The following is a 71,390-nucleotide window of genomic DNA, read 5'->3' on the forward strand; positions in this document are numbered from 1 at the left end:
ACTTATACACAGGTAACAGAGAGTTTAAATCCTTGCCCACCTCTAACTTTGGCCGCTTTACTTTTTCTAAATTAAACTGATACAATTTATACTTGATGCTTTGTATTTCACACAAGATGGGTATTTATTAAATGTATTTTATTGGATTAATTTAAAGCACCTGCAATTTAAGGACCTAAATATTCCAGAGGAGTGCGTTTGAACTAAAATTTGTGATCATGGCTTGTGGCAGCTTTCTCTTGCTATGATAGTGTAACCCTGAAGGAGTGCCAATGGAGTTAATAATTGACAAAGTATGGCTCTTTCCCCAAAGACACTTGAGCTGAAGCTTTTTCAAGCCTGAATAAGGTCACATTATTCCTCTTTTAGAAGATTAAGAAAATCACTTCATGCTTTTGAGGACTGATGGGTAGATAGTTGTTTTCATACAGTTGGCATTCAGGGAAATAAACATCTTTTTTGTTATAAAACTATGCTCATAAATCAGATTCTTACATATGATAAACCTTCGGAAAGTACATGCTGAACTCATTGACGTACTTTAGAATTTTATTTTGGAGAAAAAGAAAAAGGCTTCCAAAAGTATTCATTTTATCTTTTTAAGAAAATAAACAGCTTTCAAAACAAAACACTTTTTCAATAAACACCAAGAAAACGTTGATTTCAACATTTCCCCGCCACCTTAGCTAAAATAATTAGGTGGCATAAACAGTTTCTATCTGTTTAACTGACTCCTCTGAGCCTGAGAAACAGGAGATCTGTAATACGGCAGCATAAGGAGAGATTGTATTGTATCACAGCCCTGATGGCAGGAAAAGAGGATGGTGGTCCACAGAACTAAGCCAAGAATAAAATGACCCCAACTAACAGCAGAAGCACCACTAAATTGGGTGCTATTTTGGGGTTCACTACCAATTCCTCCAAGGAAAAGCTACTCAGTATTCTGGGGAAAGAGAAGAAAAGGATCCAGAGAAACAAAAATCACTGCTAGAACTGGAAAGATGAAGGGTGTGTTTATGCACGAGTGTCCCTTATTACAGGATGATCAGAAAAACATGTTTTGTCGAGTTATTCCTTATCACTCTAAGAATTTTCTAGGGGGTCACTTGATACTATAATTCCCGTTTTATCCCTGGAATGTTTATGAGAATGGCTGTGTCTGCACAGCATAAAGAGAAGTGAATCTTTAGGAGGATGCCAAACGATGAGGGGATTTTTGGTTGCTGTCTGTGTTGATCATGTCAGTTGCAAAATAATTACGTTTTCATTTCACCATGTGTTTGCTCTATCCACATGCAAATTTAAGGAGTATTGGTTGGAGAATATTTCTAAGTTCTTCCCAGTCTGTCTTCTTTATTCCCCCCAAAAGAAAAAAAAAAATGATGAGAATCTGCCAAGCAGTGTGCTAGATGAAGGATTGGCAAACTCCTTATGGCCTACAGGCCAAATCTAACCTGTCCCCTGTTTCTGTCCAGCCTCCAAGCTAAGAATGGTTTTTATACTTTAAAATATTGGGGGAAAAATAATATTTTGTAACATAACAAAAGTTAAATTTCAGTGTCTATAAATAAATTTCTATTGAAATGCAGCCGTGTGCATTTATTTACATGTATGACTGCTTTTGTGCTACAATTGCAGGCTTAAGTAGTTGTAATAGAGACCCTATGGTCCATAGAGTTGAGAATATTTACCATCTGGCCAACCCCTGTGCTAGACTCTGAGGATAAATCTGTGACCAAGACTGACTCAATCCCGGACTGTGTTACTTATGGTCTAGTCAATAGGCAACATGCAACTGGAGGCAGCACAATGGCAATTATATATTAAGATAAATGCTATGAAGGCAGGGAGCAAGGAGGTATAGAAAAAGTAGAGTGGAAACGAGGGGAGGAAAGAGAATTGTGGTTTGTGGGGAGATTAAAGAAGTGACACTTATATACTGAGCCCAAGAGAGCAAAGTAGCCAAACCTGTGATGGAGGAGTCAGTTGAAAGAGCTTCCTAAAGAAAGGAAGACACATGTGAAAAGGTCCTGTGGCCGGAGAGCTGTTTGTGGTGTAGGCAGGAGATGAGAGAAACTGAAGTTCAGTGAGGGCATGTGAAGTTGGAGGGTTAGGCAGGGCCAAATTCCAAGCACAATGGGAAGCCATCGACAGGTTGTAAGCAGGAAAGTGATGTGATATAATTGGCTTTGATTTTTTTTAAATATCATTCTTATTGTTGTGTGGAGAGGGACCAGAGAGGCTAAGATCTTAGTACGAATATCACGGAGGCCAAGGCTGGGGCTGACTGGTGGCTATGGCAATGGACAGAAGAGATCAGACTTGAGATTGAGACTTTACTAACAGAACCAACAACCTCAGCACATGAAAGGCGATGAGAAGATGAGAATCAAGGTCTGGGGAAGTAGCGGGTAAAGGAGAAAAGGAAATATTAGCCATAGGAACATACTTTCAGCTGTAAGTTTAACCAGATCTGGACATCTCATGTGCAGCATAATGATTATATCTAATATTGTGTTGCCAAAAAAGTTCATTCAGGTGTTTCTGTAAGATCATGTGGAAAAACCCAGATGAGCTTTTTGGCCAACCCAATACTACTGTATTATATATTTGAAATTTACTGGGAGAATGGATTTTAGTTGTTCTCACCACAAGAAGGAAATGGTAATTATGTGCTGAAGGTGTTAGCTGACACTATAATGGTCATCATTTTGTAATATACAAGTGTAACACGCAACACATCGTATATGTCAAGCTTACACAAGGTATATACCAATTATACCTCAACAAAGCTGGGGGTGGGGGTGGGAATAAGACTTCTTATCAAAGAGGCCCAGCTTTTTCTGTAAATATAGTGAATATTGAGGCCTTAAAGTCACATGATCTCTGCCACAGCTCTTCAAATCTGTTCTTGTGGCACAAAGCAGCCATAGACAACATGTCAATGACCATTTTCAAATGTGTGTGAATGTGTAAAGCTTAATTAACAACATGGGCTATGAACAGCATTTGGCCTTGGTTTACCCACCCACTATAGAGTTGGATATTCATGCCTAGCCCTCAGGAGAGAGGTCTGGGCTGGAGATGTGAACATGTAAATCATCAGGATTTTCCAGGTCACAGGCTTGGATGATAGTAAAGAGAGCTTATAGAAAGATCAAAGGAGACAAGGCAGGCCAAAGCATTCCAACAACATCCCAAGAAATGTTGAGTGGGCAGGATCATCTTTATCAAAATTGTGTTACTGTGATTTCTTCATAAGCAGGAAATATTATCATAAGGAAGAAGTACCTTTTTTTGTACATCACATTGATCTAAAATGGAAAGGCTTCTTCAGTTTCTCCTACTGACATGATGGAGTGATGTAAGAGGCAGTGGGTACAGTAGTAAAAGCTGCCTGACTCTACTACATAACTGTGGGACCTTGGGCAAGTTACCTAACCTCTCTGTTTCCCAGTTTCTTTGCCTGTGAAATGGAGATGAGAGTCATAAGACCAACCTCGTTAGGGTTGAGGTGAAGGCCTGCCATTTAGCAAGTGCTATATCAGTTCAGTCACTCAGTCGTGTCCAACTCTTTGCGACCCCATGGACTGCAGCATGCCAGGCCTCCCTGTCCATCACCAACTCCTAGAGCTTACTCAAACTCATGTCCATTGAGTCAGTGATGCCATCCAACCATCTCATCCTCTGTCGTCCCCTTCTCCTTCTGTCTTCAATCTTTCCTAGCATCAGGGTCTTTTCCAACAGGTCAGTTCTTTGCATCAGGTGGCCAAAGTATTGGCTGTATGCACGTGCGATATTTTTCCTTATCTCAATGACTACCTTATTCTAGAAAGGGTTTTGCAACAACTTGCTTTTTTGGTCCTTACTTAGTCTAGACCCTTCCCTTCTCTATCTGTCTGGCTCACAGTAAAATGAAACTCAATTCAGTTTAATTGACTTTGTGTTGCTCCTCTCGTCAGAAAGCTCCCCCATCTTCTCACCACCCTGAAAACCCTCTATTCGCTTGAAGAACCTCTGGCGCTGCCATTATAAAACTTCCTCACACTCCCATCTATGCCCTGGTTGGGAATTCCTGTGCTGCTTAACTTGCTGGACTCCTCTACTTGAATTATGTATGCCATATCCAGCTCTCTTAGGATCACTGAGGGCACTGAAGTCTTTATCTTTGATCTAATTTCCAGAAGTGACTGATCCAACCTACATGAAAAGGAGATTCCCCTGGGCAGCATCATATTATATGTAATTACCCAAGAAATCGGCTAATTCTACCTTCACCTCTCCTCTCAAGAAAGCAAACTCTCTAATGACCAATTTTCATGGAAAGGAGTTAGTTTAATATTCATCTTCCTTGGGTCCTAGTGAGATTGACTTCTATTCCTGTTTTGTTCTGGTTTTCATTTTATTGCCTATTATTCTGGACTTGCTGATTTTTAGATATTTTGTGTATTTCAGTCCATTATCCTTCTATGACTTTTGCTATTCACACTGTCCCACCTTTGATGAGAAGTAACCACTTTAACAGAGAAGGCAATGGCAACCCACTCCAGTATTCTTGCCTGGAGAATCCCAGGGACAGAGGAGCTGCCATCTATGGGGTCGCACAGAGTTGGACACGACTGAAGTGACTTAGCAGCAGCAGCAGCAGCAACCACTTTAAGCCGGCTCCCTGATCCTGCAGACATAGTCCTCTCTCCTTGCCTTGGAAAGAGCTGACACAGGGTTTCCTGACTTGTGTTGTCCGTCCTTGCTCGGGACCTTGGGCCTGCCAGATCTCCAAGGACCCTCCTTCCTTTCAGTGGGAGATGGCATTCTTACTGAACTCCATGTTCTTAAAACTGGTCATTTAAAGGAAGAAAATGAAACTTTAGTCTCGATTTTCTAGTACAAACTGTATTTGAGAGTAACTACATAGCTTCAGAAGATAAAGGATGCTCTTTTTTTACTGGAGAATTCCAGTGAATATTTGTAGACAGGAAGGGATGACAAAATTAGAAAATTAGCATTTGCAAGGGTAGAAAAGAGCCTTATAATGAAGGAATCAGACTATCACCGCCTTAAGCCAGGGTCATCCTCAATATCCCTCATAGGAGGGCAACCTGACACGTTAATATGTTAGATGATAGTTATGTTAGATGATAGTTATATGTTAGATAATATGTTAGATGATAGTTAATATGTTAGATGATATGATAGTATTGGAGTCATAAAGAAATGGCCTTTTAAAAATCTCTAGAGATATAATTCACACACTATTCATCCTTGTAAAGTATAAAATTCAATGACTCTTAGTATATTCATAGAGTTATACATCCATCTCCATAATCAATTTTAGAACATTTTCCTGAGTCCCAAAGAAACCCCACAGCCTTAGCCATCACCCCCTAGTCCCTCCATCCTCCCATCCCCCAGCCCTATGTAACCTTTAATGTACTTGTCTATAGATTTGCCTGTTCTAGGCATGGAATCATGCAATATGTGGTCCTTTGTGACTGGCTTCTGTCACTTAGCATACTATTTTCGAGGTTCATCCATGTCATCACATGGATCAGAACTTCATTCCTTTTTATGGCTGAATCAATATCACAGGTATGGAAAGATCATGTTTTGTTTATCCCACTCATCAGTTGATGGACATCTGGACTGTTTTCACCTTTTAGCTATTGTGAATAGTGCTTTTATAAACATAAGAGTCCCTTGAACTGCAAGGAGATCCAACCAGTCCATTCTAAAGGAGATCAGTCCTGGGTGTTCTTTGGAAGGAATGATGCTAAAGCTGAAACTCCAATACTTTGGCCACCTCATGCGAAGAGTTGACTCACTGGAAAAGACTCTGATGCTGGGAGGGATTGGGGGCAGAAGGAGAAGGGGACGACAGAGGATGAGATGGCTGGATGGCATCACTGACTCGATGGACATGAGTTTGAGTGAACTCCACAAGTTGGTGATGGGCAGGGAGGCCTGGTGTGCTGCAATTCATGGGGTCGCAAAGAGTCAGACAGGACTGAGCTACTGAACTGAACTGAACTGAAACATTCATGTAAATTGTTTCTCTGAGTACCTGTTTTCGATTCTTTCAGCTATATACTTAGGAGTGGAATTGCTGGGTCATATGGCAATTTTGTGTTTAACTGAGGAACTGCCAAACTGTTTCCTAAAGCAGCTGTACCATTTTACCTGCCTTCAAGCAGTATACAAGGGTTCCAATTTCTCCACATTCTCACCAACATTATGTTCTAGAGATTCTGTCTCTAATATGGCAACTACTAGTCATGTGTGGATATTGAGTACTTGAACTATAGTGAGTCTAAATTGAGTTGTGCTATAGGTGAAGTGTACATCATGTTTCAAAGACTTGGTATAAATATGGAAAATATCTCAATAATTTAAATATTGATTATAAGTAGTAATAATATTTGGGGAATATATTTGATTAAATAGTGTATTAAGACAACTTCAGTGGTTTCTTTTTACCCTTTTTACATATGGCTACTAAACATGTAAATTACATACATGGTTTGCATTACATTTCTTTTGGACAGCACTGTTCCAGAGAACAAAGGGCTGAGCTAGAAGGCCTGCATTCTAATCCCCTTGCTGCCTTTTACTAGCCATGTGACTTGAGCCATTTCTTCCAATTCTCAGCCTTAGGATAGTTGAAAATAAATTCATTCAGCAAATACTTAGAGCTCTCACTATATAGACAGAAATTGGCTAAAAGATTGGCAGGAAATATAAGGTAAGAAACAGTTCACAAAGTCAAATCAGTGTTTTCCCATTTCAGCCCTATCCATGAGTCAGTGAACCTATCCATGAGTCAGTGAACCTATCCATGAGTCAGTGAAAATAGAAGTCAGCAATGGAAATACCTTATCATTTTAATTTTCTCCATTAATATTTTATCCTAAAATAATATTTTACAATATGTTTGTTGTCTGAGATCATATGTAAACATAGTAGATGTTCTTTTCATCCTCTGAATCTTGAGTCTTTGAACGTGTGTCCCGTTTTCCTGGAGGCTTCCTCAACCCCATATTCTGTCCAAGAAGTCAGTGTACTGGAGTAGACATCTGGTAGACCTAGTATTCATGCCTTTATGTTGTCCCTTACCACTTGGACATTGGTCTTGGCAATGCGACTTGCTTTGGCCAGTGGGACCTGAGCAAACAGGATAAAATCAGAGGCTTGATTAGCTCTTACTCATTGAGAACTCTTTTGTGACCCATCTTGGAACCCTGCAGCTATGCTGTGAGGAAGCCCAGGCAGCTCCAAGGAGAGATTCATGTGGAGGAAGAAAGGGATGGTGGTTCATTCAGACAAGTGGTTCTCAACCTGGGGTGAGTTTACTCTTCCAGGGATATTTAACAGTGTCTGGAGACACTTTTGGTTGTCACAGCTGGTGAGAAGTTGCTACTGGTAGAGGCCAGGGTTGCTGCTAAACATCCTACAAGGAACAGGAAAGGGCCCACAACAAAGAATTACCCAATCTAGATGTCAGTAGTGCCAAAGCTGAGAGAGCTGCTCTAGACCAAGATTTCCCCACAACCTGGGTGTTATGGATCAAGGATGAAGTGGCTTGGGAGAGAAAGTATTCACATTTAAATAAAAATCAGCTTTTTGGACAGTCTGCTACTCCTAGTGATTTTAGGTAGCTCAGATCCATCCCAGTGGTACATTTCCCCTTGTTTACACTCAGCATTTAAGCAGAGTAACTCATCAAAGTGTTGTGCCCACAACCATTTTTATTAGTTGCCCCAACTCAGATATTGCTTCTCCCTGGTAGTATTGAAGTTGTGGCTTGTGACACTTCAATCATAGCTTTCAAATGCCCAACCATGAACAGACTTTGAGGACCGGGGCTTTAACTTCTCCTGTTTCATAGAGTCCATATGTTTTGTTATCAAAGAACTGCAGCCCCACCATGCTAACAAGAGGCCACTTTCTGAGAAGAATGTGTATATATTTTTGTCTGTGAAAGAAACTTTAAGGACATAAAAATTATAGTGATACTGTTGGTAGTAAATTTTATTAGGCGAGCTTAAAATAATTACATTGGCAAAGTCATTCAATGAAAACTTTAAGCATATGGTTGAGTATGAGTATGAATCTCATTGCTACAGTGATTATCCATAAAATACATAGATAAAAAGTCATTCCAAGTAGGGTTTTTCCTCCTAAAACAATAGAGCACATGCACATCTCCAGGCGGAATGAAAAAGGGGCAGAGGTGCTGCCAAAATTAGGGCTTTGGCCAATTTTTTGGTGAGCAGGCAGATGCAGGAGTTTAAAAGAAACACTTGATGTGCTAGGTAGTCTAATTCATAGAGTATATGGACCCAGATGAAAATTTCCAATGGTATGAATAATCCCAACAATCACCCATAGCCCAAGAATATGAAGTTGAATTAGGGCAGGCTACCCGCTGTTATGACCAACCTAGTTAGCATATTGAAAAGCAGAGACATTACTTTGCCAACAAAAGTCTGTCTAGTCAAGGCTATGGTTTTTCCAGTGGTCATGTATGGATGTGAGAGTTGGACAGTGAAGAAAGCTGAGCGCCGAAGAATTGATGCTTTTGAACTGTGGTGTTGGAGAAGACTCTTGAGACTCCCTTGGACTGCAAGGAGATCCAACCAGTCCATTCTGAAGGAGATCAGCCCTGGGATTTCTTTGGAAGGAATGATGCTAAAGCTGAAACTCCAGTACTTTGGCCACCTCATGTGAAGAGTTGACTCATTGGAAAAGACTCTGATGCTGGGAGGGATTGGGGGCAGGAGGAGAAGGGGACGACAGAGGATGAGATGGCTGGATGGCATCACTGACTCGATGGACATGAGTCTGAGTGAACTCTGGGAGTTGGTGATAGACAGGGAGGCCTGGCATGCTGGGATTCATGGGGTTACAAAGAGTCAGACTGAGCGACTGAACTGAACTGAACTGAACCCCCTGCCGGCAAGTGGCTTTCTCTTATTGATGGAGAGTCAATTCTTGGCAACATAAGGTAAAACCTAGCCATTTATCCACCCTGTTTAATTTGTTTACATTGAGAATGTTAAACTGTGACTAGCATCATGAATGCAAAGGCCCTCTACCCCTGTGTAACACACTCCTTTCCCCTGCATTTGCTTTGTGCCCAGAGGTTGGCTTTGGGACTGTATTTGATTCTTTGCCTGTTGTTGTTTTGTTTTTAGAAATTTTGCTTTTTATGTATCTTTTTAAAATTGCAGTGTAGTTGATTTACAATGTTGTAGTAGCTTCTGATGTATAGAAAAGTGATTCAGTTATATATATATATATTCTTGTTCACATTCTTTTCCATTATGGTTTATTACAGAATATTGAATATAGTTCCCTGTGCCACAAACATTCTTAAATGGTGAACTACTGCCATGTCCTTTAAAAATATATTTTATTATTTTTTAAAATTAATTTTTTGTTAGAGTATAGTTGCTTTACAATGTTGTGTTAGTTTTGTATTTGCTTCTTGAGAAAACCTTTCTGCTCTGTCTGCAGGGAGAGAAGGGAAGGCAGGGCCTCCGGGAATGTGGAGGGCTGTGGCTGGGAGTCACCTGGGCCTTCTTGCTCCTGGGGTCGGGTCCTTGAGAAAGCAACAGGTAGGAGGCTGTGAAGCTGATTCGAGGGCCACCGGGTGGACCTAAAGATGGGGAATCTGGAGGGGCCTTGGCTCCATCCAACATCGAAAGCAACTTTGCCCCTTAGCTGCTGTCAGGGCTCAGATGATCGCTGATATTGTGGCTTTTTCAAGGACCCCGGGCAATTCTGCTCTTTAACGAAGGACTGGATGGTAAATAATTTAGTCTTTGTGGGCCAAGAGGCAAAATGAAGAGGCTATTATGGAGGTACTTAAATAGCAAGAGAGGGAAAAACTTCACAATGTTTTTATTGATGAAATCCAAACTCTAATTTACAGGTTTTTTTTTTTTTTTCAGCAGACACCCATTAATCAGAGAAAGGAAAACACTTCTCTTAATCGGGGTTCAATGGCATGGTAGCTGTTATCAGGTACATCCAGAAATGGTCAAGTGTAAAGCGATGCTTCGCTCTCTGGTACAAACAGGCAGGATGTGGATCTCGCCTGCAGGCCAGTGTGCAGAAACTTGTAAACTGCCCTAGCGATCTGCAACGGGTTTGAGGGTATTTCAATTTGGGAGGCGCTCCTGCTGGGAGGCATCTCCCTCCCCCCTTGCCGCACCCTCCGTCTGTGCACAGTTCAGCAGGTTCACTGACTCCCCCGCGAAGCTGGACGGAAAGATCAAGATTAGAGCCTGGAGCTCTCCCACGGAGACAGGCCACCCAGGGTTTCTCATCCTACAGCCCTCGGTGTGCAGCAGCCCCCGCCTCGCCAACACCCTCGGGGCTCTTCTTCCTGCTATCCCCCTCCCGCCCCGCCCTCCCTCGCTCCTCCAGCTACCCGTCCAGCCTCCATCCTCTCCGCGCCTCGCGCTCCTCCTCCCCCGCCTCGCTTCTCCAGTTCCTCCCCCTCCAGCTCCTCCTCCGGGTCCTGCCGCCTCACTTTCCCACTCCGCCTCCTCCTGCAGCTCCTCCTCCCTCAGGCCCGCCCCTCCAGCTCCGCCTCCGGAACTCACGGCGGCGCTTAACCCACGCTTCCCACCGCGCGGCTCCTCCTCCTTCAGCTCGGCCTCCAGGACCGCGGCTGCGCCTTGCCTCTCCTCCGCCCCGCCTCCAGCTCCTCCCCCGAAGCTCGCGGCTGCGCTTTCCCACTCCTCCCACCCCGCAGCTCCGCCCCTTGAGCGCCACCGCCTCCAGCTCCTCCTCCCCAGGCCCCGCCCCTCAGCCCCGCCCCCTCCAGCTCCTCTTTAACTCCGCTCCTCCCCGGTGTCCGCCAGTCGCGCTTTCCCGCTCTCGCCGCCGCTTGCCGAGTGACCGCCGCCTCAGCCGCCCAGCGCCGCTCGGAACTCCGCGCCCGACCATGCCCAACATCGTGCTCTTCAGCGGCAGCTCACACCAGGACCTGTCCCAGCGCGTGGCCGACCGGCTGGGCCTGGAGCTGGGCAAGGTGATCACCAAGAAGTTCAGCAACCAGGAGACCAGGTGGGGGCCGGGCCGGGGAGGGCTCTGGGCGCGCGGTTGAGCGGCCCGGCCGGGGCCGGCGTCTGCCTGAGACCCCCTCTGCGGCCGCCCGCTCCCCCTTCCGGGGCGGGCCGGCCACGACGCGGCCTCCGCGCCACCGCCGCGGCGTCCGTGAGAAGTCAAGGAGAGCGGCCCCAGCCGGGAAGAGCGACCCCCCGGGCGGCCCGCGGGGCTAGGTGGGTGCAGCCAGCTGGAGCCGAATCGAGTGCGGGGCACGCGGGCAGGGACATGGCCCGGGGCGTGCTCGCCCCGGGGTCCGCGTTCCTGCCGGCAGCGCTGCTCCCAAACCCGGGGCGCGCTAGGGAACGTCCCGCCCACGTCCCCAGTCCGGGCGGCGCGCTGGGTTCGCCCGGGGCTGTGGAAAATGCAGCTTCGCCGCGCTCCCGGAGGTTTCTTCCGAGGGCTGTGAGGGTCCGCATGTTGAAAGCTCCCCAGGTGACAGTCCTAAGTTGCTCGGGTGCCAGCTCCTGAGTTATCCAGCAGGTGTGGACCTGCGTAGGGTTTAAAGAGCCTGAGAACTTCAGGGCTCACGTGCTGGGATCCCTTGTGCTAACTTTTCTGCCTCAGAGATGATGGACTTTTTTTTTCCTTCTCCAGCTTCTTCATCGTCCTGGGACACTGCAGTGTCCAGCAGCAAGGCCATGGCTTGAGTGTAACTGCTGCTCCCCATGTCTCAGGTCCGCAAGAAGCGGTGACCTCCGTTCAGTGAGGTCAGGCTGGTGGCCCCCTCGGAAGCCGGGCCAGGGGCTCCTTTCTTTCCACTTGCCTGCATCCACGCAGCTCTTAACTCATTTCAAGTTGGTCCCATTCCTTCTCCCTCCCCCCTTAAATATCTACCACTATACTCAGTTACTGATCTTTTTTTTTAAGTTACCAATCATTTTAATATCTTTGGCAAAGACCCAGTTCAGCCAACATTTCCAACAAGCAGGGCTGGAACAAGTGTTGGTGAGCTGCAAAAAAACAAACAAACAAAAACAAACAAACAAACAAACCAAAACCCCAAACAACTCCATCCATACTTCCTACCATTTCAGAAATGACCTTGAAATCCTAAATCTAAATGTAAAACCTAGAACTGGAAATTTCTAAGAGAAAACACGGGAGAAAAATCTTGATGACCTTGGCATAGGCAAAGATTGCTTAGTTACAGAGGAGTGGTTGTTATGACAGAGAGAGAAGGTGTTGTTTGCTATTGAGTCAGCTTTTTAGGCTCCGTGAATTCCTTCTTCCATTACATGACCCTGGTGATAATATAGGTGAAGACACATTTGTGAATGAGTAGCAGGTAGTAGTAATGCAGGAGTCTTTCAGCTAAAGAATTCCACTTTGCAGAGTTCCATACGAAGTCTCCTAGGATGGTCAGGGTTCTGGCAAAGGATAGTATATTTAGGTTTGAATATGACAATATTTAGCAGTCCTGTTCAAGTTTCAGTAGCTTTCAGAAGAAAGGAATAACAGTTTGTGTTCCAGAGGTGGTGTCATATAGGTCAAGAAGAAATTATTGTTTCTGAGTATTTTATAATTACCAGGTAATTAGAAATCATGAGGTATCAGAAACCACTCACCATGAAGTCTGGGAATTGCTGTATAGTTATATTTTATGTTTTTAATATCTAGACTATCAGAGGTTAACTTCCTGACTTCCCTCTTTCCCATGAACTGTCTAGGCCCAGAGGTTGAGTTTTTACAAACAGGTCTCCCTGTAATCTGGTAATCTGGTTTTTACTGTGTGGTCCTAAAGATGAAAAGCTTAGAAGGGCGAAAGGAAGAGAAAAATGCTTCAGTTCAGGTCCAGGGGCCCCTTCCTAAATCTCTCCCTGAGCCAGGACCATAAATCTGATTTGGCATCTGCTGGTCCTCAACTCCTCCTATTACCCATTTAAAAAACATTGTCTAATTGGACACAGAGCCTCATGATTTTACCTTCTCATCTCTAAATCATTTAAGCTCCACAGGGAGATGTCAGTTCCAGCTTTCCAGTTGACCATTGAAAGGCTGTGATGACGTCCTAGAACAGCACGGATGATGGCGACTGTAACCCTTTCTGCTGGTCAGTTAACCTGCCCAGAGTGGCTACCTGGATTGTAAGACCCAAAGTCCTGGTTATCTGTTGTGTACGATCGTTATTTCTTTGACTCTCACACTGACTTGAGCAGGGCTCAGTAAGGAAGGCTTCTTTCTGCCCCACGTGTTGGCATCTGGGGCTGGAGAATCCACTTCTGAGCTGGCTGGCTTGCATGGCTGGTAAGTTGGCAGTAGCTTTGGCCTGGCAGCTTGGCTGGGAACCTCTGTACCTCTCCCCACAGGGCTGCTGGAGCTTCCTTATTAGAGCGTGGAAACTAGCATCCAAGCACAAGGACTTCAAAACACAGGAAGTCAGAGCTCCCAGTCTGTGAAGGCCTGGACCCCGAAGTCAGGGCATCAACACTTCTGTCACATTGTGTTGTCAATTGCAGAGTCCTCCCAGGTCCACGGGGAGGGGCCATAGATTGCCCTTCTTGGTGGAAAACATGTTAGTCTGTGGCTGTCTTTTAATTGCCACACCCATTCGTTGTTGGCTCAGATAAACTCATCAGCCTTATTTCAGGATCAGTGAAGAGCAGTGGATGCTGCCTTCTGCCCACAATTTTTGAAAGACCTAGAATAAAGATCAGTCGTGACCATCTATATGAGTAGAATCAGGAATAGCTTTGGGAAAAAGTTGCCATGGTGATCGTACGTAGTTTCTGTCTTCCCCATGGGGATTGAGGTTGTTCCTTAGAAAAAATAGGGCAAAGAAGTTTATCCCCCTGAAATTTGGGGCTAAAAAATCATAACATCAGGAGTTGTTGGCAAACTTTTTCTGTAAGTGGCCAGATAACATTTTAGGTTTCATGGGCCCATAGCAGCTCTGTTGCTGTTGCATCTTACAGTTCTGCGGGTTAGAAATCCATTGTGGGTCAGTGTTCCTTGTGGAGGCTCTAGGGCAGGATCCACCCATTGCTTTCCCAGCTCTTAGAGGCTGCCCACTTTCCTTGGCTCTTGGCCCATTCTTCCATCTTCAGGGCCAGCCACATAGCACATCTCTGACCCTGCTTCGGCCCTCAGATCTCTTTCTCTGACCTCTCTGCCTCTGCCATGTTTAAGGGCCCTTGTAATCACATTGGGCCAACTAGAATAGTCTAGGATAATCTCTCTTGTTTTCAGGTGACTTGACTAGTATTCTTAATTCCATCTGCCACTTTGCTTCTCCTTTGTCCTGTAAATGAACATATTCAAAGGTTCTGGGGATTAGGACATTGATGTCTTTGGGAGGCCATCATTCTGCCCACCACACTATTCTCAGCTCACAGGCTGTAGATTGTCAACCTCTGAGCTATAATACTGGGATTTCGCAATCAACTTCATCTCACATTTGACGCGATGCTCACAAAGGAATTACGTTTAGCTCCTTAGTACTTGAGCTCGAGAGGAGTACATCAAACTCTGTCATATGCTCATCCTGAGGCTGGCATTGTACCTTTTCCATCCATGGCAGAGCACAGAGTACGTGGGAGGCTGACCCACTGTGATCAAAACTATTTCCAGATCATGTCAAATTAAAAAATGGCATTTTTATCTTCTAATTATTTTACTTGAAGTTGGATAGAAGCTTCCGTTGGTTCAGATAGCCTACTATATGGTATTCCAAATACCATTTATATTTCCATTTTCTTTTAGAAATAATCAGCTCTTCCAATACTATTGGGTATAATTGGCTTCTGATCACAAGAGAAAGGGCACAGCTGATTGTATATGTATGCCAGTGTTGTATTCACTCATTCTCTTGTTGAACCCCCAGAATCCTACACTTGCAACTTCCTGGCAGGCAGTTTTCAAAGAGTTGAGCTCCTGTTTGCTTTTTTCAAGACACTACCAGAGGATGTCCATCAGCAAAACCAGCAAGTGCACCAAGAGAGGGTACAGAGAGTGGGAAATCAAGGGCAGGAGACAGGGGAAGGGAATCCCCAGGAGGCAGCTGTGTGCAGGCAGGAAGAGAACCCAGGTCAGCCAGCAGAGGGAGGGGGGAGGCGGGGGGGCGAGCCTCCAGCAGGCCGCGGAATAGAGGGCACGCTCGAGGCCTTGACCTTGACATTGTGGGGTTTCGTTTGTTAGCTCAGTTTTGAGGCTGCCATTTGTATTGGAAAACTTAGTAGATGAAGAGGTAGGATCACTTCCTCCAAGGTGAACAACCCACCCCCCAAAATTGTGTACAGAAAGGCAACGTGAACTTGGTTTTCAGTTTACTGTATGGCTTGGCTCTGAATGGCACCGACACAGTTAAAATGCAGCCCTCAGATTTGGTTGGCAGATAACTGATCTGTGCTGGGAGGATGGCGACAAGAGATGGGAGGGCTGTGCTTGATGCAGGGGATGAGATGGGGAAGGGACGGGTCAGTCCTCATGGTCCGGAGTGAGAAGTCAACCCGTGATGCCTAAAATGAAAAATCCAGATGAAGCAATCCAAGCATTAGTGAGGGACTTTGAAGATAAATATGTTAAAACCACATCAAGAGATGAAATTGGCTGCCTCTGGGCTTATTTTATTTGCTACAGGCCTTACAGAATGGTTGGAATTTTTAAAGCAATGTATACGTGTAACAGTAATGAAAGTAAAAAACTAGAATACAGTACTGAGCCAAAAAAGAGTTAATGTAACAGGCCAGAGACAGTTTCTAAAGAGCATATTAGAGTCCCTCGTATATGAAAAAGGCCCCTTTATAGGATGATCCTTGGCTGGCTTCTGGGAACTGAGTTTGCACAAGGTTTCCCCCATTGCTCATGGGAAAGGGTCCCTGCTGAACAGTGAACCATGTGGTTAACACTGAGTCCCTGGCCCCCAAGAAAACCCAAGGCAACAGAGTCTCCAACGAGCTTCCCGGGATGACAGGGCTTCCTCTATGATTGTGTTGTCACAGCTGGTTGCTGGGGGGGAATACACATGTCCTCTGCAACTCCACTCGGGTAAGAAGTGTTGGAAGCTTGTGTCTAATCTGCCCAGACCTTGCCCGTGTGCCTCTTCCCCTTCGCTGATTTTGCTCTGTCTCCTCTCAGTGGAAGATGTCCTACCTTCAAGGACCACCGCCTGCTGAGTACTTGCGAGTCGCAACCGTTAGGGGTGATCCCAGGGAGGCTTAGCTATTAACAGCAGCACCTTCCTTTCCCTAGCGTGGAGATCGGTGAAAGTGTGAGAGGGGAAGATGTGTACATCATCCAGAGTGGCTGTGGCGAGATCAACGACAACCTGATGGAACTACTCATCATGATCAATGCCTGCAAGATTGCGTCGTCCTCCAGGGTGACTGCTGTGATCCCGTGCTTCCCCTACGCCCGGCAAGACAAGAAGGACAAGGTATGCATGCAGGGCAGCTGCTGGAGGAACTGGCTCCGGCTTGATGGCTGCGTTTATTTTCTCACTTCATACCTCCGACTCCTTGGGAAATGTTGGCCTTCTACTGTTGTGATGGAGTAAACATGCTTTCTTGCCCTTATCCAAGGTTTATCTTTGAATCAGCCGTCATGTTTATAGATACAGAAACAGGTAAAGAGTATTTTTGCAGGTCTGAAAATACTCTTACTATAGTCCTTGTGATGAAACTGGTGTGTGTCTTTGTGGTGGGGAGTAGAACTAAACACATACACACACACACACTCTGGTGAGTGTAAAATGCTGATAAGTCCCAGGCAGACCCCTGGATTGTATCCATGTCAGTATCCTGGTTGTGATTTCCTCCCTTAGGGCTGCAAAATGTCACCATGAAAAACCAGGGTAAGGATGCACCATCTCAGCTGTGTGTGAGTCTACAGTTCTCTCAGGATACCAAGTTAAATTTACACCAGTATGCCTTTTTAACACCCCCACAGGAATGAAGTTGGTATTGTTGAATTATCCTTTTTGCAACACTGGCATTGTAGGAGGCCCTGTGAGGTTGTAGAAGAAACTGAAGAAGATATGGTCTCTGCCCTCAAGAAAAATCAGGGAAGGTGGAGGGGAACTTGCAAAGGGATCGTATTACTCTGCTCGGGCTGCCAAAACAAATGACCGTAAACTGGAAGGCTTAGAATGACGGAAATGTGCACCCTCATTGTCCTAGAGGCCAGATGTCAGGGGTCAAGGTGCCAGCAGGCTGCACTCCCTCTGGAGACACCAGGGGGAGCCTTCTTTGCCTCTTCCGTTTCTGCGGGCTCCTGGCATTCCTCGGCCTCTGGTAGTGTCATTGCCCTGTGTCTATGTGTCCTTTCCCCTTTTATAAAAGGATAGTCATTGGATTTAGGGAGTCCCCTAATCCAGAATGATCTCATCTTGATCACCATCTTGCTTTGAAATCAAATTGCAAAGACTTGATTTCCCAGTGGGGTCATAGTCTGAGCTTCTGGGTGAACGTGAGTTTTGGGGTTACCATTCAGCCCTCTATGGGAGCAACACTTAAGCTGTTGCCCTCCTTGTGTTTTATGAATAGATGGTCAGTTCCAAGTGAATCCTTTTAGTTCAGCAGCCAAACTGTTGTCCTGTGATGGGATAACTAGTTGTGAGAGAAACTTTCTCCAGTGCACCTCCATTTGTTTCCAGAATTGATTTTCTGAAACAATGCAAATTTCTCAACAGTGCATAAGATTCCCCTCATGTGAAAAAAGTTGTTTATAAATATGGATTCCTGTAGCAAGGTTCCCGTAAATTTTAACGTCAACTCCTTCAGGTGTGATTTCCAGACTCTGCTGAACACAGCTTAGTCAGTGAATTGCACACTAAAATTTTGATCTCCAGAACTCCATTCTGCACTTGAAATGTGACTCATTATATATGTTAGAAAGGGTCAGCAAGCTTTTCCTGTGAAGGTCTGCATGGTCTCTGTGTTAACTACCAAGCTCCAGTTGTATGACAGAGACAGGATGTAAATGAATGGGCATGGTTGTATGTCTATAAAACATTTATTTATGGACATTGAATAGCAGGTAATTGCCATTGTCATGAAATATTGGAGAGTGTGTAGTATGTGGAAAGGTGTGTGTGTGTGTGTGTGTCTTTCACTTTGTAACTTGGCTTTGGCTTATGTATAGGTCCCATCTGCTCCGGTGAGGCATATGACCTCCCACGTATCATTTGTCAAGCTGCTTTTATTCCAGATTGATTTGCAAGTTTTATGTGCATTTTTAGCTGCTAAATTTAAATTGATTTCTTTTGTTCCCTTAGTGTAATCTGTCGTCCCAGCTCTTCCTCCCATTTGTGCATTTCCATGGGATTATTCAGCATCTTCATTCTTGTCTATGTCCTAGAGAAGCTAATATTCTGCTACCATCTCTCTTCTACATAACGGGAGGTTTAGTAAATTCTGTATTCTGCCATTTGTCACCAGATTTTCCTTTTATTTCTAGTAACCTTTGCACTTGGCACTAAGACATTTGATACATTACTGCTTTTTCAGTAAATTACTCCTTTTATTATTACTTGGCCATCTACCACTGTGTTAACAGTTTGGAACCCTAGCTGGTTTTTTGGTTTTTGGTTGTCTTTTTTTATCCTAACTTTCTTTTTAACTGATACAAATACTGAGACACCTGCATTTTTTTGTTTGCAAGTATCTGGAACTTACCTCTTGTTCCAAGATTGTATTTTCAAACTTTGTTTCTTCCATTTGATCATCATGATACAGAGACGCCAGCAGGGTCTGTGTGGCTGATCTCCTGCTCCCACAGGAGATGTGAGGTCACTCTTGGCCTCTGGCCTCCACTTGCCATCTTGCTGGCAAAGAGCCCTCCAGAGCCCCCAGTGGGCTTAACTATCCCCTGAATCTGCTTTGTCTGACTCTCTCTTTATCCAGCTTCCATTGTTGGACGTTTAGATAGGTTTTCTTGTGGAGGCCATTTTGAACACCAGTTTCTTTCCTTTCTTTCACTGTTACTTAGTCACTTTGCTGTCGGAACATTTCTTGGAAACAATACGGTGGGCACTTTTCTCTTTTACCTCAATCAGACAATCCCACGACTTTCTGAACTTAACCACTGGTAGAAGAGACAAGGTGAGCGCTGTCAGCAACACAGAAGCCAGGCCACGATAGCAGTTGAGAGTTGGCACCAGTAGTAGTAGAAGGAACCCAGAATTCAGAAATGGTACGCCGTATTGTTGGAGAAAAACTGATAGCAAAAAAGGAATCACAGAGGGCTGTTTTTCAAAATTTTCAAAGTTATGATCTATTTTCAATGGTCACATTGTTTCTTTTGATTTCTTAACTGGAAAAATTGAGGACAGTTGTGCTGACACAAATTTCTATAATCTTTTCCATTTTTAAAGCTTGTGAAGTTTACGCTTTTTATCAGGGCAGCAGCTAATATGCTGAATGAAATCTGGACTCTCTGGAGAATCTTTGTCCAGACTGGTCTGGCTCACAAAATATTTGATTTTTAACCATTTTTCATTAGGGGAGTCAGCCGTTTTATTTGCAGTTGCTGTACCTTGACTACCTTTGTTGAAATGCCATACTAGTTTTTTCTCTTTCTTAACCATAAAGTCAGTTAAAACCTGGGAATCATTTTTCTTGCAAGATGCAGTTGGGTGTTAAGGCAAATCATGAAAGATGGTCTGAAAATTAACTTCTAAAACAGAGTTTGAAGGAGAGCAGAAAGTATGGATTTAGAAATTGCTCCTGTGCTCTAGCTCTCAGAAGTAAGAATGGCTTGATGCCGTGGAGAGACAGAGGAATCTTTTTGCAGGTTATCAACTTAGAGGAAGTTGATCAGCATAGTGAATCACATTCCCAGCGATGGATTTGTTCTTTTAATTACCCTGGAATTTTGTTAGACTAAGTAACTCTCCCAGTCAGTGGGGTGAATGACTAAGCCTTGGAAACTCAGTGTTCTAGAAATCCTGTTATGAAATATTTATTGAAGAACTGTCACATGCAAGGTACAGAGCTGGGGTTGCAGGTGATGCAGACATCTCCAAAACCAATCCTTTGCTCTTGAGGGACACATAGTCTAGTTGTGAACTATGCATTCTACGTAAACGATCTTCTGATGTCCATCTTTAAGCAGGTGGCTTACGGTGGTCCCACATGGTGGGGGCCAAATGCTGTGTCCCTTTATAATGGACAGATCACTCTCCAGGTGCCTTAAAGTTTGGAGATTGGAACCAGATCTGGAGGATCAGACATACAGGGTCTGCAAAGGTAGGGGCAGATTAAGGGTAAGGTGGGAGTGTGGGTGTAGATGGCAAGGCTTACAGTGTTCTCCAGAAGAGGGAGAGAGGGGGCCCAGAGCCCGCTCTGGGGAGGACCACTCCTTGAGGCTGAGGGTGCAGGGCAGACCACTTCTAAGTAGCTAGAGCCACACACTGGCGGGAGGCTTTTTATCTCAAGGACAACGTGGAACAGAGCAGGGGAGTTACATTGTGAAAAAACCTGAGTTAGTTGAGCAGGTCGAATGATTCACAAAAAATTAGAAAACTATTTCCCCATCATCTCACTTTCTGGAAACATTTACTGTTAACATTTGGGATATTTCCTCTCATTCTTTGTGTGTGGAAAAAAAAAGTGTGTGTGTGTGTGGGCGTGTGAATTATCGTAAAATATAATTTCTTTTTTTAGAAAAGAATGATACTAGAGAAAATAAAAATAATCGGTTCACATTTTGATTTAATTCCTGTGTGTGTTTTTACAGGAATATACTGTATGCATGTCTGTGTATTTAACAGAGATCATTTATTACTATTTTGAATGAAATCTTTGTTTTCCGCTTTTAGGTATAATTGAAACTTACATAACATTGTAAGTTTGAATAAAATCTTCTATTAAGCTTACATTTTCTTTTTTGTTGTATGTAAGAATGCTTGATTTATAGCAAAGTGCTGAACTCTTTCCGTAGGCCTAATCATGCCTGTATAGTCCCTTGGATTGTTTTGACGTGGGCAGAGTTCATGTCCATCACTTATGGTGTGGAAGCTAAAGCTATGAAGAACTTAGGTACCTTCAAGAAGATACAGTGTCACACTGCGGTCTGTTTCTGTAAATATCAGCTGATCCATCACCTTAAGCTGTTCTTTCTTCCTACTGGTTGTTGTTGAATTCATAACAGCCTTTGCTTCTAGCTGTAGTGCAGAAACTCAGCTTTAAGGACTGACCTTTGGGGCTCTGAAGATGTAGCCCTGCCTCCCTTCAGATATCCCCTTGCGCTGCATCCTGGACCACCAGGTAGCCACACTAGGCTCTGTCCGTCCTTGGATGTGAGTGACCTCTCAGCCTCCATGACGTCACATGGGCTCTTTCTGCACCACTAGTCTCTGCCTCTGCTGGCCTTGCCTTAAGAATCACTTTCCTGAACACCCGTGGCAGATTCATGTTGATGTATGGCAAAACCAATACAATATTGTAAAGTAATTAGCCTCCAATTAAATAAATTTATATTAAAAAAAATTTTTTTTTAAATTGCTCAGTTGTGAACTTAAGAAAAAAAAGAAGTACTTTCCTTAGAGGGGCCTCTGACAACTAATGTCTTTTAACTTCTTGTCCTTCATGCTGTTGTCTGTCTGTGTCTCTCTCTGTCTCCCTCTCACTTTCTCTCTTGGTACCTTTTATTCTACCTAGTTGTCACAATTGGAATTACATAAATTGTGGTATTATGTGTATTTATTTTTAATTTTTGCTTCTTTGATATTTGTTTTCTGTATCCAGTGTCAGGCACACTGTCTCCCAATAATAAATAATTAGTATTTGGTGAATAAAACTGGGGTGAGTCTCTTTTGCTGTTATAATCTATAACTTTCTTTATTAATTAAATAATTTAAATTACTAAATTCAAATTACTGAGGAATTAAATTATTAATGTTACTTCTCTTTACATGTAATAACACATCTGTGATTCATCTTTCTCCTGTAGATCTCAGTGGGAGAAATCTGAATGTCGCCATCTCTCCCTTATTATAAAAGTTGTGCCTTTGTATTTTAGAGTCGTGCTCCGATTTCAGCAAAGCTTGTGGCCAATATGCTCTCTGTCGCTGGAGCGGATCACATCATCACCATGGACCTGCATGCCTCTCAGATACAGGTTCCAGCATTTTCTTTGTTGTTCTTGGTTATAGTGAGGGCTTAATGCAAGTGGTTAAATCCTAACTCTCTGTTAGGTTAGTTTTCAAAGGAGGTAACACTACTTGTGTTTTTAAGTTTGTATATGGTGACTCTGGGATTTTCGTCTTTTTTACCGAACTTAGATAATTTAACATTGATATCGCCCATCTCCACCACCACCTTGCCTCCACTCAATTTTGGAGGAGCAGGAATGGCTTCTTGGTAGTAAACTCTGTAATTCTACCTCAACTTTTGCCAATAATTAGAATGGGAGAGTTGTTAAGTTTTTAAATACTGTTCATAACTTAGTTCCTTCATCTATAAAACAGGCCGAATTACAGTATGCCTGCCCTGCAGTACAGTGAACTGTGAATTATTTGGCTTACAATAAGATGCTTAAGATTAGCTTTAACCAAATCTTTCCCCCACTTATCTACAAAGACAGTCTCCTTTTCTTAGAATAGCGGTGATCATAGGGTAATAGACCATGTCCCCAAAGATACCAGCTGAACCAAAATCTGCTTCTGGAACGTATCTGTCTTTTGATTTAATTCCGTTTGAATTAAGAAAAGGGAGTCTGTACAGACACAGAAAAGAAACTTAATAGTTACCAAAGGGAAAATGTGGGGGGAAGGATAAAATATAAAATAGATATACAACAAAAACCCACTGTATAGCACAGGGAACTATATTCAGCATCTTGTAGTAACGTATAACAGAAGAGAATCTTAAAAATAATATATATATATATATATATATATATATATATATATATATCTGAATCACTTGGCTGTATACCTGAAACTAACATAGCATTGTCAATCAACTATACTTCAGTTACAAAAACATTTTTTAAAAAAGAAATACAATGTATACTTCAATTGAAAAAAATATTTTTAAAAAGAAGTAAAAGGGGAATCTGTTGAAAAGGCTTCTTTTGAATAAAAAATTCAAATTTTATTTCATTGCAGAGAAGATCTTTTTTAAAAAGCCCTGTTATAACATGACACCCACTTCTCCCTTTAGGGCTTCTTTGATATCCCCGTGGATAACTTGTACGCAGAGCCTGCGGTCCTGCAGTGGATTCGGGAGAACATCACTGACTGGAAAAATTGTATCATTGTTTCACCTGACGCTGGGGGCGCCAAAAGGTATTGCACAGGCTCAGGTGGCACGAGGCAGGTTTCCGGGTTTGCTAACTGCTTTTTCCTTGCTGTATGTGTTAGGTAAGGAAGCATGTCTTAAATGACTTACCAGTTTATTTTGCAGATGACCAAGTAAGTAACCAACAGGCTTCACCTCCAGAGCAGAGAGCTGTCATCTTTAATATTTCATCACTCACGAAAGAAAAAAAAAATACACATAGACATTTATTTTCAGCAAAGAATGTTCTGAGTTTTTAAAAAGCTTTTATTTCTGGTGATAGAAGCCATGAGCCTAACTGGAAAATAAGGCTTTCACTTCACAACACAACTGACCAAGCTTGGCCTTCTTACTACAAACACTTAGCAATGGAAGCCAAAATACAACAGTTTTAAAATCCCTGTCGACAGAGCAGCCCGAGAGAAAGGGAGATGAGTGAGTGAGTATGTGAGTGAGTAAAAGTCGCTCAGTCGTGTCTGACTCTTTGCAACCCCATGGACTATACAGTCCATGGAATTCTCCAGTCTAGAATACTGGAGTGGGTAGCCTTTCCCTTCTTAACCCAGGGATCAAACCCAGGTCTCCAACATGGCAGGCAGATTCTTTACCAGCTGAGCCACAAGGGAAGCCCAAGAATACTGGAGTGGGTAGCCTATCCCTTCTCTAGCGGATCTTCCTGACCCAGGATTCAAACCGGTGTCTCCTGCATTGCAGGTGGATTCTTTACCAACTGAACTGCCAGGGAAAGGGAGATAGCTGTGGCCAAGAAATAAAAAAGGCTGAGAGCTGCGCTCAGGGTGACCTGGGTGATGGGTCGGATCCAGGAAGAGACGGGTGGCTTGGCAGAGGCTAGTGCCCACAGGGGAGCCTCCGGAGAGAAGGGAGAGGGCAGGGAGAAAGGCGCCACCTGCGAGAGCGCCAGCTCAGGGTCTATGCTACGGCTGGATGTGTGGTGGGATTTGCACTTGCACCCTGGTGTGGGGGTCCCAGTGCTGGGAAAATGGACCCCAGGCTGCAGAACGGCAGAGGGAGAATTCCAGAAGCCCAGCTGTTCAGGAAATACTCCCCGCGGAAGACCACCTCATGCGATGAAGACCACCTGATGATCCAAGTTAGGAAAGCGAGAGGGTGCAGCCCCCGGAGAGCCCGAGCTTGCAGATGACTGGGCGGCGGGCAGCCTACCTCGTGGGGCCACAGAACAGTGTTAGGCTGGAAAAGGAGGATGCTAGCCAGAAACTGGCTTGGCACTAAAAGCAACAGAGCGCAGGCACGCTGAATGGCCTCAGGAAGTGTACTGAGCAGTCAGTAGAGACAGTTAAGGATCAGGGTGAAGGCGGTGGAACGCAGATTCGATAGAGTGCTGTACTGTGCGCCGAGACTCCGGACTCGGTCCCCGGGTAGAAGCACACAACTGCTTCTCTGGTGGGGAGAGGGCTCTCCGTTAGGAAGGGCGACGTGAAGAGAGCTCCGTCCACAAACTTGTATGGCCTTATCTTTTCCCATCCCAGCCCCCTCCCGTTTTTTTTTTTTTTTTTTTTTTGGATGAGGTGATGTGTCCCACCTCTTTCTTGAGAGGCCTCTATTCTTTCCAGTCTTTCCAATAGCATTTGGAAATGCTATTGAAACATGTATCTCCCTTTTTATTTCACACAGATGATAATACGCTGCACATACTTCTCTGTGTTTTTTAAAAGTGTGTTCCACCTTAGCAAGCGTTCCACAGCTGTGCAGGAGCCCGGCTTTCTTGGTTTTGGCGGCTGGGTAATAGGCCCTTGTGTGTAGGCGTAGGGATTCCTTTAGCCAGTCTCATTCCTCTTGAGTTGGTGCTGTTGTTGGTGTTCTTAGGCACGTTCCTGCAGCACGACACTCACTTTCACGTTTCCTATACATGTGCAAGTAGTGGAAGTACAAGTGTTCCTAGAACTACTGTCACCAAGTCCAAGAGCATGAGCTATTTCGGTTTTGATGGACAGCGGCAAAATTGGGTCTTTGAAAGAAGATAAAACATTGGGATCAGCAGATAAAACTACTGTGTATAAAATAGACAAGCGAGAACCTACTGTATAGCACAGGGAAGTATATGCAATATCTTAAACCATAATAGAAAAGAATCTGAAAAAAAAATAAATATATATATACACACACACATATGTATAACTGAATCACTGTGCTGTACACCTGAAACTAACACACCATTGTAAATCAAGTATACTTCAGTTAAGGAGGAAAAGACCAGTTGACATTCCTGACTATGCATGCCAGTGACTTCGTACACAGGCTCATTTGCTCAGCACTTGATCAAACTTCTTTTTACTTTACAGATCAGCTGAGTGGTACAGGGCATGTCTTCCTGTTAATTCCAGTTGCTGTGCATAAGGTTGAGCGCTCTTTCCAGCATGTTTATTTTTTGTTCCTACCTTTTGCTTGTTCTATCAGCTGGAGGCCTCTTCCTCTGGTTTGTTAGAAGTTCTGTGCAGGCAGGAAGTGACATCTTTGCTTCTCTGTGTAGCAAATAATTCTCCAAGTTTTTCACTTCTTGTGTTTTTCTTCTCTGCAAGACTCTTAAAACATTCTTATGTAGTCATATTTATCTCTTTTTCAAATTATGGCTTCTGGGTTTATGAAAGATTCACCCTTAACATTTTTCCTCTCCTCTGATTTTACGTATTTTAAGGGTTGCTTTTTTCCTTTTTAATATTTTGATTTTTCTTATTTGGAATAAACAGTGAATGAAGAATCCAAGTTCCCCTGTTCCCAGCTATTTAGATTGTCCCCAAACTGTTAAGTAATCAATTCTTTTCCCTTTGACTTGAAGTACCATCTTTTATTATATGCCAAGTTCCCTCATGCACTTGCTAACCCCTGCTAAAAAAAAATAATAATAATAATAATAACAGAATCGGCTAGCTAGGCCAGCAGCAAGATGTTGTTTTTGTTCAGAGCCCCTTCAGATCAGTTCCACTCAGACTACCCTGCTGCTCCCTCTCTGCTGGGAAAGGCAAACTTTTTAAGGGTGTGCATTTCAGAATTCTTGTCACCTCTGTTTCTTTTCCCTTAAATTTTTGCTACACATCTCGCATATCCTAGAGTAAGCTATTCCCCAACCAACAAAATAGCCTCGCAAGTAACACATGGTACATGCAGTTGACATTATCTGTGACTTCTTTGCTTGATGTGATAAGTTGTTTTTCACACACACAGACAAAAATAGGTGTCTGAGAAATTGGGACTTGTTGCTGTAGAAAAACCTTTGAAGCTTAATTTGTTCCAGGTAAAACTTAATATCACCACAAGAGGTCACTCGTGGGTAGTCTTTGAAGCTGAGAAAAAAGTAGACCTTAGGAAGGAAGCACGCCACTGTTGATATGGTCAATATTCACATAAAACTGGTTCAGGAAGTTGGTGCAACTATTTCAGATTTTCCTTTTTTTTTCTTTTTCTTCTGTAAAGACTGTAATGGTGTATCCAGAAGAAATAGAAATTGAACTATGTATTTTTGTTGTTGTTGTTCTAGCTTTTTCCGCCTGAGATTTCTGTATAATACCCTGTCTCAACAACTGTATGTTAGGAATAGGCAGTAAGTCACAGTTGTACACCTGGAAGAGAAGCATTGGAACCTGTGGAGAAATAGGGATATTGTAACAACCCTGGAGCTTTTTTGCAGGAATAGTTTCCCTGATTTTCTGCTTCTGACGTTGCCATTGGGTACCTGAAGTGCCTGGGGCTCCCCACTCATGTTCCATGCCTTCCTCTATCCCCCTGACCCCCACCCTACCCACCAAACTGCATAGCTCAGCTTCCTTCCCACTCGGGCCGCTGCGCCCCCTGCTGGTGTGTTTATTCGCAGACTCAGGAGAGCAGATCCCCTGGCAGACATGTGAACACAGGCCATGCCACCTTCACCCCACGTGGTGGTGCGTCCCCGTGTGAGGCTGTGGACCTTGGCCCTGCCCTACCGAGGTCTTCCTGATCCTTACATAGAAACAAAATTTTTATATGCTCATATGTAAGGTGTTCAAGAGGCTTTTCTTGGCAAAATCTGTTTTATGTTCTGAGAAACTAGCTTTCCTTAATTGGAGTTTAAAGAGCACATCTTTTATGAAATTGGCATAAAGAGAGTAGTATATGTTTTAAGGCGATTATGGGGCAAAATTTTTGTCAGTGTTCAAATTCTATTAGGTATACATACCTCTATGTATATAATATGTATAACTTTGTCTACCACAGTTACAAATGATACCAGTTGTTGTATGTTCTCAGAAACAAGCAGGGGTAACCCATGGTACACAGTCCCCTTCCTGCTGCCCTCTTGGCCCCAGAAAGTGGGTTCTCCTCAATGATTGGGCCGGGCTCTACTTGGTCACCATTTGAGGAGGACACAGTGAGTGGTGCCAGGACTTAAGCATCCAGAGGTTGTATCCTCTAGTGACTGCATACTAAATTGGGTTGTGTCTGAGTCTGTGTTTTGGTCCTTCAAAAATTTTTTTCAGCTGCATTGCATAATAAGAGACTGTCATTTTAAGAAGTGAAACAGGATATTTCATGTTCCCTTATGTCAGTGGGATTATTTTATGCTAAGTTTCATCATGGAAGTCTGTTCTTCACAGGAAAAATGTAGAATGCCCCAGGCTCAGCAGCAAGCCTAGCCTGCCAACTTCTCCTTTAGCCAGTTCAGGCCTTTCAGGGCTGATGACTTTGAGCATTTGCTGTAGATGGGCAGAGGCTTGGACTGTGATTACAATCTCAGAGGCCTCAAGTGCAGTCAAGCCCTTTGTCATAAGCCTTCAGCTTACATGGCTTCGCTAAACAGGACTTTGTCCCTCATGGCTGCTCCCCAAACTGAGCAGTTAGTACTTTCTAAATAATTTACTTTCATTTGGGCCTCTGACTTTACAAGATGCCCGTAAACACCAGCCTGTTGAGTGTCAGGAGTTTTAGACCGTGGTCAAGGCACCCTGGCTTTCTTCCCCAGCTGCTCCAGGCACAAGGCCATGTCCTGGCACATTCCTCCGTGTTGGTTGCTTAGCACATACCCCACACCAGGCCTGGCTTTTCAGGCGAGGCCTGATTCCTGCATTATCTTGAGTGGGGCTAGTTACAATAGTCCTAAAATGCAGCTGTGAGAAGCACAGTCTTTTTTGTTTTGACAATATTTGACACATCTGTCTATTTTTTTTTTTTCTTATTTTGTAAACCGAGAGTTTTCTAATGTAATTTTGGGAATATGTTTTCAGACTTCAGCTGTAATTCTTTTCCTTCTTTTCCCTATGTATCTTTTTAACTTTTAATTTTATGTTGGAGTATAGTTGGCTAACAGTGTTGTGTTAGTTTCAGGTGTACAGGAAAGTGATTCAGTTATTTATTTACACGTTTCTATTCTTTCTCAAATTCTCTTCCCATTTAGTTTGTTGCATAATATTGAGCAGAGTTCCCTATGCTATACAGTAGATCCTTGTTGGTTATCCATTTTAAATACACCAGTGTATACATGTCCACCCCAAACTTCCTAACTATCCCTTCTTCCCAGCCTCCCCCCAACCCCCTGCAATAACCAGAAGTCTATGTTCACTAAGTCTGTGTTTGTATATGTCTTTGAGCAGGGTCACGTCAATCGCGGACAGGTTGAACGTGGAGTTTGCACTGATTCACAAGGAGAGAAAGAAGGCGAATGAAGTGGACCGGATGGTCCTGGTGGGCGACGTGAAGGACCGCGTGGCCATCCTTGTGGATGACATGGCCGACACCTGTGGCACCATCTGCCATGCTGCAGACAAGTATGAGGGTGCTTCCGGACCCTTCAGGAAAGCGCTAGGCCATCTCATGAAGAAAGGAGAAGCGTCAGCTGCTAAAAACCGAGCTCCGTCCTCCTAATTATTACTGACTGCTTAGTAGTGGATTTTCAGACCAAAGTCAGTTTCTAGGCCCATTTCTTTTTGTCTTGGTAGGGAAAAAACCGTGGTCCTTTATGGCCTGGTGTTTGTTTTCAAGGTTTTACTTGCAGTGTATTTTTTTAAAAGTTCAGAGAAGAAGCTTCTGAAACTGAGCAGAGGGGAAAAGACAGTCTTTCGGCCTCTTTAGGCCCTCCCTTCCTTTGCTCGCTTTCACTCCAGCTTTCTCAGCTGTGGCCTTCCAGGGGCTTAGAGCTGGGCTATCCTACCTAGGAGCCACTGCCCACCTGTGCATGGCTGCAGAATGCATGGACTGAGATGTGCTGGGAGGGTCCAGTGCACAGAAGGTTTCAAAGACAGAGCAAAACTAAGAGTGTAGAATAGCTCACCTTTTTGTATTGATTGTATGTCAACATGGGACGTTTTGGCTTTGCTCTTTTAAACCTGGGCAGTTTTGTTTCCTAGGAGACATTTGACAATGTCGGGAGACATTTTTGGTTGTGACAACTGAGGGGAGGGGTGTTGCTATTGGGTAGAGGCCAGGGATGTGTGCTGCACAACAAAGAATTGTCCGGGCCCAAAGCCAAGGGTGATAATCCCTGATGTAAGGAAATATAAAGTGTTTGGTCAGCACATAGCTTAAAAGATCATGTTTTAGACTAATAAATGTGAGTGAAATTGGTTTCATGTTTTCCTATATGGAACACACTATTGCTTCTAAATTCACACAAAGGGGAGAATGTTTCAAGAATATTTGTGTGCACTTAACTTTTTTGTCTTTTGTTTTATAGACTACTCTCGGCTGGAGCCACCAAAGTGTATGCTATCCTTACCCATGGGATCTTCTCTGGGCCAGCTATTTCCAGAATAAATAATGCTGCCTTTGAGGCTGTTGTTGTGACAAACACTATTCCCCAAGAGGACAAGATGAAACACTGCTCCAAGATTCAGGTACTGGCTACACTGCTGGCAGAGCCGTGCAGTGAGACACTTAGCTCACATCCCGAAAAATAGCAGTGCATCTTGCATGTGTGACCCCTTGCTAAGGCAGATGTTGGCAGAGGTTGTAGCTTCCTGTAATGGGAAGGTCTGATACATGTTAGATAATCTGGGAAAACCTGGGGTCAGCAGAGGTCAAAGTTATAAAGAGTAAGTGAATAAAGCCACAGTAAAGACCATTAAGAAACAGACTGTGCTAAAGCTAAACAGAATTACCGTATGATCCACCAGGTCCGCCTCTAGGATTATTCCCCTGAATCTGAAAACGGGTGTTCAACAAAACCTTGTACACAAACATTCATAGCAGGCCCTAGTCGGAATAGTCAAAAGGTGGAAATGACCAAACTATCCAGCGCCAGTTGAATGGGTAACCAAAGTGTGGTCTCTTCATACAGTGAAATATTCCTCAGTCTTAAAAAGGAAGGAAATTCTGACACATGCAGTAACATGGATGAATCTTGAAAATGGTATGCTAAATGAAAGAAGCTAGTCACAAAAGGACAAATGCTGTGTGATATTTAAACTAGATTCCACTTAACCTGAGGGCCCTAGAGTAGTCAGACGCATAGAAAGGGGAAGTAGAGTAGTGGTTGCCAGGAGCAGCTTTAGGGAGTTAGTGTTTAGGGTGCAAGGTTTCTGTTTGAAATGATAAGGCTGTACCAAGGGTTTACTCCTATCCCTCCTGACTTGGGGGCCCCCAGAGAGGTGGCAATGATTGCTGTACACCAGTTGACCTGAAATAAGTCGAAGGGTTTGAATTCTTGTTTGGCCTCTGTAGCTTGGTGAACCTTGGCAAGTCCTTTCATTGCTGGAAGCCTCCATTCCCATCATTAGAGCATGAAGATGGATCAGAGTGATCCACCTTGTGATTTCTCATCTATCAGGGAGCAACACAGTTCATTTGGCCCCAGGAGATTTGTTTGAAAATGGTCAAAATAGCTTTGCCTTAGATTTTCATGTCTGATTCTCAGTAGTTGAGAGTCAGTAAATTAAGGCCTCCGGGCCCAATCCAGCCCACCATCTGCTTTTGTAAATAAAGTTTTATTGTAACACAGCCATGCCTATGCATTTATGCATTGTCTGCTGCTGCTGCTGCTAAGTCTCTTCAGTCGTGTCTGACTCTGTGCGACCCCTTAGACAGCAGCCCACCAGGCTCCCCCGTCCCTGAGATTCTCTAGGCAAGAACACTGGAGTGGGTTGCCATTTCCTTCTCTAATGCATGAAAGTGAAAAGTGAAAGTGAAGTCACTCAGTCATGTCCGACTCTTAGCAGCCCCACGGACTGCAGCCTACCAGGCTCCTCCGTCCATGGGATTTTCCAGGCAAGAGTACTGGAGTTGGGTGCCATTGCCTTCTCCATTGTGTATGGCTGTTCTAATGCTGACCTTGGAGTTAGGTGATTACAGCTGTATCGTTAGATGCTGTGGTATCTGTGTTTTCAGAAACCGAGAGACAAAAATCTTCTACGCAATGATTGAGTAAAAATAATTTAAAAACAACAAACACCCAAAGAAAAGGATGTCTCTGGTTAACAGCAGCCCTGAACAGCCTTTGAAGTATCTACACTGAAAAATCTTACTTCCAGGATCCCTCACCCAGGATTGTACTCTGAAGACAGGCACAAACTGTCCTCTCAGAAGAAGTGGATGTGGGCTGGGGGTTTACAAGTAGCATATCTTATGTGCTGGAGAAAGCTTTTCTAGGCTTTCTGGCTTCTATGTTTCTAATTAAACATCACTGAGATGTCCCACTTTCCTCTCCCCTTTTCTGTCTTTCCACTGGTGTTTAGGTTATTGACATTTCGATGATCTTGGCTGAGGCGATCCGAAGGACCCACAACGGTGAATCTGTGTCTTACCTGTTCAGTCACGTCCCACTGTAAAGATGTGAGGTGTGGAGCAAGCCTGGTCTGGCTTCTAACTTGCGTGCATTTGTCTGATTTTTTTAGCTTTGGGACTGAGCAGTTATGTTAATACGAAAGCATCAGGTCTATGTATACTCCAAGGCCACTGTTTTCCCCCTCTTAAAGATCTCAACCATTTATTTTCACTTTAGTGAGGAGGGCAGTGGTTATTTGATCTTTTAAGTGAACAGTCTTAAAGGAGAAATGTTTTTGTTACCTTGACTTGTTCTGATAAGTGACTTTTCCCCCCGCCCTTTGTTCTGTCAGTACTTTGAGGCCACAACTTTCAAGTTTATAATTTCATTGTGGAAGTTCATAGTTTAAGAATTTCGGGGCTACCAAAGGTCACTTCAGATTAAAGCCTTTTTGTAAATATAAAATGATAATGTCTATGGACATTTGGGTGAAACCCTGTAGAGAATTAGTCTTTCACTTTTGAGTGAACCTTAGAGAATTAATAATACCCTGAATTTTGAATATTTGTTTTTAGTGGTCAGGTTTCCAGGAAACCATTTTGGTCATTATGCTTAATTAGGATGAAATGCATCAATAGCTGAAGATGGCCACTGGCATGTTTATTTTTGGTAAACAATAGACACCTCAGAAGCAGTGTATTTTTTTATTACCACTTCTGAAAAGCATGACTGTCACTTTTCATGAAATACACTGTTCTAAAATTCCAAAAGTTTGTTCAGCAATAGATCTGATTGAGAAACTCTTTTAAGATAATCTCCAGGTTCGGGGTCACGTTCAAGCTCTGTCCATCCAGATGCACCTCATGTCCTGCCATCTTGTTTTTTTTTAACGTCCTGTTTTTAGCTCTAACTTTTACTCTGCCTTTTTCCTCAAGATTTTTATGTTATGGCTCTCCACTGCAACAAGGACTTCTTCCCTAAGTCCTCTTAGCTTTACTAGTCCCATCTATATTTTGCTTTTGACATGATAAAAGGGTACATTTTTGGTGGGTGCCTCCAAATACACGTTTAAACGTTATCTCCTTAGTGGTGACCTCGTGGTTTTTGGTCTTTTGTAATCACAAGTAGCAGACCTTCTAGGCAATAGATTATTTTAGCTAAAGCTGTTACATAGGTGAGAAGGGCCTACCAAATAAAGGACAAATAGGTAAGCATTAGTTGCTCCATGAAGTGAATGTTCAGTGGTGGCCCAAGGAGTGATGGTGGAGGGAAGAGAGCTTTATTCACAGGTGACCTTTGACGGCTCCTGAGTGAGGTGCCCCCTCCTCGGTGGCAGGCAGCAAGCAGCAACTCTGAATTGTACTAAGGGCACATTGGTGGACAACCAGCTGAGCGCTTCCACCCACAAAAAAGAAAACATGCCTCCATAGACAAAGCCCAGGAAAAAGAAAGAAAAGTCTCCTCCTCCTGCTGGATCTCAAAACTCAGAGCAAAGTCTCGGATCTAAATTCAGTGGGTGGAAAAATGAGGTCTCTTTAAATTATTAACAAACCTGAATAGCAATCTTTAAGATTCCAAACTTCATCACAGCAGAGGTTAAATCAAAGTTTTAAAGGATTGTTTTAATCATTGCAGAAACTAGCATTTTGCTGTACCTTAAAATGGCTAAAGTCACCTATGCAATACATGGACTCTATCTAGACAGAGTTGATTTGAGATATATAAAGAGTCCATTGAGATGTATGTAATTATTCTTTTTGACAAATGAGTGATAATCTGTATTTCTTCAGTTTCTGTAGAGTGAAAATGTAGTTATGAATGCACGCAGCTAGACATCTTGGCATCCCAGCATAGACACATTAACAGTGACTAAAACCTATTGATTTAAAGCAGTGATTTCATTGAAGATTTAGTCTAACACATAGATCTAAATGTGTTATAGAGCTGACATATAATTTTAAAATTCATTTTCAAAAATGATATTCAGATAAAGATATTAAGAAAGTGATATTGTCATTCTCTGAATTAAGAGCTGATTGTTTCCACGGTTATTTAGCTTCATTTTGTATTTTAAAGTACTTCTGGTACATCTGTCAACTAACTAGACTAGACTTAGCCCTACGCAGTGGCATTTGATGGTCCAGTTCAAAGAAAGATGATGAAGATGGCCTTGAGAGCTGCTTCATTTGAGCTCATGCAATCCCTTGCTGCTCGTGCGGAAACATTTCAATGAAACCATCAAACATACTGGTTCTATCCAACTCTGCTGAATGGCAATCGACTTGGTGTACATCTAGCCAAAAAGGGGATCCAGAGAAATATGAATATACCAAAGTTGCTCCATTTTCAACTTAAATTACATCCATCAACTTCAAGAGATTTGTATGATAACTTTCCTGTGGTAGAGATGATTTCAACTAGATTCAGGAACTACATCATTTGCAGTGCTTGTATTGCTTTAGAATATAGGATTCGAAGATCTTCCAACACTGTACTAAAAGATTTCAATAAAATCATGCTCCTCCTTTCTTTCATACCTTGTATAATCATTATGGAGTAATATGTTTTGATGGAGTGACTTTTTTTTTATGGGGTACCTTGAAGTGTTTGCTACAACATGGCTAGAGCCCAGCATATAAAATTATAGAAAAAGCAGAAGTTCATTGAAGTCAGCTCTTCTCCATTTTGAAGGTGTTTCTGAAGAACTGGTGAGCAGTTTCCTTGCCCCAAAGCATAGTATCTGGGCCACTTAAGAATTCTAGATGTCTCCTATAAAACTGAAGACTGCACTGTGTGTTTTCATATCAGAGTAGTTGTGTTCATAGTTGGAACTGATCAAACCTAAATGTTGGCCCCTTAAAAGTTTTTCACATGCTTTGATTTCAGAAGCACCAGGAAGAGTTTTGTTCTCCCATAAAACAACTACCTGTTCTGTGATGCTTTAAGTTACTCTTGTGGGGACAAAGTAAATTTCTAATTATGGTTCTGCCAGGAAAGTTCAGCTTTAATGTGTGGCTAATGCTGAGAGTGGCACCATTCTGTCTTAAATGGTGCCAGTGAAATACATTCCCAGTTAAATATAAAGAACTAAAACTAAGCCTGCTGCAGAAGATCACAGTTTAAGACAGAACAGGATAGAATGTACTAGAAGGGAGGAAGAAAATTGAGAGATGGAAATATCAAAATCACTTCAACTTGCCAGTTTCACTTCATTAATGCTGTCACACTTCTTCAGAAGTGTTTGATTTCATGTGGTAGGTCCTATCCAACCCACTGGCTGAGTTCCTGGGTGGACGGGCTAAAAGTCAAAGGGGAAGATGCAATACTAAGGGGTTCAGAGGATCGAGTGAGGCTGGGGAGCTGAGAAGGAACTTTGTGAAGGGACTGTTAGCAATGGTACATCATGGTGGGATTCTCCAGAACCAGTGGCTGTACTCCAGCATGGACTGATGCAGGACAGCATAAGGTGTTTGGTACTTACTATGGTTAAGTGAGGATAGCCAATGAAGATGGAGGTCGGGCCGAAACACTACGTTATCCTTTGTGTGTGCTGCATGCAGAAGTCGACAGAGTTGCTCCTTTTCACTGCAGATCGTCACCATATTGGTTTATCTCCTGCACCCCAGGAACACAGCCCTCCACCTTTCCCCTTGCATTCCAGAGTCCACGTTCTGGATTGGTTTGCTCTCCTGAGCTCTTATTTTCTCTTCTGAAAGAGCGTGAGGCTCAGAACCCTCCACCGCTTACTAGAGTTAAAACAACGGCAACAACAGAACCTTTCAGGGCTGGCTAATTACCCCTTTATGCCTCAGTTCCCTTGTATTTGAGACAGGATAATGGTAACTCAGAGGAAGTGCTGAGGATTAAATAAGATGATACCTGTAAAGTACTTAAAACTGATTGTTTTCTACATTAACCTCAACTTTTTAGAACAGGCATCTTATGTCTTCCCCCTGAAAGAATCTAAGGTATGAAGAAGCAAGATTTTCATGCACTTTGTAGATGCTAATCTGTGTGCCTGTGAGCTAGTCACAAACCAGCCGGTCACCCAGGGGTACATCGTCCTGACATGTGACCATCTCCACCAAGGGTGGCATCTCGTGATGACTAGTGGTTGCGTGCTGAAGATTTTTAACTGGGCTGTAAAATGACAGGAATGGATGCCATGTAGTAATGTGAATGGCCAGTTGAAGCCAGTTATAGCCTCCTGATGCCATTCACTATCCCAACATGAAAAAAAAGTGTTGCCCAATATAAACAGCAATTTTCACTGTTTTAAAAGCCAAGTCCTGAAGAAAATTCAGATGAACTCATTCTACAAGAGTGATAAGAGCAAAGCAAAAAATGTGATGCAGTGGGAAGTGCCCTAAATTGGGAGTGTTGCGTTCCAGGATCTGGTTCCTGATATACCAGCAAGCTGTGTGACCCGGGGAAAAGGTCGACAACCACTCTGAGTCTGGTATCTTTGTGAAAATGAGGAGGTAGATGATTGGTCAAGTCCCAGCAGTTTTAATAAGCTGTGACTTCATGCTAGGTTTAGCTGGACTATTTCTACTAATTGAAGGCTGTGGTTCTAATGTGGCAAAGATGGTTCCTTCCCCATCAGGTGAATATCATGTTTGGGCTTGCAGGGGACTTGCTTAGTGTTAGCTCTGGAAGTCCTACATCCCAGGAAATCCTGCAGTCCTGGGCATGCCAGGTTGGTCACTCGAATTCTCTTTCTTCTAACGTGGATGGTTCTGGATTCCCAGCATCACCTTGGCTAAAGGATCCCATGCTCGTGGCTCTGAACTGGCTTTGTGCCAGTTGCAACAAAAAGGAGGCTATATGACAAGCCTAATAATGTGCCAGTGACCTGTGGCATCACAGTTTTTAAAAAAATCCATTGTCAATTACCTGTAGAAGCTGAAGGCTTTAGTCAGAGGTAAAAGAGGGAAAAACGGGTACTCTTAGGAAAAATATTCAAGATCTGACTTGACTGCCAGTCCTTTGGCAGAGCTGCCTTTAAAGCTGTAAGTGACCTTTAGAGACCCCAGGGAACAGTCCAGGTAGAAGGCAGAGAATCCCAAATGTTCACTGACGGACATCGCCCTCCTCTGCTTTGAAGGGAGTATTCAATGTAGTATCTTCCTGCCTCAACACCAAGACTGACCATGAATTACAGAAAAATTGTGAGGCCTTACACTGAATTTCAGAGAAGGCAATGGCACCCCACTCCAGTACTCTTGCCTGGAAAATCCCATGAACGGAGGAGCCTGGTGGGCTGTAGTCCATGGGGTCGCTAAGAGTCGGACATGACTGAGCACCTTCACTTTCACTTTTCACTTTCCTGCATTTGAGAAGGAAATGGCAACCCACTCCAGTGTTCTTGCCTGGAGAATCCCAGGGACGGGGGAGCCTGGTGGGCTGCCATCTATGGGGTCACACAGAGTCAGACACGACTGAAGTGACTTAGCAGCAACATTGAATTTGTGTCAGATCATCAGAGTGATCCTTTGGGGGCACATTTTCACGTACATTTGCTATATAATGAACTTATGGGAACTTCCTGGTGATCCAGTGGTCAAGACTTCACCTTCCAATGCAGGGGGTGTGGGTCTGATCCCTGCTTGGGGAGTTAAGATCCCACGTGCCTTGTGGCGAAAAAAACAACATCAACAACAGAAGCAATATTGTAACAAATTCAATAAACGCTGTAAAAAAAAAAAAAAATGGTCCACACTAAACAAAAAAGAACTCAGAAAGTGCCACTGAAACTCATCCAAGGAACCAAGGAAGGGTCCCAAATTTCTTGAAGTCTCAGAATATCCTGTTTTTAGGACCAGGTCTGTGGAGCAGCCTCCTAAAGTACTGAAAGGGACAGACCCCACTCTGCAGTAACTGTGCACTCATTTCCCCACTGATGGTTTTCATAGCCTACAAAGAGCAGTGTGTCCATGAAGACACAACTCATGGACAATGTCCTGTGAATAAAAGAGCACATGGGGGACAACCAGTTAGCACAAGAAGGCTGGTGTTTTCAGTCAATAATTCCTTACTGATTTGCGTTGGTGCAGCCATAAACGGAGTCTCAACCTTTGTCACTGGAGGTGTTATATTTGTACAAATTATAGGAACTATAATCCAATAGAAGTATGTCTTCTCTGTATTTTGACTCTTAGGAACATTTTGTTTCAGACAGATGTCAAATGGAAGATTTGTATCTAGAGTCTTCTGGCCTGCCTTGATGGTTTCTTCCACCGGCAAAGTGAAGAAGGGGGTCTCACACTTACTCACCCATTCATTCTTGGTGGAGCAATTGCTAGATCAGTGTGTTAGGATGGGCTTCTGATGAAAGTACCAGATAAATGGAACACATCATGGATTGTTTCATACATAGGCATGTGATGTGGGCAACACAGAAGGATGATCGCCACACCCTGGTAGACACAATCCTTCATTTGGAGCAAGGGCAGTGCTGTGGGGTGTTTTTGTGTTTGTTTTTAATATTGTTGGTGTATTTTTCTTTCAGCATTGTAAAAAAACAAATCTGCGATCAGAATTGTTTATGTTGAGCCTACCAAGACGCTCATACCCAGCATTACATGTAAATAGAACAAAGGCAAGCTTGTTTCAAAGGTGCGTGACTACGTCTCTACCAGGTTAAATACCTGCTTTAACATACTCTGTTGTTTTCATAGCCATTTCTGGTGTCCTTCTGCTGCTAATCATTTTTTCCCTGTGTTTATTAGCTTCTTATGTTTAGTACGTATTTTCCTCAGAACCAATTTTACCTTCAATCAATGTCCCTGATGGAAGCATTTCAAGATGGGGTCGGGGAAGGAAGCCAGATGTACAAAGGAGCACAGCCTTTTTCTGGGGTCAGACACCTCCCCTCAGGGACAGAGTCCCTCTGCTCCTGCCCCTCTTCATCCCTCTGGCCATTTCCTTTTGCCTCCAGAAAATCTATTTCTTTTCTTTTTTTGAGGGGGGTGCGGGGGAATTGCACATATTTATTAATTTAAAATTATTTTTACTGGAGTATGGTTGATTTACAATATGTTAGTTTCAGGTGTACAGCAAAGTGAATCAGCTGTACATATATACATACATGTACATATATATATACACACACACACACACACACACATATGTGCTTCTCTGGTGGCTCAGTGGTGAAGAATCCGCCTGCCAATGTAGGAGAGGTGAGTTCGATCCTTGGGTTGAGAAGATCCCCTGTAGCAGGAAATAGCAACCCACTCCAGTATTCTTGCCTGGTAAATCCCATGAGAAGAGCCTGGTGGGCTATAGGGCATGAAATTACAGAGTTGGACACGACTGAGCAGCTGAGCATGCACGTATATATACCCACACACACACATATACACACACATATACCCACTCTTTCTCATATAGTCCATTACAGAGTATTGAGTAGAATTCCCTGTGCTGTTTATTTAAGGGTTTCTGAACCTCAGTGGTATTGTCATTTTGGACTAAATAATTCCTTGTTGCAGTGCTGTCCTTCCCGTCATGGGATGTTCAGCAGCATCCCTGGGCTTCTACTGTCTAGAAGCCGGTGGCAGCCTGCCTCCTTCCTTTGGGGCCAAGACACACATTTTTGACAACCCAAAAAATGTCAGCAGATATTGCCATGTATTCCCTGGGGGCAAAATTGGTCCTTACTGAGAACCATAGATTTATTTTAACCAGGACCTTCTTTGTTAATCCTCTGTCCTGACATTAAGGTCAGAATTCCAGAGGAGCTCCATCCTTCTGCTGGTTCAGTCTCAAGTAGAAAAGCATTTTAAAACAAAGTGGATAAGACAATGGTAGTCATAAGTCACACTTTTGAAATGTCTTTATGAATTTGTTATAATATTGCTTCGGTTTTGGTTTTTTGGCCACAAGGCATATGGATCCTAGCTCCCCAACCAGAGATTGAATACACACCCCCTGCATGGCAAGGTTAAGTCTTCACCACTGGACCACCAGGGAAGTCCCCATAAGGCACTTTAAATATATTAGCACCAGTACTTGCTACGATGTGAAATTTACACCAAAATAATTGCATTATCCTTTTGACACAGGACTTCAGTGATCCCTACGTCGGCCATGAATTATGGTGAGATTTTAATAAATCACGAAGTGCTTTCTTGCTCCCTCCACTTCCTCTCAGAATGGTTTCAGCTTTAGCATGGATCACAAGGTGTGTTTTTTGAGTCAAGAAACTGTTAAGGTAAGCTTTAAAGAGGTGGCTGGATTTTAATCTGACTTCAGTTACATCCAGAGAGCAGAGATCCCTCTGCACTGCCCAGGTGATGGGAGTCCTGGGCCTTCAGTGACTGAACTCTTATGTGACAGGTGGCCAGAGTCTTCCGTGGTCACGTCCTAGAGCCCATCACCTCTCTTGTCAAATGTCATGGAGTTGATAAGATTTCGGAGTTAGATAAAACATTCTAGACGCATTTTTCAGATGAAGAAACTAAGGCCCAAGGATGAAGTGACTGGCTCAGTTAAGGCCACCCTGTCCCTTAGAAGAAACGCTGTAGTTGGTCTTCCACTGGAGGCCTCTCCTCTCATCCAGGTGTTTCCCCCAACATTCCCTTCACAAACTGACAGGTAAGAAGCGCATTGATTTATTTGGAAAGAAACACTCCACAGACAGATATGGGCCGTCTCAGAAAGCGAGTGTGTGTCAGTTGCTGGAAATATGTGGGCTGGGTGATGAGTGGGAGGATTATTCCTGCTGTTTTGGGGAAGGGGTGGAGATTTCCAAGTATTGGGCCACTGCTTACTATTGGGTCTTTGATGGTCCTTAAAGGAGTTTATCATTAAGTCTCAGGGCAGTAAAAAAAGAAAAGCACAAAATAGGGTGTGGTACTTGCATCAGCCTGGGATGCTTGCTTCTGCAGATTTGGTTGTTCACTTTCCTTCCCAAAAAAAAAAAGTCTCCATTGCACACATGGCATTTGCCTGGTCCTTTCTCAGAGTCATGCTAATGTGGGGAGATTTGAAATAACCACCCTGGGGCACGGATGTTTTTAACATAACCATAATTCTGTAGGGAGTGGGTCTCAAAGTGTGGCCCTGGACTAGTGACATCTGTATTGCCAGGGAGCTTAGGAGAAATGCAGATTCTTGGGTCCCTCCCCAGACCTATTGGATCAGAAACAGGTGTGGCAGGCATGGGGTTCCGTACAATAAAGTTTGAGAGCTATATCGCAAGGCTAAGTCCTGTAGTTTAGTAGTTGGCAACTTGGTTGCATATGGGGCCCCCAAGGAGCTTAAAACACCAATACAGTATACTAACGCATATATATGGAATTTAGAAAGATGGTAACAATAACCTTGTATACGAGACAGCAAAAGAGACACTGATGTATAAAACAGTCTTTTGGACTCTGTGGGAAAGGGAGAGGGTGCGATGATTTGGGAGAATGTCATTGAAATATGTATAATATCATATATGAAATGAGTCGCCAGTCCAGGTTCAATGCACGATACTGGATGCTTGGGGCTGGTGCATTGGGATGACCCAGAGGGATGGTACCGGGAGGGAGGAGGGTTCAGGATGGGGAACACGTGTATACCTGTGGCGGATTCATGTTGATATATGGCAAAACCAATACAATATTGTAAAGTTAAATAAAATAAAATTAAAAATAAAATAGTCCTGCTGGGTGATACTATTGTTCTGTACATAAAAGCAGATGAAGGAAATGTGGGCAATTATACAAATATAGATGATGCTGGCAATAAATTCAACAATGTACTCACAAAAATTATTTTCCCTTGTTGAAAGTAAAGAAAAAAATAAATATTGTTTAAAATGAAATTAATTTTAAAAATGTGTAGCTCTGTGTGGTGATGGATGTTGACTACACTTACAGTGGTGATCATTTGACAACATATACAAGTATTGAATCATCAGATTGTATAGCCAAAACTGATAATTCTGTATGTCAGTTACACCTCAGTTAAAAAAAAAAAAAAAAGAAAGAAAGAAAGAAATTGATGCCTGGGCCTTGCCCCTGGAGAGTCTGACTTAACTGACCCATGAAGCATCCAGATATTAGGATTATTAAAGACCTCCAGATTCCACTACGCAGCCAAGCTTGAATCATCCCTGATGACTGAGTTCATGCATTGCGTAGAAGATCCTTTCCTTCTTAAAGAAGACTCTAGTAAGTTACAATCAATTTAGTTATACTTAATCGTAATTCATATATTCAGCTGAAAAGTTATGCCTACTCTGGACATTTATGCCTACTTATGGATATTTGGAAAGAATAGAAGCTTTCAATTTATCTGAAGATTCACATGTACCTAGATTAGAAGTTTTTGATACTTGTTTCCACTTACCTCCAAACTATAATTGTCAGGTACTTAGTAGCTTGGAATATTTGAATTATTGTTAATACTTTGGTTTTATGGATGGAAAACAGCAATGCTTATTTTCTAGAAACACAAAGTATAAGATTCCATTTGAAAAAATAGTTATTACCAAAAAATGTTAAAAATTAGCAGTACTTAATCATTTGTAATAATGGGTTCAACACACACTTCTTAATGTCTAAGGAATTTCCAATGGTTTTATTAATACGGGAATCTCTTTTACAAGAGTATCTTTAGAAAGGAAGCTGGAACCAAGAGAAAAATAATAGAAGCAGTTTTATTTAATACTATTTTTTTTCAATACTGTTGATCAGTTAAACAACACCAATCAAAAGTCAATTAACTCAAGGATTATTTATTTTTTTATTGAAATGTAGTTGTTTTGCAGTGTGTTGTGTTAGTTTCTGGTATAGGGCAAAGTGGTTCAGTTTTATAGATGTGTGTGTATATACATATATTTTCAGATTCTATTCTATTATAGCTTATTATAATGATATTGAATATAGTTCCTGTCCTCTACAGTAGATAAAGTAGTGTATATCTGTTAGCCCCAAACTCTTAATTTATCCCTCCCCCACCATTCCTCTTTGGTAACCATAAGTTTGTTTTCTATGTCTGTGAGTCTCTTTCTGTTTTATAAGTTCATTTGCATCATTTTTTTAGATTCCACATATAAGTGATATCATGTGATAGTTCTCTTTGTCTGTCTGACTGACTTCACTTAGTATGATAATCTAGGTCCATCCATGTTGCTGTAAATAGCACTATTTCATTCTTTTTTATTGCTGAGTAGTATTCCATTGTATATATGCACCACATCTTCTTTATCCATTCAGCTGTTGATGGACTTTTAGGCTGCTTCCATGTCTTTGTGATTGTAAATACTGCTGCAGTGAACACTGGGGTGCATACACCTTTTCAAATTATAGTTTTGTCTGGATATATGCCCAGGAGTGGGATTGCAGGATCATACGGCAACTCTTGCTTTTAAAGGAACCTCCCTACTATTCTCCATAGTGGCTGCAATTTACATTCCCACCAACAGTGTAGGAGGGTTCCCTTTTCTCCACACCCAAGGCAAGGACTCTTATGTTTTTTTAATTTAATTTTATTTTCAACTTTACAATATTGTATTGGTTTTGCCATGTATCAAAATGAATCCGCCACCAGTATACATGTGTTCCCCATCCTGAACCCTCCTCCCTCCTCCCTCCCCAAGGACTCTTATTAAAAAAGGATTCATGTCAATGTATGGCAAAACCAATACAATATTGTAAAGTAATTAGCCTCCAATTAAAATAAATAAATTTATATTTTAAAAAAGGATCTATATATGACTTAAATATTGTTTTTTAACTTCAATTATATAAATGGACTTATTTGGGGATACAGTTCTCCAGAGGTCTCTTGCAGTTCTCTACATCTCATTAGCAGAGGCATTGAGAGCATTGCCTCTGGATCATCTTGTCAAGGATGTTTGTATAGCAAGCAGAAGATAGTGGCTAGTTTTGGAAGACAGACATAGCCTCCCTTTCTGAGGCAGATGGCAGGTTTGTTTGCTGTCTGGTCTAATAAAGACAGCATTTCCCCCTGGGCAAAGTTCAGCTAGGTTTGCTTGCAGCCCATCATGAATGTTAGGGTTCTCTATACTCAGTGTCCCTCAGCTGTGTTGCAAACCCACTTCATGTATAGCATCCACCTGGGGCCAATCTGTGGCATTGGTGGGATAAAGGGAATCAGTGCCTGCTGTGCTATGAGTGCTAAAGTCCTTGTGCCTGACCTCGAGTCTCATATTCCCTCAGCATCCAGGAACCTGTGGCAGATGAACTTGTTAGCTGGCAAGTACAGCACTACCTCCAAGCTTTCACAGTACAGCCAAGACCCCTTGAGTACAGGTCCGTGATTACCTGTCTTCTACAAACTGCCTGGAATACCTTTATTTTTTAAAATTTTAACTGGAGTGAGAACTTAAATACATGTGTACAACAGTCTGAGTACAGAATCTTTTCAGATACTTTCCCCTTTTCATTTATCTCACCCACATCTCACCTGACAGCTTTTAGTCAGGATTCTTTGGAGACTGAACCAATAAGATAAATAGATACAGATATGAATTTGCTGTAAAGTGTTGGGTCAGATGATTGTGGGGGCTTGCGAATCTGAAATTTTCCGGGCAGGTGGCAGGCTGGAAACTCAGGCAGGATTTCTGTGTGACAGTCTTAATGCAAAATTCCTTCTCCTCTGGAAAAGTTCGATTTTTGTTCTGAAGCCCATTCACATTATCTGGGGTAATCTCTTACTTCAAATCAACTGATTGTAAAACTTAATTGCACCTACAAAGTACCTTCACAGCAAGATGCAGACTAATGTTTGACCAAACAATGGATCACTGAAGCCTGGCCAACCTGACACAGAAAATGAACCATCATGAAAATAAGTTTTTAAGAAGAGAAGAAAAAATGAACCATTGTGGTTTTCTTTTCTAAGCAGCTTGCTTTGGCTGCCGGTCAAAAACATTTAACTCTGTCTCTGCTTATACTCATATTTATTTAAAAACATGCAACTGGCATAAAAAGATTTAGAAACCAGTACAACTGAATCTTGGAAATCAACTCAACTGGTGGACACAGAAGGGCATACATACTAGTAGCCGACTGACTTGAAATGTTAAATAGGTCCTGGAGATGAGTCAACATTTTTTTTAATAGAAGGGAGAATGCAAGTCAACCAATCATATTTTAAACAGAGGTCAATCAAGAGAATTACTATGCCTGTTGGTCTCAACCTTGTCTGTCAATTGGAAATGAATTGGGCAGCTTAGAAAACTCTGGGTAACCTAAGCCTCACCCAGGAGTAGTGAAATCCGAATCTTTGGGTGCCAGACATCAGTCACTTTGTACTGATCCCTTTCCAGTGTGTATGGTTTAATGTCACGGCCACAAAGAAACTCTCAAGTTTGGCTGGCTCTTCCTAACATGTGAGTTTATCAGCATTTATACATTTAGAAAATATAAAGAGCACTGGAGAGTATATAAAAGAACAAAGTACCACCATTAATGCCACAAATCAGTACAAGCTAGCTTGTACATTTTGGAGAATTTAAAAATATTTTATCCTTGTTATAATTCCTATGAATAGAACTGCTCCATCAAACCAATTCCTGTTCTAAATTATAACATACTTTATGCATTTGTAGTAATAAGTCAAATTTTTTCCTAAGTCCTACAAAGTTTGCTTAGATACCCACTTGCTTAGATACTCAACTAACACAATTGGCTATATAGTACTGTACTGTTATAAAAACAGAAACACAATAAAACATTTTTAATCTTAAAGTATAGTACCTTGAAAAGTACAGTAGTACAGTACAACAGCTGGCATACAGGAGCTGGCATCAAGTGAACAGGCAAGAAGAAGTACTGACTGGGGGAGGAAGAGGAGGTGGGAGATGGTAGAGCTGCAATGTCACTTACGCTTGATGTTGATGGCACAGGTTCTGACTCTGCTGGATTCAGTTCTATCTACCCTCTTGAAAAAACTGATCCAGTGATTTCTGGGTGGTGGTGGTGGTGTTTAGTTGCTAAGTCATGTCTGGCTCTTGAGACCCCGTGGACTATAGACTGCCAGGCTCCTCTGTCCGTGGGATTCTCCAGGCAAGAAGACTGGAGTGGGTAGCCATTTCCTTCTCCAGGGAATCTTCCAGACCCAGGAATCGAACCAGGGTCTCCTACATTGCAGGCAGATTCTTTACCGACAGCTATGAGGGAAGTAACTCCTTTTCTCTAGTCGTAGATGACACAGTAGCACTGGACTGTGTTCTGAACAGCTGCTACAGCCTTTGTGTACTGTTCTACATTTGGCTCCTGTGCCTCAAAAACTAACAGTGCCTCTTCAAGTAAAGAAACTCCCCTAGTTGTGAACCTCTTTGGTTCTTCAGTTACTCCTTCCTCTAGTCTGTCTTCGTCCTTGGATGTCTAGGCATCCAATCCCATCAAGTCTTCATTAGTAAGCTCCATGTTTTACATTTTTGAAAGTTCGCAACTTGAAGGATTGTATGTAGGGGACTTACTGTAAATAAAATATTAGGAAGGATGATGCAAACAAGGCTTACTGCTTGCGTATTAGGGCTTATGTATATTGAAATGCTTATTCTTAGGACCTAATACTTTAGCCACCTGATGGGAAGAGCTGACTTATTGAAAAAGACCCTGATGCTAGGAAAGATTGAAGGGAAAAGGAGAAGAGGGTGGCAGAGGATGAGATGGTTAGATAGCATTACTGACTCAATGGACATGAACTTGAGCAAACTCTGGAATATGGTGGAGGGAAGCCTGGCGTGCTGCAGTCCATGGGATCATAAAAAGCTGGACACGACTTAGCAACTGAACAACAGCAACAGGACCCAATCACCATGAGAAGAAGCCCAAGCTAGCCACATAGAAAGTAAAAGAGCAAAAGGTCACAGCCTCCCAACTGTCCCCACTGGGGCACCAAACTTGTGAACAAAGCCATCTGACTGCATCCACGTGAGAGACCTCAATTGAGACAAACAGAAGAACAGCCCAGCAGAGCCCCAGCCAAACGACAGAAGGGTAAACAAATACAATGGTTGCTGTTTTCAGCTGATGTGTTACACAGCAATAGATCATCGAAAGATGACCACTTATATGAATAGTTACATCACGTATGGAAAATAAACTCAAAAATCATACTTTGTGTTCTTATCTGGTTAAATTGCTGAGGTCTTCACTGTTTTGATGACTTTCAGAAAGAACATGGGCAATGGAGTCAAGAAAACATGAATTACAACTGGTTTTGCATATTAGATATATGATTTCTTGGAGTCAGCTTCCTTGTGGGCAAACCAGGTTTTAACAATAGCTGTCTCTCAGGTGTTTTATTCTTAGACTTTTCGAGTGATGGTGCTTCTGACTCAAACATGAAGAAATGTATAGGTGTGAGGTCACATATTTACTACAAAGCTATGTCTCTCGAATCCCAAGCAAGTGTTCTTGCCACTATACCTCACTACTAATGAATCCACTTACGAATCTACGCAAACCAGATGGTGACAGGGATTATCTGTGATGCCCACCTGGCAAAACTGCTTCTGATTTTCCCAGGCAGCAGGCAGAACTGCTTAGCGACCACTACCTCCATAGATAGCCTTTCTCTTTCTAAGTCTTGCCCTCCAGTATTTGCATCAGGGCCTTCTTTCAAAGCAGCTGACCCTTTGGACTCATCTGGTAAACTAATATTTATATGGGGCCAGTCCTCAACATGAAAGAAGGTTTTTGTTGTATGAATTTGCATATCCTGTCAAGGACTTTTTCAGAACACTTTCATTTCAAGATAAAATGAAACTTACAGGACTAAGCAGAGAACTGCCTCACATTTCAGTTTAAAGGAGGAGGGGGGATGAAACAAAAGACAAGTTTAATTATGACACTGGGACTTTACAGTGCTAAAAATATACTGTATACGAAGGAACTATGGAGGCTGTGTTCTGTTTCCATGTGTCCTCTATAAAGAGCACATTCATGGTATCTGCAAATTCCTAATAAAGTTTTTTATTTGAAAGACATTCATGGCTGTATCTAACTGAAAGGGTTAAAATTTTAGCCTTGTTATAAAAATACTATGACACTTGTCATTAAAGTTCTTTCTCTTTTTGCTCAAGCGAGCCCTGACTTTAAGTATGCAAGAGTGGAAACAGGCAACAGAAATTGGGGAAGCACTGGGGTCTGTCACTCCCATCCTCGCCCAAATAAAGAAATGTTAAGACGTTCTACTTCTCCACGCTAGGACCACAGCCTTAGGTGGACTAGAGCAATTGATTTACGGATTTATTTAGGTTCTCATCAGCTTTAGGAAAGTATGTATGTTGTTAAGTTTCCACCCAACCTCTTTGATGTCTACGTCCATCAAATGGCAGCGCTGGGGCTCAAACCTTGGGTTTCTGTCCCCAGCTGTATACCTGTTCACTGAGCACTCTGGATCCTGCAGAAGTCTGGCCTGCCTTTTCATTTCAGAAACTTAATCATCAGTGTTTAATTCTCTAGATGAAAGTATGACACAAAGCTTGGACTGCCAAGTAAGATACAGGACACCAATTAAAGTTGAACTTCAGACAAACAACAAACCCTCTTTTAATACCACATGTTGCAGTTTGCTACATTTACCAACCTTTTGTGGCTCAGCTGGTAAAGAATCTGCCTGCAATGTGGGAGACCTGGGATTGATCCCTGGGTTGGGAAGATCCCCTGGAGAAGGGAAAGGCTACCCACTCCAGTATTCTGGCCTGGAGAATTCCATGGACTGTATAGTCCATGGGTCACGAAGAGTTGGACACAACTGAACAACTTTCACTTTACCCTAAACCTTTACCCACCAAGGGCATTTCCGTCTTCTTTTATTTTCATCTGAAAGGAAAAAGTAGATTTTTTTCTTTCAGATGTAAAAGGGGCTTCCCAGATGATGCAGTGGTAAAGAATCCACCTGCCAATGTAGGAGACGCAAGAGAAGTGGGTTCAGTCCTTGGGTAGGGAAGATCCCTTGGAGGAGGAAATGGCAGCCCACTCCAGTATTCTTGCCTGGGAAATCCCATGGACAGAGGAGCCTGGTGGGCTACAGTCCATAGGGTCACAAAGAGTCAGACACGACTGAGAATCCAAAAGGAAAAAACAAATGTGTTGAGACTTAGAAAACCAAGTAAGAGGTGTCCCAGCCAACGAGAGGCCTGTTCTTGCAAGATAAATAGAAGCACTCTATCCTCTTTATCCACAAAGAATCAGACACGAGTGGAGTGACTTAGCATGCACAGCACATCCTCGTCATCCAATCGTTTCTCTTGAGCCAACTAACCTGCGGCAGCCTGGGCCCACGATGTCACCCAAATGCGGGTAGCTCATGGGGGCCACACTAACTCTTCTCAAAATTGACGTAAGAGATTGAATTATGCGGGTTTTCATGATCACTTTCATTTTATCATCATGAAAATGATTTGTAAATACCAATTATGGATGAGATGCGGGGGACAACACATTCTTGACTCAAGGGGTCTGCAATATCATTGGTGACCTAGCAGACAGAATCAAAGATGAATAACAATACAAGAACACAGAATTGTATCATAATCTCTCAAGATGTTAGACTATAAAACATGAATGCATGCCCTTACTGATCACATGGCCTCATCCCTCACTTTATAGATTAGTAAGCAGATGTATTTTTTGTAGCTAAATTTTTTGACGTTTTCTTTCAGACTCTGGTGTTGTTGCTGTTGAGTTTTTGTTTGTTCTTGTTGTTGTGCTTAGAATGGCTTTACCATATCAAGATTATAAAAACATTTATCCATGGTTTCTTCTAGTATTTTTAATATTCAGTGTCTTGTTCAGTCGCTTAGTCATGTCCGGCCTTTGCGACCCCATGTACTGCAGCACACCAGGCTTCCCTGTCCATCACCACCTCTTGGAGTTTGCTCAAACTTGTGTCCATTAAGTCAGTGATGCCATCCAACCGTCTCGTCCTCTGTCATCCCCTTCTCCTGCCCTCAATCTTTCCCAGCATTAGGGTCTTAACATTTAAATTTTTGAGCCATATGCAATTAATTTTGATGTAAGATACAAGGTAAGACTACAGCTTAATTTTTTTTCCAAACTTTAAGCCAGTTGCCCAATGTTATCTTAATATTTCCTTTTGCCATTGATGTGACTTTAATACTCCAGATGTGCATTTAAACATTTTTTTATTTGTCTATTTGCCACATGGGGTCTTAGCTGCAGCATGTGGGATATTTTGTTCTGGTGCGTGGGCTTAGATATCCCACGGTGTGTGAGATCTTAGCTCCTTGATCAGGGATTGAGCCCATGGCCCTGGCATTGGACGCTGGATTCTTTACCTCTGGACCACCAGGTTGTCCCCCCATATATGCTTTTACTAAAATTTGCTGTCTCATCCCTTTCACTGATGTGCCGGCACTATGCCATTGAAGCGTTTAGAGATCAAGAAAAAAAAATCCTCCCCTTGTTACTTTTTCTCTCTGGCTGTTCTCTCTGGGGATCTTAACCCAGTCAGATCCAGTGGCTCATTTTTATAAGAGCTATCTGGTCATGTACCCTTTACTATCCAGAGGAGATAACATTTATGGATAGCATAACCCTAATCTTTGTGATAAACCAAAAATGCCTTGCTGTGACCTCTAGCCCTAATAACGATCTATTTCTCTTTATCTTTTTACATCTTCTCTGTGTCTTCCAGGTTCCTGACAAGAAAAACATGTGGCACACTCAGAATAAGAAACTGATGAATTGGGAAAAGTCGCTATTCTTGATAGTGTGCACAGAATATAGGGAAATCAGAAACAAGGTTCAGCATTTCAAGGGTTGAGTCTTTACAACCCCAGGCCTAAAATGGCGAGGTGAGGAAACAGTAGACTTCACAAAGAGTGGCCCTGGAGCATCACCTGATGAGAGCCTCATTGGAGGGTTGTAGCCAACCCACAGCCTCAGAGAGGAAGGGAGCCCAGGGGTGCTCTGACCTCTCTCTGCATTGGCCGAACTCAACCAGAAGTGTGCCAGCTAGTGATGAAGTTCATACAACTCAGCCTGCCCAGACACATAGCTGGGTAGGAAGGCATGGAGAGCAGATTCGGAGGGGCAAATAAATGGATAGGAAGCAGCCTGCGAGGTAAGGCGTCATTGACCCCTGCCCATCTACCACCTTCTTCGTTCCCAAGCGTTTCATGACAATTTTCTTCCCAAATATTTCATATTTTTTGTTGCTCTTTTACATGGAAGTTCTATTATGCATCTGGATTAGTTACTGTCTATATGTGAGAAGGAAATGTTTATTTGGAGAAGGAAATGGCAACCCACTCCAGTATTCCTGCCTGGGAAATCCCATGGACAGAGGAGCCTGGCAGGCTACAGTCCATGGGGTCTCAAAGAGTCAGACACATCTTAGCAACCAAACAACAAAATATGTGAGAAAGCTATTAATTTTTATGTATTATTTGCATGGCAAAGTGGTATGATAAGAAGGCATTTAATTTTTGCTTGTGTGAATATCATTTACATGGTATGTGACCTGAGGAGAGTCCAGTATCTTTTCTGCATTAATTCCATTATTTGTAAAAAAAAAAAAAAAAAATTTAAGGCTAAGAAGATATTTCTTCGTTCTTTTTAGTAGTCAATGAAATAATGCATATTATGCAGTTAGAACAGTCCAGTTCAAAATAAACTCCCAGTAAAGATCATTTATTATTGTATCTAGTAGTTTTTCAGCTGACCTAGGGCACTGCTTGCTTTTCAATCCAGTAGATATCACTGATGGTTAGCAACTGGTTTTCCTGTGGCACTCTTGGCAATTTTCAAATTCTCTCTGGATCGACTAGGTGGACTTTTAAACATAACCACCGATATTTTGACTCTACCCCCTAAAAGGCCCAGTAATCACTTCAGAAGGGAATGAGTCTCCCAGAAACCCCACTTTGAGAAACGGTTTTACCTGACCCTGGACTGCGAGTATAGCTGCCCTCGTTTCACCCAAGTGAGAGAACCAAGTCTGCCCCTGCTTAGAAACCAGAGTCCCTTTCAGCTGAGCCTAAGAGAGAACAAGGGAAATGTAGACACGTCTCAAAGATACCTGTAGAATGACGGTTCTCAGTCAGGGGCAGGGGCTGTGTTACAATGTCTAGAGACATCTGTGATTGTCGAGGGGCAGTGTGGCTGGCATCTCGTGGGCTGAAGTCAGGGTTGCTGCTCAGCCTCTTACAATGCCACAAAGATGTAGCTCACCAGAAATGGCAGGAGTGCGCCAGTTGAGAAACTTCTAGAAAAAAACATCAGCCAGCCAAGTTGCTTGAATTTAGACATGAGGTTTCCCTGACTGTGGTGGTAGAAATAAAAGGAACCTGCTGCTTCTGCAAACCTCATGTCTGAGATGGCATAAATAGTCACACTCCTCCCCCTACCCCCTAACCAGTCTTTGCACTTAGAAAGTTCACGACTGGCAGCCTGGAGTCTCCATGACTTAGGTAGGTTTTCCACAGCTCATCTCTTCACCTCAGAAGACTCCAGACCTGGACTCACTCCATGCAGCAAAGAAAGGTATTTTAAACACTGGGAAAAACTCAGATCATTTAAGTACCTAGATCTGTGAGCCATTCTCAGAGAGAAGGGGAGAGAGGGGAAGGGACCCAAATCATATGCAAAAAATTTTTTTTTAGAATCTGAAGAAGAGTTTTGGTAGTCTCAAATGTCACTTCTTTGAAGATAAAGTCAGACTTTTACAATAATGCTGGAAATGGTTTTATGGAGCGTGTCTCTCGTCTGTATATTTGGGCTTGATACTTGGACTTGAGGAAGTAAATACTATTAATAAGTGTTTTCAACAGCGTATATTAAAGCAGCCTTTCCAGCACAATTTGAAGCATCAATCCTTTGCTGTCTTTGCAAGGTAAAGTTTGGTGTTTTCTCTTTATCTTAGTTGATGCTACTGGGTCCATCTCAGGCTGATCTTGACACCTCTCATGTTCTGCTCTCTTCAACCAGACCTCTCTGTTTCATTTTGGAAGAAGACTGAAAATGGTAAGGACAGCTAAGAGATCCCTAAAAAGTGTTATTTGTCCTTTTTTGTGGAAGAACTGAAACTGGCTAGCAAGAGAGATGTTTAAGTTATCTGTACTTCAGTTATTTACTGAGGAAAACTTTCATGATCTTTCATAACCAAGATTAATCATGGGGGTATTGTGTAATTTCAATTAATTAAGATTAATCAATACTTGCTGTGTTCTCATTCCTATGGACTTCCCTGGTGGCTCAGATGGTAGTAATTTCAATTAATTAAGATTAATTAAGATTAATCAATACTTGCTGTGTTCTCCTTCCTATAAGAATTAATGCATCCTGCCCTGAGGAGGAGCAAATGTTTGAATTGGGGAAATAGCTTCTATGGGTCTAACTTTTTTCACCCCACGTTTTTGGTTTTGAAAGTTAGTTGTACACTCGTATCCAACTCTTTGTGGTCCCATGGACTGTAGCCTGCCGGGCTCCTCCATCCTTGGAATTCTTCAGGCAAGAGTACTAGAGTGGGTTGCCATTTCCTTTTCCAGGGGATCTTCCTGACCCAGGGATTGAACCCAGGTCTCCTGCATTGCAGGCAGATTCTTTACCAACTGAGCCACTAGGGAAGCCCTCGTTTCGGGCTTTATTACCATACAAGTTACTGAGGTTCCTTTGTGTTTTTCTAGCATTTGGTGGTGTCTAAACGAGTATGCAGGGGAGGGAGCGGGCAGGATGCATAGGACTAGAAATACAGGGAGCCTGGGCTCCCATGCAGTCCAAGAAAACCAGAACCGGACAGTAGATAAAGCTGTAAAAACAGATATTGTTCAGGAACTGTTGCAATCGGGGAAATGAGACTGTAGTATAGGACTGGGATCAGTTCCAAATAGTGCAGAGGCATGTGGGATTTATAGTCCAGGAGCAGAGTGGAGGTCAGCGGGTGGAAAATTACTAAGAGGAAACATCAGGGGTGGCAGGGCGTGGGGTGGTTCTGACTCGACCCACCTGACAGGGTTCTTGCTGAAAGCAGGCCAGGAAGATGGACTGTTCCCTGGGGGGTCGTAGAGATGGGGTATTTGATCAGATAGCAAGGATAATGAAACTGTGGTGAGGGGCTCTTCCTAAACCAACCTGACAGGATCCTTGTGAAAAATGGCCACATGAACACAAAAGCCCAAATATCAAGGCTGAGTCAGAGGAGCTTGACTAAAGTTTAGTCACAGAGAGACTCTGTCATGTTCACTATCCCAGTTACTAGTGAGGGATCCTTAGGTTTATCACTTAAGCCCCCTGAAAGTCAGCTTTTTTTTTATACTATAAAATGAACATTACTATGGCTCTCTAGTTGCCTTGCTGGGCCATTGTGGAGGCTCAAATAACAGAATGTATATTTAGATCCTTTGCATGTGGTATGAGTTATTAGGCATGCCACAAAATTCATCAGAAAAAGACACCAGTGACTTCTTGCTGAAATTATTTTGTCACCCCAACTAGACACAATGGAGTACTTGTACCAGGAACCCACTCTGACTTCTAGATTGGAAGGTGGGCTCCCAGGCTCATTTCATGTCTAAGGTCTAATGAAGACTTAACCACAGGACACTGTGTGAAGAGACAGAGAAGCAACAGTGTAGAGTTTCATTTCCTAGAAACTCAGATGTCTGTTTATAGGCAAACTGAGGCCCACATCTGCCTGTGCCCCTTGAGGGATGGCGTGATAGGATTGATGGTAGTAAAGAGAGCTCACATTTATTGACTGCTTACTATAGTGAGCATCGTGCTTAGGGCTGGACGTCTCTGTTTCGATTTCACCCTCTAAGCAGCCTTGTAAGTCATAGATGAGGGAGCCGGGGCTTCAAGAGTCTAAGAACTTCTGGTTTTGGCTGGGCAGCTCGACCCTGGAAGCCGTGGTGGAGACCCCTCTGTTCTACCTAGACCGAGCCCAGCACACACTCCTACTCAGGGCTTCAATGTGGGCTTCAAGTGCGATAATGTAGTCCTTAAGAAAAAAATTGGGATATCTTTTATAAGAAAAAATATGAAAACAGTTTTTAAAAAAACCAGAAAATGTCAAAAAGCATAGGGAAATTATTCGATCTTATTAATAGTTATAGTTCAGACCCTTTGATATGGAAACTCCACTTCTAGAAACTCTTCTTAAAGAAATGATCAGGGATGTCACAAGCAATTTATGAAGGTAGTCTGTGCAGCATAGCAAAGAGAACATCTCATGTCCAGTGTTGGGAAAGGGTTCATTAATTGTGGTCCTCCAGAGACATTACTTTGCCAACAAAGGTCCGTCTAGTCAAGGCTATGGTTTTTCCAGTAGTCATGTATGGATTTGAGAGTTGGACTGTGAAGAAAGCTGAGCACTGAAGAATTGATGCTTTTGAACTGTGGTGTTGGAGAAGACTCTTGAGAGTCCCTTGGACTGCAAGGAGATCCAACCAGTCCATTCTAAAGGAGATCAGTCCTGGGTATTCTTTGGAAGGAATGATGCTAAAGCTGAAACTCCAGTACTTTGGCTACCTCATGCGAGGATTTGACTCATTGGAAAAGACTCTGATGCTGGGAAGGATTTGGGGCAGGAGGAAAAGGGGACTACAGAGGATGAGATGTCTGGATGGCATCACCGACTAAATGGACATGAGTTTGAGTGAACTCCGGGAGTTGGTGATGGACAGGGAGGCCTGGCGTGCTGTAATTCATAGGGTCGCAAAGAGTCGGACACGACTGAGCGACTGAACTGACTGACTGACTGACATTAAGTAGCATGTTATATAACCATCAGATCATCTGTTTATTTATTTGTTTAATTTTGGTTTTTTGGCTGTGCTGGTTGACATACAGGATCTTAGTGCCCCAACCAGGAATTGAACCTGTGACCCTGAATTGAGAGCCTGGAGTCTTAACCACTGGACTGCCAGGGAAGTCTCATATTTTTTAAAAGAATACTGAATGACTTAAGAAAGTACTCATGATAAAATGGTAAACGGAAAAAGCAATCTAGTAGTGAAGTATTGTTTATTCCTGATGTTTTTAATGCACATACTAGATGCTTGCTAAATGGTGGTTCATCTGGAATGACAGTTTGCATGAATAGTTTTTCTCAATAGTTTCTCAATAGTTTTCTCAATAGTTTCACAAAAGAGCCCTGTATTCAAACCATTTTATAGTTGAGAAATCAGAGGCTCATGAGGGAAAGTGATTCACTAATGTCCAAGACAGCTTAGATGACAGAATAAGAACTTAAAATCAAAACTTTACTAGATGAAGCACCTGGCAGTATTGAAGTGCTTCTCACTATTTGAAATAGATACAGGAAGAGGGAGATGAGTGTTAGAGGCAACATGCCAAGATATAACAGTAGTTAAGCGATTTTACAAATAAAAACATTATTCTGCTCTTAGATATAGCACACTCCTTCCTGGCCAAACAAAGCAGTCCATTAACTAAACTAATCAAAACTGATTATTTAAAAATAGGGAAAATCATACTAAAATTAAAAGCAATCATTACAGATCAACCAACCAACCAGCGTCTTTGCACCCCAAGAATAGATCATTTTTATATCTCAGAAGTCCCTCAAAGTTTAGGTTGCAATGCAAATAATGGGTGTGGGTCATAGCCAGCCTGCCACCTGTTTTTGTAGAGCCCACAAGCTAAGAGGTTTTTTTAATCTCTTTAAATGATTGAAAAAGTCAAAGGAAGTATACTGCTTTGTGACCCTTAAGAGTTATATTAAATTCAAATTTTTGTGCCCACAATTAGCTTTAGTATTTGCATATTTGTTTATATATTGTCTATAACTGCTTTTGCACTGCAGTGGCAAATTTGAGTAGCTGTGATACAGACTGTATGGCCTGCAAAACAAAATATTTACTGACTGGCTCTTTACTGAAAAAGTTTGCCAAGTTGACAGTTTTCCTTTATGGAAAAAAGAGGGTAGGGTATGAGGTCAAGTCAGATGTAATTTCTTCTGGTCTTTGGTGCCTGTTATGATGCAAAGTAGCTGTTGAATTTCTAATTTATATAAGACTCCTTTATATCGTTTGACTCTTTTATTTTGAAAACTAGGTCTGTTGGGCTAAAATGGGAGAAAGGAAATGATAAAAAGTCTATTTTTTAGTAAATGGGTTATGTCCTTGTACTTAATCTTTTGGTTGTTATATAATGAAACTTTGATGTCTATGGTAATTACACTTTTCAGAGGTTAGCCTATAATTAGAAATATTTCAAAAATTTGCAAAAAGGGGATATTTGGTCATTGTAAGTCTAGTAGGGAAATTCCCAGTGGAGTCTGGCCTATAAAACAATATCACATCTGTTAAGTTCCATTATTCGCAGACCTTGGTTAGCCCCTAGGGTGATATATACAACGCTTATTTAGTTATCAAACAATTCAGTGTCACGGCAACATGACAAAAGTTTACTGAATTCGAATTCAAGGATTTCCCACAATTGCGCCCCACTCCTTGTCTCTTCCTGGTCCCTGTCTCATGATTCTCCAGCCTGCCATCACCTCTGCTTCAACCCAGCCCGTCCACGTGGGGGATCCCCACTGCGCCGTGGTCTGCTTGGCTTTAGTAGCTTGGCTTCAGTGACTCCCTCCACCGGAAATGCATATTCCAACACTTCCTTTTCAACTCAAGCAATGTGGCCTTTTTTTTTTTTTTTTTTTTCCTGCTCTCTCATCTTGAAAATAAATGGGAGGAGTATCTGAGGGCACTGACCTGTGGTCCCTTGAAGGCTGGCATGTCACAGCCCACAGAGGATGCCCAGTATGCTGGCCTTTCAGACAGTCTGTTGGGTAGATGAGCGAAGGAGGGAGCAGATCTTCTCTTAACTGAGTGTAACCGTGAGTGTCCCCTGGCCTCACTCGTTCTCACCTTGAGGTCAATTTCCTTCTGTGAAGAATTTTTCTGTAGGCCTTTCATCCAACCAGATCAGGGGCTATGGAAAATTACATAATAAAGACTGCGAGGGGAATGCAGATGAAATACCGAATGGTGAAGGGTTTTTCCCTACCACCAGGTAATCACACCTGACTTCCTCTGCCTAGAGGACTCTCTCCACCTTCCCCTCTCCCTCGCCCCACCAGCCCCTCCTGCCGGCTGCTCACCGTCTCCCCAAGAGCATCACAGCAATTGGAAGAGATTACCCACCTGCTCCTCCCCACTTATGTGCCCACCTAGAGCTTCTACACCTGCCCGTCCTGCTTGACTTATGGTCTGGTTACCCACCACGGCGGAGCAGATCACCCCCAAACCCACTGGCTCGAAACAACCACTGTCCTCGAGTGTTAGGAGTGGCGGGCCCACAGGTTGACTGGGCTCAGCAAGGTGACTCTGGCGCTGGTGTGTGTTCCCCCTCGCCTTGCAGTCAATGTCAGGGGCTGGGCTCCGCCCACACAGGTCTGGTGCCCAGATGGGCAAGCTCCGCAGCTGCAGGCTGCCCCTGTCTCTGGGTGGTCTCCCCAACATGTCAGCTGTGCTGTCCCCGGGCTTCTTCCAAGGCTGGTGGCTCAGGACTCCAGTTCAGGTGGAGAGAGAGACAGGGAAAGATGGAGCACCGGGTGCCGTGAAAGTCTCCCACCTTGTCTGTCCCTGCCTGGGAAGTTGTGCAGTCCTACTTTGCTGCTGTCCTCCAGACAGTCCCAAAAGCCTGCCCAGCTTCTAAGGAGGTGGGAGATAATTGCATAGTTTGCAGACTCTTATACTAAGGATGGAATTGTTAGGCTCCTTGCTAAAGCCAAATCTCTCCACTAGTGCACTGGGTCACCTGCCTGCTTCCTTCCCTGGGCTCCACGCACCAGCATTCTCCCATCTCTCCTGCATTGTCATTGGTACTATTATTAATGATGGGGTTTTTGGAAAAAAGTTTTTTTCCCTCTCACCATCATTACAATGTACCGTTATTCCTCCCATCCTCAAATAAATCCTCTTGACCCTCTTGGCCCTGGGAACTACCGCCAGCATCTTTGTTCCCCTTTGCAGGAAGCTTCTCAGAAATGCTGGCTGCCTCCAACCCCTCTTCTCATTTTCTTCCAAGAACTTGAAAGTCCTATTTGATTTGGCTTCACCTTCCAAATCTATCCAAGTATCTGGCTAGTTCTCACCACCTCTACCCCAGCCAGCTGGGGCTTTTGCTTGAATTACCATCATAGCCTCTTGACTGGTCTCCACGCTTCCAACCTCACCCCTCGTTGTCTCTTTCAAGGCAGTAACCAGCATGATCTTTGTAACATGGAAGTCAGACCATGGCACTCTTTGACTTAAAAATTTGCAATGGATCGATCTTCCATTCCTTGTTGGGATGGCTGACAAGGCCCTGTAGGAATCCTCAATGTGGGACTACAGCTCCTCCCTCTTTGAATTCATCTCCTTTTACTCTCTATTCCTCCTTTGTTGCCATTTTTGTGGTGATTCCAGCATGTTTGCATCTGGGGGCCTTGGCATATATTTCTTTATTAGGAAGCTAAAGCTCAGTCTGCCTTTAAATTTATAAATCCATGAACTATGCTAGCATAGCATTACTGGATATGAATGCACACCTAAGAACTATATGATCTGAAAAGTCTCTTTTTTTCTCTCGAGTTGGTCCCACTCAAATCATAAATACCTTTTCATAATATTTGGACATTTTTATTATGAAAACTCCAAGTACCACAATATCAAAACATTAGATGACCAAAAATCCTTTAACTGAAAAGGAAATTAACCAAAATGCATGTATATAGCATACCAAGTGCATTTGTTGGAACAATATGAAATAACTGGAAGATGATTGGTTAAAATGGAGTTTGAATCTTGGTTTGAAACTGCCTTTCTGATCCCTGTTTTCTCATCAGCAAAATGGGAATATTTATGTCTTTTAAACTTCATTGTCAGGGCTCAGTGATGTAATATAAACAAAGTATCTTCTTTGGCATCTAAGAACATAATAAATACCTGGTAATTGACCATTATAAAAAAAAAAAAAAACACAAATGACTGTCTGATGACTAGTCAGTGTGAATTCTACATTTTCCATTTTAACAAAAAGGTGATTTACTGAGAGAACAGAACACCTGTGAGTACAAAATCAAACAGTCCCATTTTTACCATAATTAGCTTGCTAATTGAGCATCCAAATTTACCCAGTATATTTGCATGTGTAATCAGCTATGATTCATGACTAAAGCCAGGCCTATTATGGTGAATTATGTTATTTTACAAATCAAATTCCTGAAAGATGTATGTCTTTGGCAATTATTGCAAAAAAAAAATAATGTGGGTTATTTGTATGAAATGAAAAAAACAGACCTCATATCATGCTGAATGAACACTTACATTTAAAAATGGCCTTTAGTTGAAGCGAAGGTCCTAGCTTAATTCTGAAGCCATGTAGTTCCCCATGGTTTGAAAGGGGAAGTTTCCATACTTTGGGAAATTTGGGAATAAAGGACTATTTCACATTTTACAATCATCTTCTCAAACATACCTTTTCTGTTTGGAAGCCTGAAAGGTATTATTTCTCATTAACACATTTAAAAGGCTTTGTTCATTGACTCAGTTTTCTTCCTCTCCTGCTTGATCAGAACCCATCTGTGAGTTCCAGGCAGCTGGCGCAGAGAGCCACGAGAAGGCTTGTCCGGCATCCAGCTTGCCTGGGCTGGGACTCAGCGACTGAATACAAGTCAGGGACAGTCCCATCCTGGCTGTGCTTGTTCCCAGGAGAGACAAATGAGTTCTGTGCTCCCACTCAGGTTTCAGGTTCCAGGGGGAAGAACTTCTGAGAAAACAGATTGCATAGGAGTCCTTCTGTAGGTCTGCTCCCCAGGGCCTCCCTTGGATACCATCCCCTTTTCTTCTGTGGCTCTTTTCCGATTTCAGACTTTGCTGGTGGCTCAGATGGTAAAGTGTCTGCCTACAATGCGGGAGACCCGGGTTCAATCCCTGGGTCAGAAAGATCTCCTGGACAAGGAAATGGCAACCCACTCCAGTATTCTTGCCTGGAAAATCCCATGGACAGAGGATCCTGGTAGACTACAGTCCATGGGGTCACAAAGTGAAAGTGAAGTGAAGTCGCTCAGTCTTGTCTGACTCTTTGTGACCCCGTGGACTATAGCCCACCAGGCTCCTCCTTCCATGGGATTCTCCAGGCGAGAATACTGGAGTGGGTTGACATTTTCTTCTCCAGGGGATCTTCCTGACCCAGGGATTGAACTTAGGTCTCCTGCATTGCAGGCAGACGCTTTAACCTCTGAGCCACTAGGCAAGCCCTAGAGGACAGAGGATCCTGGTAGACTGCAGTCCATGGGATCACAAAGAGTCAGACACAACTAAGCGACTTCACCTTCTTCCTTCCTTCCTTCCTTCCTTCCTTCCTTCCTTCCTTCCTTCCTTCCTTGAGAAGCCCCCAGCCCTCCTGGTCCCTCCTCACTGCCTTATCAAAAATCTGATCTTTGGAAAGACTTTACTGTTTGTGATCATTGAATGTGAGCCTCCACGGGATTTTAAGAACTTTCAAAGCCTTGGTTTACTTGCCCGATATTTGTCTTGTGCTCACTAGGTGGCAGGCATCATCAGAAATGGTCAAGACAGATAAGGCCACAGCCCCTAGAGTGTTTTACCTCCTAGAGGGAGACATGGGTGAATTGATACCTAGACTTCTGGGAAGGTAAGCCAGGAGAATTGCTGAGGGCCAGCACTGCATGCCAGATCTCCTGGCAGGCAAGTTCTATAGTTTCTGCATCTCAGTGTCCTCATTGTCAGTGAACCTATTTCTTGGGGTGAGGATGAAATAATTGGCTAAAAGCGATTGGTTGAAATTAGCGGCCCATGAGGCAACTTAGAGGTTTACAGGTGATATGATTTCTTCTCATATTTGGCAGACTTGAACTGGATTTGCTTTGAGGTAATTCCATGTGCAAATGGAAGTTTTTGCCCAGACCGGGGCCCTGAAAACTACGACCCATGGACCAAATCTGTCCTGTTACCTGTTTTTGTGAGCTGAGAATTATTTTTTACCACCTTGATTCATAATGTTCTAAGTGGTTATTTAAGTACCCACATTAATAGCTTCAATTATGCTGGGAAAGATTGAGGGCAGAAGGAGAAGGGGACGACAGAGGATGAGATGGTTGGATGGCATCACCAATTCAATAAACTTGAGTTTGGGTAAGCTCTGGGAGTTGGTGATGGATAGGGAGGCCTGGCGTGCTGCAGTTCATGGGGTCGCAAAGAGTCAGACACAACTGAGCAACTGAACTGAACTGAGTCTAAAATATTGACTGTCCGGCCCTTTAGAGAAGAAGTTTGCCAACCTCTAGTCTAGACCAGCTCTGTCTACTAGAACTTTGCACAGTGATGGAAAATGTTCCGTATCTGTGTGCTTGAATACAGTAACCACGAACCTGAGGTGACTTTGAGCGCTTGAAATATGGTTAGTGTGACTGAGAGACTGAATTTGAAAGTTGCACTTCATTTTAATTCATTTAAATAGAAACAGCTACACGTGACCAGTGGCTATCACATTGGCCAGAGAAGCTTTACACCACTTAAGTCTGAAGATTCTGTATTCCCTCAGTGTTCTTGTCTCTCAATTTAATCAACTTCCCAGAGGCTGTCTGAGTCAAGAAGAAGGCAGCACTCCTAATCAGATTTTGGGGGCCCTGGGCTGGCTTTCACTGTCTTCTAGAAAATGCTTAATGGAAAGTGCTAGAAAAATGTGTGTGAACATACACTTACTTCCTCTTAAAGCTGTATCCATGACATCTGCTATTGTTTGGGGTAAGGCAGTTGGCTTTTTCAAACCCAGAAGGCCCCAAATTAAGGAAGTCTTAATCATCTTTAGAATTCAGGCTGCAGGCAGTGAAAACCTCACTTAGCGAAGCTATGTTTCCTTCCATCCATCTTATAGAACTAAAACTAAAGTTAGCTTTCCAGGGCACCCAAAGCTGGTGCTCTGGGACAACCCAGAGGGATAGGATGGGGAGGACGGTGGGAGGAGGGTTCAAGTTGAAGGGGGACACATGTACACCTGTGGCAGATTCATGTTGATGTATGGCAAACCCCATCACAATATTGTAAAGTAATTATCCTCCAATTAAAAAAAAATAAAGTTAGCTTCCCCTCCCCGCTAGGCTAACTTCAGCCCTAGGGCATTTCTTTCATAAAATTGCCTGGAACAGTTAGGAGTTAATCATCACATGTCATCATTAGGAATATTGTCAAGCAATTTCCCCTTAGAGTAAAACTGAAGTTGGCCTTCTGGGAATGTCATGTAAGTATGGTGTATTGCGTATTTCAAAGTTGCTAAGACAGTAGATCTTAAAAGTTCTCATCAGAAGAAAAAAAAACTTGGAACTATGTGTGGTAACTAAACTTACTGTGGTGATCATTTTGCAATATCTCAAATCATTATGTTGTACACCTAACCTACTCCAAGGAGGATTTCTTTTAACTATTTTGCTGTATTTCACTGTTCACTCATTTATGCATTTATTCTTTCATTCATGTATTTTGCAAACATAATCAGCATTAAGTGCGAGACATTGTTTTACATGAGGGCACACAAAACCCTGCTCTCTCGAAGCTAACATTTGCATGCAAAATATATATAAAACAAATAAGCACATAAACCAGAAGCATATAAATGATCCACAGGATTATTTCTGATTGTGCTAAAGACTATGAAAGAAATAAAGCACAGTAGTCTAATACAGAGTACATATACCTCTCTCTGCCACAGTTGACTTATCTGTAAAATGGGGATAATAATAGAGGTCTACAATTCCAGAATCCCTAAACTGAAAGCTTTGTCCTAACTCAGCTGATGGTAAGCACAACTTAATCTGAACTCATTTGGAGATGAATCTTAGACCAGAACCAGATGATCTAGTGTTTGTTGTTTTTGTTCTTGTTTTTTAAATCCCACTTAGAGTGGACAATCCTGTGCTTTATTGCACAAATTTTTATGTGTTTGATTATGAGATGCTGCCCCAGATTCCAGTTGGAGTGTTACATAATATGAGGTACATACATCACATTGCCTTCTAAAATCTGAAAAATTCTGAGTTCCAAAACACATCTAGTTGCAAAGGTTGTGGATAAGGGACCAAAGACCTGTAATGCTGCCCTCATGTGGTTAATATGAAGATGAAATGAGTGAGTTAATGTATGTAAAGCACTGCAAACTTTGCCCAACATATGCTAAATGCTATCTAAGTTAATTACTGCTCCTGTCTTTATCACTGTTATTACATGGGAGGGTGTTTAGACAAGTTGCTCAGAGACAGCCTCTCTGGGGATGTGTCATTTAAGCAGACACCCAGGGGATGAGAATGACCTGGCTGTGGGAAGAGGAGGAGAAAGATCATTTCAGGAAGCGGGAACAGCAAGTGCCAAGACTGACTCAAATGCAGAACAGAAAACAGGCCGGATATCTGCCATGTGGTCAAAGAAGGGGAAAAGTGGTTCAAGGTCAGTGTGGTAGGCTAGAGTCAAAACATGCATGATATAAACAATGGCAAAGACTTTGGACTTCATTCAAAACATAATGAGTGATCACTGTAGTTGATCTGATTCATGTTTATAAAGACTGCTCTGATGCTCTTGATGGATGAATTGTAGAGGAGGATGGGAGTCAAGGAGACCAGGTTTGAGTCCAGTGTGATGATAGTCCAGGTGAAACCTCCTGGCAAAGTGGAGTAGGGGGTGGGAGTAGACAAGGAGAAAAGTGGACAGGTGCAAGAAAACAGGTAGAAATGGGAGGAAAAGACTTAATAAAATGATAATAAATTAACAAGCTTTAGGCGTGCAAAGATGTGTGAAGAAGCTCTTTGAACTCCTTCTTTAACCATCTTGCAGTAGAGAAAATGCTGAGGGAAAATTTTGCTTATTTATCCCCTATTAAAGGAATTAAGGGAAGTAGGCAGTAGATTTATTAGATATGAGCATGACTGGTTGATTCAGTCAGGTGAGGGGATGAAAGCATTAACTGAGCTGGAAAGCTGTTGTAGAGACCCAGGCTAGATCACCCCATGGATGAACACAGGCGAAATGAAAACCAGTGTTCTGGAGGAAAATATTGATAGAAATTCTGAAACTTGAGAGCGAGTCTATGGTAAACCACCCCCTATGCAAGGCAAGCTCGAGTTAATAGGGTGGTTAGTAAAACTCTTCATTATGTCCCATATTCCCTCTTAAGGTCTTTTTTTGCCCAGAGTCCAGGTGTTTCTGATACTAAACATAGATGCCCAAGAATTACCCGTAAGAGTAGGTTCCCACATGTCCCAGTTGGTCTGAGAGAGTCTTTGTGCCTGTAGTCTTGGCATAAATTATTAAAGCCCCTCCCCTTTCATTCCCATGAGTATCCTGTTTGATCAATTGGGGATCACCCAGGTGGTACCCTACTATATTATCCCCTTTCCTAATCTGTGTAATGTAAACCCAATGTGTAGGGAAAATGTTCATCCCCAAGTCATCTTGGAGATGATTTCCAAAAATAGTCCAAGAGGAAAATGGGCTTATAGATAGCAGTGCCAAAATATCAGGAGTTGGGTGACCATAAACAGATCAGTTAATATCGCTGAACTGTGTCTCAGTCTGCAAAGTGTTTCCCTACTTAGCATACTAAGAAGCTCAGATGTGGTAAAGGACTCTTGTAATGTGTACCAGGTGGGCTTAACAAGCAAATGTTAATTGCACTAAAGGTTTTCTTACGAGATGTAGTTGCATTTCAGACTTTGGCAGCATGTTGACGGCTCTTCCATTGTAACATTATAAGTAACAGGGAATAGGAAAATGCTGCTTCCCCTATCTGAAAAGCGATATAACAAAAGCCAAGATGCTGAAAGCGAAATATGTACGTTTTTATGAACCTCAGTAATTGACAACTACAGTCATGGGGTGGGGGCAGGGATGCTATTTAGACAGTTGAGAACGATAAACCTGAGCTGTTGATTTTTCAAATGGAGCAAGAGAGAGGCAGCAAACGGGAGTTTTAAATTCTGGATCTTGGTGTATTTTAAATGGGTGATTTATTCTTATACTTTCAGGTGTTTCCAATGTGGACATTGAAGAGACAGTTTCCTATCCTTTTTAACATGATCCTAATTTCTGGACTCCTTGGGGCTAGATGGTTTCCTAAAACTCTGCCCTGTGATGTCACTCTGGATGCCCCAAATACCCATGTGATTGTGGACTGCACAGACAAGCATTTGACAGAAATTCCTGGAGGTATTCCTGCCAATGCCACCAACCTTACCCTCACCATTAACCACATAGCAGGCATCTCTCCAGCCTCCTTTCACCGGCTGGACCATCTGGTGGAGATCGATTTCAGATGCAACTGCGTACCTGTTCGACTGGGGCCAAAAGACAACGTGTGCACCAAAAGGCTACAGATTAAACCCAACAGCTTTAGCAAACTCACGTATTTAAAATCTCTTTACCTGGATGGAAACCAGCTTCTAGAAATACCTCAGGATCTTCCTCCCAGCTTACAGCTGCTGAGCCTGGAGGCCAACAACATCTTTTTGATCATGAAGGAGAATCTAACAGAACTGGCCAACCTAGAAATACTCTACCTGGGCCAAAACTGTTACTATCGTAACCCTTGTAATGTTTCATTTACTATCGAAAAAGATGCTTTCCTAAATATGAGAAATTTAAAATTGCTCTCCCTAAAAGATAACAATATCTCAGCTGTCCCCACTGTTTTGCCATCTAGTTTGACAGAACTCTATCTTTACAATAACATCATTACAAAAATCCAAGAAGATGATTTTAATAACCTCAGTCAACTACAAGTTCTTGATCTGAGTGGAAATTGCCCTCGTTGTTATAATGTTCCATTTCCTTGCACACCCTGTGAAAATAATTCTCCCCTACAGATTGATCCAAATGCTTTTGATGCATTGACAGAATTGCAAGTCTTACGTCTACACAGTAACTCTCTACAGCACGTGCCCCAAAGATGGTTTAAAAACATTAACAAACTTAAAGAACTAGATCTTTCCCAAAACTTCTTGGCCAAAGAAATTGGGGATGCCAAATTTTTACATCTTCTTCATAACCTTGTCAACTTGGATCTGTCTTTCAATTATGATCTTCAGGTCTACCATGCAGTTATAAATCTATCAGATGCATTTTCTTCACTGAAAAAATTGAAAGTTTTGCGAATCAAAGGCTATGTCTTTAAAGAGCTGAATAGTTTAAACCTCTTCCCATTACATAATCTTCCCAATCTTGAAGTTCTTGATCTTGGCACTAACTTTATAAAAATTGCTAACCTCAGCATTTTTAACCAATTTAAAACATTGAAATTCATAGATCTTTCAGTGAATAAAATATCACCTTCGGGAGATTCACCTGAAGGTGGTTTCTGCTCTAACAGGAGAACTTCTGTAGAAGGCCATGGGCCCCAGGTCCTTGAAACACTGCATTATTTCAGATATGATGAGTATGCAAGGAGCTGCCGGTCCAAGAGCAAAGAGCCTCCTTCTTTCTTACCTCTTAATGAAGATTGTTATATGTATGGACAGACCTTGGACCTTAGTAGAAATAATATATTTTTTATCAAGCCTTCTGATTTCCAGCATCTTTCTTTCCTCAAATGCCTAAACTTATCAGGAAATAGCATTAGCCAGACGCTTAATGGAAGTGAATTTCAGCCTTTAGTGGAGTTGAAATATTTGGACTTCTCTAACAATCGGCTTGATTTACTCTACTCAACTGCATTTGAGGAGCTGCACAACCTGGAAGTCCTAGATATAAGCAGTAACAGCCATTATTTTCAATCAGAAGGAATTACTCACATGCTAAATTTTACCAAGAACCTCAAGGTTCTGAGGAAACTGATGATGAACTATAATGACATTGCTACCTCCACCAGCAGGACCATGGAGAGTGAATCTCTTCAAATCCTGGAGTTCAGAGGCAACCATTTGGATATTTTATGGAGAGATGGTGATAACAGATACTTAAAATTCTTTAAGAATCTGCTAAACTTAGAAGAGCTAGACATTTCTGAAAATTCTCTGAGTTTCTTACCTTTGGGAGTTTTTGATAGTATGCCTCCAAATCTAAAGACTCTCTCCTTAGCCAAAAATGGGCTCAAGTCTTTCAGTTGGGAAAGACTACAGAGTCTGAAGAATCTAGAAACTTTGGACCTCAGCTTCAACCAGCTGAAGACTGTCCCTGAGAGATTATCCAACTGTTCCCGCAGCCTCAAGAAACTCATACTTAAGAATAATCAAATCAGGTGCCTGACAAAGTATTTTCTCCAAGGTGCTTTCCAGTTGCGACATCTGGACCTCAGCTCAAATAAAATTCAGGTTATCCAAAAGACGAGTTTTCCAGAAAACGTCCTCAACAATCTGAACATTTTGTTTCTGCATCACAATCGATTTCTGTGCAACTGTGATGCTGTGTGGTTTGTCTGGTGGGTTAACCATACCGAGGTGACTATTCCTTACTTGGCCACAGATGTGACTTGCATGGGACCAGGAGCACACAAGGGCCAGAGTGTAGTCTCTCTGGATCTATATACCTGTGAGTTAGATCTGACTAACTTCATCCTGTTCTCACTTTCCATATCAGCAGTTCTCTCTCTGATGATGATCACAATAGCAAACCATCTCTATTTCTGGGATGTGTGGTATAGTTATCATTTCTGTAAAGCCAAAATAAAAGGGTATCGACGTCTGATATCACCCAATTCTTGCTATGATGCTTTCATTGTATATGACACTAAAGACCCAGCAGTGACAGAGTGGGTTTTGGACGAGCTGGTGGCCAAATTGGAAGACCCGAGAGAGAAGTGTTTTAATTTATGTCTTGAGGAAAGGGACTGGTTACCAGGGCAGCCTGTTCTGGAAAATCTTTCCCAGAGCATACAGCTTAGCAAAAAGACAGTGTTTGTGATGACAGACAAGTACGCAAAGACTGAAAATTTTAAGATAGCATTTTACTTATCCCATCAGAGGCTCATGGATGAAAAAGTGGATGTAATCATCTTGATATTCCTTGAGAAGCCCCTTCAGAAGTCCAAGTTTCTCCAACTCCGGAAGAGGCTCTGTGGCAGTTCTGTCCTTGAGTGGCCAACAAACCCACAGGCTCACCCGTACTTCTGGCAGTGTCTGAAAAATGCCCTGGCCACAGACAATCACGTGACCTACAGTCAGGTGTTCAAAGAGACAGCCTAGCCCTTCTTTGCCGAATGTGACTGCTACCAAGGAGAAGCTTGGCTGCCTTGATAGGCTCACCCATGTGTTGCCAGAAGAGCGTTTTAAGATTCTTCAAGCCCTGGGATTGCCCATATTGGAGAGGAGTCACCAATACATGACAAAGGAAGTGGAAAAATGGGATTTATATAAGCATCAAGTCATCTTTCTCAGCTCTCTCTGTCTCCATTTGCACTTGAGTCTTTGTCTTCTGCCCTTGCATAAAATACTGTTGGGAGAAGGGTGGCAAGTAGAGGATGTGGGACTTTGATTCTCCTGTAATTGTGATTATTTCACATACACACAGTCACCAAGAACTGCACTTCTACCCTTAAGAGGCACTGGTATGTATAGAAATAGGGTTAAAAAAAAGTCTGCTTATATGGCATTAAAATGTACCAGTTAATTAGTGGTAAAAATAAAGACACAGTTAACTCTTCAGCCAATTGACTCAACCATCTAGTGCCCCGTTCTGTGCAGACCATGTGCTGGCCCCCAGCAGGTGGTTGCAGCTCAAGTGCTCCTTGCTCTTTCTCTCCTGGGCCTGTTATTGGGCTCTTTGGGGAAACAGAAACATCTTTGTCATCGATGGATATAGTCTACTTACAAGTGGGAGAAGAATAAAGCACTCTGTATGCAAAGTCATGCTCTTTACTTTTGATGATAATTTACCTGCTTGAATATGGCTCTGGACTAAATATTTCTCTCCCCCCAGGTTCATACGTTGAAATCCTAATATCCCAATGTGATGGTGTTGGGAGGTGGGGTTTTTAGGAAGTGGTTAGGTCATGAGACTGGAGCCCTCGTGATGGGATTACTGCCTTAGAGGAAGCAGTCAGGGGACTAACTTGCTGTGTTCCCACTGTGTGAGGGTATGGAGAGAGGCTGCCAGTCTATAACCCACAAGAGGACCCTCAGCAGAACCAGATCACGTTGGCATTCTGATTTCCTCCAGACTGGCTTCCATGCTTCAGACTTGTGAGAAATAAATGTTTGTTCTTTAAGCCATGCAGTTTGTGATGTTTTGTTACAGCAGCCGATCTAAGACAGATTTTTTTATCTGCATGGCAAAGTACTGTTTCCAAAGAAAAGTTGCCTCATCCAATGATCTTTCAAACTGCTTTATTAACTAATACTGCATACTTGTAATTATCTGAAAACTTGATCCATCAATGTCAGACAGCTTTGATGATAAACTCTAAAGGAGAACCCCAAGAGCATATATTTATTTAGAGTTAGCAAGCAGGGATGACAGTCACATGGATTCCTTTAAATTTGGAGGCTGGGGGAGGAACAGAGGTTTACCACCATTAACACTGAGAAAGCTTGAGTCTTGAACTTTGGCTTCAGTACTCAAAAAAAAAAAAAAAAAACACCAGAAAGAACCAAGATGTTCTGAAGACACATACTTTCTAAGTGTGTATAAATTTGCATGAGTCCAAAGTCTGAAATGTGACCTGTTTGTTTTTATTTCATGAAAAAAGTTATCTACAGAGGTGTCTGTGCCCTTTAGAAGATAGCTTCAAATCCCAGACTTCAAATTATCTGGGAGATAACTGTGTTTTCTTCATATATGGAAAAGACAAAGGTTTTACTCTGAGGATGGCTATATGTATTATTTCCAAAGGACATGTAATCAGTAAGGGTCACGAACTCCCAAATTAATCTCTGGAATCCACAGAGCCAACGATCTGAGCCTCAGTAAGCTAGATTGTACTTCATAGGTGCCTATGTGAAAACAAAGATAACGTCATAAAAATTGGCTGTTGGCATCATAAATTTCTTCTATTAAAACACATAACTATACAAGGTTTAAGTTATTTTGGTGATTTATAAACCATGAAGCACTTGAAGACAAACATCTTCTGAAATGAATCAAGAGGAAGGGAAACTGACAACAACACAACTCAGAAACCACAGCATATTTCAACACGAGGTTGTGCACAGTGGTTTGTTGTAGGAAATGACCCAAAGCACAGTAACAGATGGTTTTCATTTTAATTCCTTTGTATCTTGATAAGTCACTCTTTTAATCTCCTGAGGGTCCTCTGTGGAGTCCTGTACCATTAGAGCCATTCATAGATGGCTTGGATCGAAAGCCAACAACTCAGGCCACCAGGAAAACATGACTGCTAGGTCCCCTGCCAAGCTCTGAGTGGGGAAGAGACTCCGGATTGTCCATGAATCCCATGCTACCATGA

General features: G+C 42.5%; 2 protein-coding genes and 1 long non-coding RNA gene across 12 annotated transcripts; 2 read left to right on the forward strand and 1 right to left on the reverse strand.

The window, feature by feature from the left end:
* Positions 1 to 9,882: 9,882 nt before the first annotated feature.
* Positions 9,883 to 10,740, reverse strand: LOC147339760 (uncharacterized). Its single transcript, XR_015158560.1, has 2 exons — positions 10,608 to 10,740; positions 9,883 to 10,260 (listed from the first exon to the last, which is right to left on the reverse strand). It is a non-coding gene; the product is annotated as an uncharacterized LOC147339760 (long non-coding RNA).
* A 126-nt stretch (positions 10,741 to 10,866) lies between these two features.
* Positions 10,867 to 41,691, forward strand: PRPS2 (phosphoribosyl pyrophosphate synthetase 2). 6 transcript variants are annotated; one of them, XM_086386921.1, is made up of 8 exons: positions 10,867 to 11,073; positions 16,303 to 16,486; positions 22,072 to 22,170; positions 23,217 to 23,341; positions 28,931 to 29,107; positions 30,013 to 30,172; positions 38,549 to 38,655; positions 40,107 to 41,691. In XM_086386921.1, exons 1-8 carry the CDS (start codon positions 10,952 to 10,954, stop codon positions 40,210 to 40,212), a joined length of 1,080 nt encoding a protein of 359 aa, XP_086243047.1. In that variant the 5' UTR covers positions 10,867 to 10,951; the 3' UTR covers positions 40,213 to 41,691. The 6 variants fall into 6 exon arrangements, with proteins under 6 accessions (XP_086243047.1, XP_086243048.1, XP_086243049.1 ...); XM_086386922.1 differs by having other exon boundaries at positions 28,934 to 29,107; XM_086386923.1 differs by lacking the exons at positions 38,549 to 38,655; positions 40,107 to 41,691 and adding an exon at positions 32,009 to 34,571.
* An 8,369-nt stretch (positions 41,692 to 50,060) lies between these two features.
* On the forward strand, positions 50,061 to 70,193 carry TLR7 (toll like receptor 7). 5 transcript variants are annotated; one of them, XM_086386917.1, is made up of 3 exons: positions 50,061 to 51,102; positions 52,903 to 53,003; positions 66,022 to 70,193. In XM_086386917.1, the coding sequence occupies exons 2-3, from the start codon at positions 53,001 to 53,003 to the stop codon at positions 69,169 to 69,171; spliced, it is 3,153 nt and encodes a 1,050-aa protein (XP_086243043.1). In that variant the 5' UTR covers positions 50,061 to 51,102; positions 52,903 to 53,000; the 3' UTR covers positions 69,172 to 70,193. The 5 variants fall into 5 exon arrangements, with proteins under 5 accessions (XP_086243043.1, XP_086243046.1, XP_086243042.1 ...); XM_086386920.1 differs by lacking the exon at positions 50,061 to 51,102 and adding an exon at positions 51,269 to 52,523; XM_086386916.1 differs by lacking the exons at positions 50,061 to 51,102; positions 52,903 to 53,003 and adding an exon at positions 52,384 to 52,523.
* Positions 70,194 to 71,390: the final 1,197 nt, after the last annotated feature.

This window comes from Bos grunniens, chromosome X, assembly GCF_055505025.1.
Source record: "Bos grunniens cultivar Pamir isolate PY7600 chromosome X, Bosgru_T2T1.0, whole genome shotgun sequence".
Taxonomy (NCBI): Eukaryota; Metazoa; Chordata; class Mammalia; order Artiodactyla; family Bovidae; genus Bos; species Bos grunniens.

Excerpts from the sequence above, each read along its gene's own strand:
- PRPS2 (XM_086386921.1), top strand. The coding sequence starts at position 10,952 with ATGCCCAACATCGTGCTCTTCAGCGGCAGCTCACACCAGGACCTGTCC. Across the intron at positions 22,171-23,216 it reads TGCATGCCTCTCAGATACAG|GGCTTCTTTGATATCCCCGT; the intron begins GTTCCAGCATTT and ends TTCTCCCTTTAG. Across the intron at positions 30,173-38,548 it reads AACACTGCTCCAAGATTCAG|CATTGTAAAAAAACAAATCT; the intron begins GTACTGGCTACA and ends TTTTTCTTTCAG.